General features: G+C 37.4%; 6 protein-coding genes across 14 annotated transcripts in view; 2 read left to right on the top strand and 4 right to left on the bottom strand.

Moving 5' to 3' along the window:
- The window catches only part of tp53 (tumor protein p53), a 21,209-nt gene extending 7,024 nt beyond the window's left edge, over positions 1-14,185 (bottom strand). Inside the window, exons 1-10 of the mRNA XM_028474708.1 lie at positions 14,024-14,185; positions 11,402-11,533; positions 11,267-11,312; positions 10,983-11,162; positions 9,959-10,133; positions 9,774-9,886; positions 8,107-8,216; positions 7,883-8,013; positions 7,715-7,806; positions 7,560-7,630 (exon numbers count right to left, since the gene is read on the bottom strand). Of these exons, the coding sequence (XP_028330509.1) occupies positions 7,560-7,630; positions 7,715-7,806; positions 7,883-8,013; positions 8,107-8,216; positions 9,774-9,886; positions 9,959-10,133; positions 10,983-11,162; positions 11,267-11,312; positions 11,402-11,487 (1,004 nt within the window). The 5' untranslated portion in view covers positions 11,488-11,533; positions 14,024-14,185. The remainder of the gene's footprint in view (positions 1-7,559; positions 7,631-7,714; positions 7,807-7,882; positions 8,014-8,106; positions 8,217-9,773; positions 9,887-9,958; positions 10,134-10,982; positions 11,163-11,266; positions 11,313-11,401; positions 11,534-14,023) is intronic.
- A 6,836-nt stretch (positions 14,186-21,021) lies between these two features.
- On the top strand, positions 21,022-35,920 carry LOC114480666 (solute carrier family 2, facilitated glucose transporter member 4-like). The gene is given in 12 exon segments (XM_028475022.1): positions 21,022-21,275; positions 24,604-24,699; positions 27,178-27,338; positions 29,777-29,901; positions 29,984-30,099; positions 31,540-31,702; positions 32,248-32,435; positions 32,536-32,640; positions 33,531-33,632; positions 34,362-34,451; positions 34,453-34,566; positions 34,647-35,920. Coding segments are annotated over 12 exon segments (1,515 nt in total). The 5' UTR covers positions 21,022-21,242; the 3' UTR covers positions 34,869-35,920.
- Positions 35,921-36,081: 161 nt separating this feature from the next.
- Positions 36,082-42,969, bottom strand: LOC114480669 (Y-box-binding protein 2-A-like). Of its 4 annotated transcripts, none has more exons than XM_028475029.1 (10): positions 42,792-42,969; positions 42,143-42,206; positions 40,707-40,740; positions 40,542-40,631; positions 40,233-40,463; positions 39,961-40,043; positions 38,827-39,031; positions 37,094-37,222; positions 36,947-37,019; positions 36,082-36,663 (listed from the first exon to the last, which is right to left on the bottom strand). In XM_028475029.1, exons 1-9 carry the CDS (start codon positions 42,868-42,870, stop codon positions 36,984-36,986), a joined length of 951 nt encoding a protein of 316 aa, XP_028330830.1. In that variant the 5' UTR covers positions 42,871-42,969; the 3' UTR covers positions 36,082-36,663; positions 36,947-36,983. The 4 variants fall into 4 exon arrangements, with proteins under 4 accessions (XP_028330830.1, XP_028330827.1, XP_028330826.1 ...); XM_028475026.1 differs by having other exon boundaries at positions 36,947-37,022; positions 42,792-42,968; XM_028475025.1 differs by having other exon boundaries at positions 36,082-37,022; positions 42,792-42,968.
- A 2,889-nt stretch (positions 42,970-45,858) lies between these two features.
- LOC114480670 (eukaryotic translation initiation factor 5A-1) lies at positions 45,859-52,486 on the top strand. Of its 5 annotated transcripts, XR_003676147.1 has the most exons (7): positions 45,859-46,121; positions 47,429-47,601; positions 47,683-47,787; positions 48,524-48,655; positions 48,748-48,824; positions 48,908-48,958; positions 52,087-52,181. XR_003676147.1 is itself a non-coding variant. In XM_028475031.1 (6 exons), exons 2-6 carry the CDS (start codon positions 47,434-47,436, stop codon positions 52,206-52,208), a joined length of 582 nt encoding a protein of 193 aa, XP_028330832.1. In that variant the 5' UTR covers positions 45,859-46,121; positions 47,432-47,433; the 3' UTR covers positions 52,209-52,486. The 5 variants fall into 5 exon arrangements, 4 of the variants coding, with proteins under 4 accessions (XP_028330832.1, XP_028330831.1, XP_028330833.1 ...); XM_028475031.1 differs by lacking the exon at positions 48,908-48,958 and having other exon boundaries at positions 47,432-47,601; positions 48,748-48,802; positions 52,087-52,486; XM_028475030.1 differs by lacking the exon at positions 48,908-48,958 and having other exon boundaries at positions 48,748-48,802; positions 52,087-52,486.
- A 62-nt stretch (positions 52,487-52,548) lies between these two features.
- On the bottom strand, positions 52,549-59,928 carry gps2 (G protein pathway suppressor 2). 2 transcript variants are annotated; one of them, XM_028475024.1, is made up of 11 exons: positions 59,722-59,928; positions 58,731-58,836; positions 56,637-56,746; positions 55,670-55,782; positions 55,511-55,590; positions 55,363-55,442; positions 55,109-55,280; positions 54,935-55,018; positions 54,766-54,842; positions 54,497-54,592; positions 52,549-52,989 (listed from the first exon to the last, which is right to left on the bottom strand). In XM_028475024.1, exons 2-11 carry the CDS (start codon positions 58,810-58,812, stop codon positions 52,897-52,899), a joined length of 987 nt encoding a protein of 328 aa, XP_028330825.1. In that variant the 5' UTR covers positions 58,813-58,836; positions 59,722-59,928; the 3' UTR covers positions 52,549-52,896. The 2 variants fall into 2 exon arrangements, with proteins under 2 accessions (XP_028330825.1, XP_028330824.1); XM_028475023.1 differs by having other exon boundaries at positions 58,719-58,836; positions 59,722-59,917.
- Positions 59,929-61,352: 1,424 nt separating this feature from the next.
- Positions 61,353-67,492, bottom strand: gabarapb (GABA(A) receptor-associated protein b). Its single transcript, XM_028474220.1, has 4 exons — positions 67,256-67,492; positions 62,048-62,126; positions 61,842-61,960; positions 61,353-61,749 (listed from the first exon to the last, which is right to left on the bottom strand). Exons 1-4 carry the CDS (start codon positions 67,343-67,345, stop codon positions 61,669-61,671), a joined length of 369 nt encoding a protein of 122 aa, XP_028330021.1. The 5' UTR covers positions 67,346-67,492; the 3' UTR covers positions 61,353-61,668.
- Between the last annotated feature and the right edge of the window lie 3,284 nt (positions 67,493-70,776).

The following is a 70,776-nucleotide window of genomic DNA, read 5'->3' as shown; positions in this document are numbered from 1 at the left end:
AACAAGCTAACCTTCTTTTTCAAGCTGTTTGCAACACGCCATTAACCAAGAAACAAACAACAACTTTCCTAAATCATCTTTGAAATGCATTAAAATAAGATACATTTTCAACTACCAAAACTGTATGAATGGTTTAGGTTTGATATTGGCACTATTTGCTATTAGATTGCGGTGAATTATTGATCGCTGTGGGCAAAAGGGAGTAGGTAATTTATGGCCATTGGCTACTTAACACATCTATTATGATTAAACAGTTCACTTGCTGCTAATTATATCCCAACCACCAGAAATCTATGCCGTTTACTTCCATCCTTCCGTGTATGTGATGATGTGATATACAGTTAGTATATGTATAAGTTTTTATTATAGTGTAGCTAAAGGTGTATTAACTCTTTAACATTCAAAACTTCCTTGACATTGATTTGAAAATAGATGTCTTATTACTAGGGGGACTACAGATGAAAAATAGCCTTCTGGCTAATTCTGGCTTTTTTTAACCATGTTTGTTCATGTGTTATAAGAAATTGCACTGTCCCCTTTCAAATAAACCAATCTAATCTAATACTACATTTTAACACATTGGGACAAGGAACATTTTGTTGTACACTACATCGCACTGACAATGCTTGATAAATTATTGAAAAATTACACAAATAAAAGCAATGTTTTAAATACCTGCATGCTGTCCAAGTGGTTCTGAATATGCATAAACACAACCATGTGATCAAAAGAAATGTAGGGAAGAAATAAAGCACAGTTAACCATGTGATCGTTCATATTCTGAAAACGTACATTATAATGTCATGCACACATAATGCTTTAATTAGTTAACATATTTTGATTGTTTGAAAATGTATCTTATTTTAATGCATTTCAAAGATGATTTAGGAAAGTTGTTGTTTGTTTCTTGGTTAATGGCGTGTTGCAAACAGCTTGAAAAAGAAGGTTAGCTTGTTTAGGTTGTTTAAAGTAGGAACATCACAAGCTATAAACTTGTGTCACTTCTGCTTTTAAAATAAATGAAATGTATTAAGCCCCAGCATGATGTTATTTTACATGGTGTTCATAGACTGATTAATAAATTACACTTTTCAAAAAAAAAAAAAAAATTATAATACAGAACTAAACCCTGAGGTTTTGGCTGACGTGCATCGAGGTTAGAATTAAAAAAAAAAAAAAAAATGCCATAACTACCTACTCAATACTCACTATACCTCTCTATTTTTAATCTTCTCAATCTAACCTACTTGCCACAGCTTGCAGTTTTTATAAGAGGGTGGGGCTAACAGTGGTTGTTTGCGACAGAAGAAGAAGCCACTAGTATGTCACAAACCACCTTTCTCAGCCAATAGCAAACTTCAGTTGTAATAGGCAGGTTTCAACCTATAGAGGGCTAATACTGTTACATTTTTACAACAAAATATGTCAGGAAATGGACTAGGATCAATCAACAACACTACTTCCCACCCAAGGGGTCACTGGTTTGAATCTCACCTGGTCCATCACAACAAATAAAGTTTCTAAAATAAATAAATAAATAAATATTTTTGATTTCAACAAAAAAAAGTGGGTTTAGTTGCTATTTTAGAATAACATGGTGAAGTGACGCACAGGGGAAAAAAAATTGTGTGTGGTGTTTTTAGTCTCCAGACACTGTCTTTTAAAAGCTGAGCTGGTGACAGGATCATGAGAGGCCACAGATAACTGATAGACATGGGGAGCAAAATCCTAACATTTGTTGATGCCAAATCTTAATGTGTCAGAAGTCCAAAATTTATCAGATTGTTGCATCTAGAGTGTCATAGCTGCAGTATAGTACGAATAACCGTCGTGACTTTTGATAAGAACATGATAATTGGGATTGGACAATGATGCAGTGGAAGAAGAAGGTCTGGTCTTGGTTCAATTAATGACAGAATAATAATGCTTTGACGGCTCCCATGGCAACATGGTTTATCATGATCCATTAACTCTGGTTTCCAGGTTGACTCGTATCCAGTTCAAATGCTGTGTCTCAGACCATGTACAACTTGTAGTAAAATGCTATGACCTGATGATAAAGGCCAAGGCAAGCATGCTTAAAGGAGTATCTAAAGAACAGCACAAATTTAATGTATTTGTGTTCTCTCCAAATTTTCTGCACCTTAAGCATCCGTGGCATGAGATGGACAAAAAAAATTCAATCCATTGTTCTTGAATTTGTGGTCATTTCTGAAACATTGAAATGTGATTTGAGGGAAATTTATCATTATTTTGTATGAAAGATTTCAGGTTTTTTGAAAAAGGTGTGCACATTCACTAGACTAAGAACAACCAAAAAATACTTATCAGAACATGAAAATGCAACCGATATGACGTAGAACAGCTGATTCAGTTCTTCTTTCATACATTTTACAGTCTTCATACAGTATGAATGACTAAACCTTCTGAAATGGAAATAGCAACTGTATAAAACACAAACTAAGCCTTCAAAAGTCTACAAAACTGAAAAGTGTAAACTAACATGTAATTTACAAACTAAAACAAAACTGGGGACATTTTTAAAAGAGAATGTCAGAGGTTATAAACCTCTGTCATGTTGGGAGCAGCATTTTCTTTTAAAAAAAAGAAATGTAAATGATTACACCTGAAATTTCTCAATTTAATCTTTTGATGTACAAGTAATATATGTACACAATGAACGGCTTGCCACCTGGTCCCACTCCACCGGCCGGCGTACGACGGACGATGACAGATGAGTGCCTTGGGATTTCAACTTCATCATCTAAGTATTCTGTAAAAAAGAAAAAATTACAAAACACACAAAATATTTAGCCTTGACATTTCTCAATATTTAGAAAGCAGTGTTTTCTTTGTGAGTAAACAGAAACTCATATTAAATAATGGGAGTCCCCTGTGCTACTTTCAATCAATAAACAGCAAGATCATAACTGTGTCTTCTTAACCGCTCTGTGATGTTTGTTTGTAAAGACGTCATTTTCTAAACAAAGCTAATGTCATTTTACCAGTTTAGGAAGCTTATAGAAATAATTACACTGCATGTTTACACAGTGGGAAATGCTTTTAACAATACTTGACCTCTTTAGATGATCTAAAGGAACATTAAGTTTGACACACTGCTTTAAATGGTTCAATTAAACTATTATGTAGCAAAAAGTATTTTTAATTAGATTCCTGTGATTTATATTTAGGGGTGAGGGGGACAATTATATGATAAGTGATTTGTAGTAAAGTAAAGAGTAACGTAATATTTTTTTTGTGAAACAACAACCCAAATGTAGCAATATTTATCAAAGGCCAGGTAGAATTTTGCAATAGTCAAATAGCTAGTGATGCGACATTCCGTATCAAGTTACCCAGGCGATGATATGTGCATCGAGGCTCATATCGATGCCATATACGTGACGTGCAAAGACTTACCGCAAGTCAGACTCCATCCTACTCCTTTTTTGAATGCGTAAATGTTTTATTGAAAATTTAAATTTTACTTTGTGTTTTTGACTTGTTTTGGAAACTAACTTGTTTTGTGGCATTCCTTTTATTTTATGTGTTGTTTTTGTTTACACATGTTCAAAAATAAATCAATCAAGTGTCTGTTGTGTGTCAGGGAGTTGAGGTGACAAAAAGTTTCACAATCACTTTCACTGTCTATACTCCACCTTTAAAAAATACTTCTATTTTCCATAATGCCAGCATTTCTCATTTAAACAATACGGCTCATAAACAGATAGAATAATACATGCATTGCATACTTCTGTATTTTGCTGACTTTTTTTGCAAAATACCACACACTTTAAAATTGATGTCAACTGATATATTTGCCTGTTATACATTGTGTGTCCCATCACTACCAATAGCAGAAGTGTAACATATGGTAAAACAATCAATGTGTTGTCAGATTATATTTCATCATATTTTAAAATCTTTACAGATTCAAAAACAAATGTAATTTCAGTTTAGAGCCTACATACTAATGTGTAAAGATGAAATTGTTAATCCATTGCTTTGATTTTAATATTAATTTCAAGATACACACATTCCAAGTTAAACACAAAACATTGCATAGCAAGGATTAGGGTTACGTACCTTCTAGAGTATCCGCATTGGTGATCTACAGGTCGCAGTTTGGGGCCTTCAGATGTTCCTTAGCCATGATCTTTTTCTTTAGCTCAGTGAGAGTGATGTGCAACCCATCGAAAGTGACAAAGCTGTGTTCCAGTTTGGAAAAAAAAAACCTATATTGAATACACTTTAACTCTAACTTAAATGTAGATCAAATGCAATTATTGTGCATCATCTGGCTGAAATATTTATAATTTCACTAAACCATGATTTGTTTTTATCTAAGCGAGTTTTTTACCAGAACAAGTGGATGTGTGCCGCTATTTCTGTTCACATCTATTGTTTTTACGCAAATTATGCTCAGGCATCGCTGCGGACAGCTAAAGGGTCTTGACGTTGGAGCAAACGGGTAACGGAACATTATTGTACACCCTGTAGTGTTTGGTGACCGATGTAAAGTTTAATAGGTAATGCGTTGATGAAGAAGAAAAAGTGTGTTTGGCTCAATGCGAACGTGTTTAACTAGCGGTTTGCCTGTAATAAAACCTCACGGGTAGAGCGTCATTTATCTGTTTAATAGATGTTTATCATCAGAACTGACGCTGTCTCAATATTAACTTACTATTAGAAATCAGAACGTCAAACCCCGGAAACGGAGTAAATGTGTCCATACCGTCTGTAATATCACCAAGTTTACCAAAGAACAACTATTTATTCCTAGTTATTGTTTCCAGAGTTTTATTGCCGGTTATTATTTCCTTAACGCTCCGCTGATCAGACAGAAACAGAATAATTCAGACAGCCTGTCGTTATAAAAATACAATCAAAATAAAGGTGACGATGTGTCTATAACCATCAATGTTTGTTGTGTGTTGTTGTTATATACGTAAACAGGCTAAAGCAAAACATTCCTGCGCTCCCACCACGCATACACACACACAACCCCCACCTCCTTGGAAACACGGCTGCTGCAGCCACAAGGCAAAACTGTGGTTGGCGGTACAAAACCGGGTCCGTCTTAAAAACAATGTTATTCGTGAATAAATCATGATATTATAATCAAAACATATTTATCATCATATTATGTACGTATTCTGCGTAAAATTATACTCTAAAAAGCTCATTCTTTTTACAAACACCCCTTGAATTCTTTTATGTTTTGGACACGCAAGTGCCTGTCAAAGGACAAAACCACACTTTCTTTATATCAGTAACCAGCAAATGCTCAGCGTCAATCACCCCTTAAAGAGACAAACGTTGTCTCTCTCTCATTCAACTGTTTAAACAAATTAAAAACAAATTAAACAAAGTTACGTTGCCTTCAAGGCAATAAAAATGATGAATATAAGAAATAATATTATAGTAATTTTTTGTATTATGAATATATTAAAGAAAAATAATAAAGTTGAAATAAGAATAAATACAAATAACTAGTAATATAAGTACAAAACAAATACTTAACCCTCCTGGGTTATAAGTTTTATGACATTTACCTTCTTTGAATATGACCCATTCAAAACAGACAATTAAACTTTAAAAACAAGTCATAGCTGGCGCACCAAGACTGCTTTTTTTTTTTTTTTTTTTTTTTGTTTTTTTTGTTGGTGGGATGGTTGAAATTGTGCCTGTGTGTGTGTGTGTGTGTGTGTGTGTGTGTGTGTGTGTGTGTGTGTGTGTGTGTGTGTGTGTGTGTGTGTGTGTGTGTGTGTGTGTGTGTGTGTGTGTGTGTGTGTGTGTGTATGTGAAAAGTTCAGAGGTAAGTCTGATGTTCAAAGCATTCTTATGCATAGTGATGTTCAGACATGGTCATATTGCTGCTATGAATGGTAAGATTTGGAAAGCTTTTTGTAAGATATGCTTCAGCTTGTGCAGTCACTTGTTTTAACTAACTGTCACGTTATTATCTGTTAGATGCACACTAGAAGAATGTGTGTTTGCAAAACATGTCTGTTTCACCCCACCCAGGGTGCGGCTCAGTTTCTGCCCTTGACTCTTATCTCTTCAGAGCTTACAAACTTTCTTCGGTCATTGTGAACATCTAAGGTCATTCAAAAGATCACACACATTACACGCCAGGAAAAAGAAAGAAAGAAAAAAATATGTATACATTAAGAATGTCAACCTCTAAATGATGCCTGACCGAAAGGGGTTTAAGCTGAAGTCTAGACTTATTTTGCCTTTTACAACTGAAACACTACTGTCTGTCCAAAGATGACACAATTTCTCTCATACCAACGATGTAAGCACAAAACTTAAACAATCAAAATTATATTAAGCATCCTCGATCAACTTCTTTTCTAATGTTTCATTCAAGTGTTCTATAATATTTAACTTGTACATTTTCTTAAATGCATGAATAGTTTTGGAGCAGAAAGGTGATTGAAACCCTCTCTCTCTGTGTGCGTGCGTGTGTGTGTGTGTGTGTGCGTGTGGTTTTCTTTTATTTGGTGAGAAACATTGTGCATTTATACCTTTCTTTTTCTTTAAAACAGTTCAGTGAGGGGCTGGTGAATTATGTGTGTGTGTGTGTGTGTGTGCGTGCGTGTGCGTGCGTGTGTGTGTGTGTGTGCGTGTGTGTGCAAGTTTTTTTTTTTTTTTTTTTTTTTTTTTTGACTCTAAGGCGGGACTTCCGGTTTGGGAAGGCGGGACTTCCGGTTGGGGGCGGGACAAAGGTCGTGACGTCACACCTGTCAAAAGTTTGATTGAAAGTGGGTACTATCTCTCTCTTATATCTTTAGGGGAGAGCTCGGCAATATGTCAAAATTCAAGATGTATTGAATTTTCTATTTTGGAGATATAAAAAAATGCAATATTGGTATAATTTTATTTTAGAGCTTATTTCGTATTGAAATACTCATTTTCTCTACTTCTCAGAACAGCATGAAAAGCTCAGTTAGATGATCACGAAGTGCATCCCAACCCAGACCTTCACCTAAACAAGCAACACTACAGAACTCACTCACATGTTCTGTCCCTTAAAGTAGAAAAAGCCAAAAGTGGCACATTTTGTGCAGCCATTGTTAATAAATGTCCGAGTTTCATTGTGTATTTTGTTGTATTTTTTTTATGTCTGAGTCGTTTTGTGTATTTTTTGGCATGTATGTTGTTCCATTGTGTATTTTTTCTCCTTTAGTGTCTTTTGTTGTCTTGTTCTTTTATGCATTTCTGTTGTCCCATTGTGCATTTCTCTCTTTTTGTGTATTTCTCTGTATATTTGTACGTTTATGTAGGGTTTTTGTGTGTTCTTTTGTTGTCCCATTGTGCATTTTTTTTCTCCTTTTGTTTATTTTGTTGTCCTATTAAGTATTTGTGTTATTTTGTTCATTTCTCTGTTAATGTGTTTTTGTAGTAATTTAGTGTATTTTTTTTTTGCTGTCATTTGCTGTCAAATTATTGATAACAAAATGGAGTCACGATCCAAAAAAAAAAAAAAAAAAAAAAAAGACAAAATGAACTTGCTGGAACCATAAAGACATGTTTTTTGAGTGACATCTTACTTTTCTTTGTCCACCAGCTCCAGGCCTTCATTGACCTTCTTCAGTATCTCAAAGTTCTTACGACCTCGCACCTGCAGCACAAAATCATTCATTTAAATGACCTTGAAACCATGATGTCTCCCTCAACAGGTGTTGCTGTGCACACGTTCACTTACATGCAGCACAAACACCTCCTTGTCCTCTTCGTCAGCGCTGGAAACAGCCTTTGTCTTCTTAACGGAGGTGGAGTCTGGAGCCGGGGTGCTCTCTGCAAAAAAGACAAGCAACGTGGGTCAGAAACGAGGGCTGAAGGTGGAATACTAAACAAAACAACACAAACGTACTGCGCTTTTTGATCGGCTTGGGCTTGGGCTCGCTCTGACTCTTTGAGTGATTCTCCTCTTCAGTTTTGCGGTCCCGGCCGGGACAAGCGCACACGCGGACCTCGAAGCATCGACGGCCCAGAATCTGACCACTGTGGAGAGGAATGAAAAAACGTCAAAACAGAGCCAGGAACTGTGGAAATCAAACAATTTCAGGATCCCATCACACAATAACAGTGACTCACTCTGCAGACTCCAGGGTCAGGATTGTGAGTATCGGCCTTCGGTTCATGCCCCCCATGCAGGAGCTGTTGCACATGAACTTCAGCAGAATTGTTGTCATTTTGGAGCCCGTCTGAGGAAACAAAGAAGAAACTTTTGTTTGCAGCCACTTGTAACAAAGTGAAATATTTTGTGCTTCATCCAGGGTTGGGGTCAATTACATTTTTAAATTACAATTCCATCTTTAATTACAATTACATCTCAATTATGATTACAGTGACCGGCATTTTTTCCAATTACAAATATTATTTTTCCCCTGTAAGTCAATTACAATTATGATCTCAATTACTAAGATTCAAATCCAATTAATCACAATTACTGAACGTGAAAGTAAATAACCCATTAAAACTTAACCTTCCACTAGTCTTAGCTTTCTGTTAGCATCTCTGATGACAATGGGTCGGTTTTGACCCTCGCTTTAATCAGCTGTAAAATACACTATAAAATACTGTCCATCAGTGGTGTTGAAAAAAATCGATTCGGCGATATCGCGATATTACGTTGCGCGATTCTCGGATCGATTCAAAATGCATCCATATTGATTTTTATTTATTTGAACCTTTATTTAACCAGGAAAGTCTTTTCCACTGCAGGACACATTATAACTGCACAAAGAAGAGAACTGAAACCTGGGCATGTTGACCAGCTTGTGTTTTTTCAATAAAATCTGAAAAGGAAGTACTGACTTTCTGAATTTATTTGTTGTTCTCGGCATATACCTCAGTTAAGTTGCACTAAAGTCAAAGCTGGTTTACAAGCCACAGATAGATTGTATGTTATTTTTCTATTTGAAGTTGTTGGCACATGGCATGTTAAAGCCAATGTTTTAAGTGTAAAATACCCCAATAAAATATTTATATAATATTTCATACATGATGTTCTCATGAAGGTGTACACATTTACATTTTAGGCATTTCTTGAGTCATATATATATATATATATATATATATATAAATATCGCAATAATCGTCTCATACTTTAATATCGGGATATATCGTATCATAACCTATGTATCGGGATACGAATCGTATCGCCAGATGTCAGGCAATGCACACCTCTACTATCTATTATCCAATTTGTTTCTTGGTTACCTTGTTTGGCTTCCTAATCAATGAAAACATGATTATTAATATTTTTGGTGTGGACGTCAGTATACCCCTCGATTTCAAATGTTAGAAAAAATGGTAAAATGATACTGAAGAGAACTGACAGGTAATGGTAAAAGTTGATCTGAAACATATTTTAATAATTGTTGACTACGCGTGTGTAAGACATAGAACTGTAACATGTTTTCACAGGTTTGTGTTTAATTAGATTGTAATGGACAGTTTTTATAAAATTTCAATTACAAAGTCAATTATGATTACAACAGAAACTGATTGTTTTCAATTACAATTACATCATCATTGAATAAAATTATTACATCAAAACTATAATTAACAATTACAATTGACCCCAACCGTGCAGTGTAGTATACATCGCATACTCAATCTTTCCATACTATCTAATGTCAATGCACTACATACTCATTTTGACGTCAGACTTATTGAGTAGTACGTTAGTATGACATTTTGAACACAGCCATTACTTAGTGTTTCATCCATCCTCAGACCCAGTGGGGGTGTCATACCTGTGGGTGCTCATAGGGGACGGTGACGCTCTGCCTCTTGGTGTGCTCGTCTTCAAAGTACTGAGCCCTCTGGTTGCCGTCCACTCGGATTAAATGACTTCGGTGGTTCTCGGCTGAAAAGGAGGCACATCTCAAAGGTTAAACTACATGATCTACATCTTAAATGTTTTATAATGGAAACATACCATCTTCATTCTGGTGATGAGGACACCGGCGGACCGCTTCAGCCACGTGTTCCGTCTTCTTGTATATGGCCGTAGCCCGTATGGCGGCTCCCTGTGGGGGCTCACTGCTCACAGCAACAGCTATGGGGTTGGTCTTTGCGAGCTGGCAGTACAGCTTGTTGATGAGCTCCGAATACTTGAATAACAAAGAAACAAGAACAACGTCCAGTGGATTGACTTCAGTGTGGAAAACAAAAATACTAATCCATAGAGCAACAAAAAAAACTACAACAAAGACAAAAGTTAAAATAATCCGTTCTTAAACAAAAACTTCTACATTAACCCTTTCTGTGCTGGAGGAAGCAGGCACAGGAACATGTCCCGTCATGTTAGAGCCAGGCTGCTCCTCTCTAACACACTGGAGCACAAGTTGCAGGCGGGGGTGGGCTCGGTGTGAGCAGATCACCCTAGCCCAAGCTAAACTGGCCAACCACATTGCACTGATAGCAGGATACACGTCATCTCATTGGCTGTCTGAACACAGCGACTGGGTGTCGACTTTGAAAGTTGGCAAATCGGCACAATGAATGAGTTTTTCACATGAATGCCATCGGGAGAAAGAGAGACAAAGGAGTGGATTTTATTTTAAGCAGTTATCAGGTAAGAGTCGCCATTGACACATTTGGACTTTCTTATTAAAAAAAAAAAAAAACACATTATGAGTGATTTATTACATGTAATAACATTTAACTTGGTTTTTCATTCAGAAAATTGGACTCAACTCATAACCAATTATGAGAAAAAAACTTTGAATTGACAATAAAAGTTAAAAGAATAACTTTGGAATGGGTTCTGGTGCTTTAAATAAACGTTTGTTGAAATTCTCAGACAAAAAAAACTCACTATCATGTTTGGTTGCATAATAATCTGCCACGTGTCTCGCAGCACTTTAGCACTTGGTCTGAAACGTTGAAAGAAATCACATCTGATACAAAATCCTGATTTTGAAGTAACAAAAGCGTGTGAACACATTTGTGTGTCTTACGGTGGAGGTGACGGACTTGGCGGTGCCAGACTTTTCAAAACGGAGCTGGAAGTCATAGTCCCCAGGGTAATCTGTAGTAACTGGTACGGTGGAGGAAGCTACAGTGGTGACGGAGGGTGTAACGGCATCTGTGTTTGGTGTCTCACTGGAGAGCCCGTAGACGTCAAACATTTCCGGGAGCTGCTTGACAAAAAAAAAAAGAAAAAAAAGTGTAGAATGTGTGAAACAAAAAGGGGTGACGTCCCAAAAACACACTTATCTGTAATAAAAACAGACACACGCACCAGAATGTCCATCGGTTCTTCAACACCATATATCATGGGGGGTACGCTGCAAAAAAAACACACAGACACAAATGGATTAATCTCAGCCCACAATAGCAATGAGCACTAATTTAACAATTATAAAGATTAACTTACACAGTCTGCCACAGCTCCTGGAAGGAGTCCTGACTCAGTGGCAGGTTCTGGCTCAACTGCAGCGAGTCCAAACTTTGCGCTTCCATTTTCTCAGGTGTGCAGGCTGAGAGGTAAAGACGAGGAAGCCACGTGCTACAGAAGACAAACGCATGTAAAGACAACTATTAGATTTCTTTTCAATTGCTGCTGCAAGCCCTAAAAAACACAGATATATCACTAGAACAGGTGTGAGAATAAAAATACATTACCTACAGTATGTGTGTATTATTGTTTGTTTAGATTAGAAGAATGAATGCTACATTGTTGAATAATATTGTCTGCTTAGAATAAATGTCAGTATAGGTTTAGAGCAGGTGTGTAAAACTCATTTTAGTTCAGGGGCCAAATATTGTGCCTTAGTTTGCACTTCCACCTATACATAAAATACAAAATATGTAAGAAAAGATTATATCCGGGCAGTACGTCATAGATCTTCACTTTAAAGTTCCTATATTTTGTGACAAATTTCTAATAAAGTAAGGGATTTATTTTTTGACAAAAAATTAAGGATTTCCCAAGAATTTCCATTTTTTTCCAACAGTTTAACATAAAAAATGACTGCAGTCATGTGATACAAGCAGAGAGAAAACTGTTGCACCCCTGCAAATATTGTTTATTTCCATTTACACAATGATTAATGTTTTCTCTGTTATATTTACTTTCTCCTGTGGGTCAAATTGGATGCTCCAAAGGTCCAGATTTGGCCACCGGGCATCGAGTGTGATACATGTGATTTAGAGGAATTTAATTTGAAACCATGAAAGTTTAACAGATTCTCATGAGTTCCGAGATGTCAACGTTCATATTTGGTCCACATATTAGCTTTTGTTCGTTCTCTATTACAGGTCAGCAAACCCAGCTCAGCCGACTTGCAGTGAGAGGCCATTAAGACAGGTCGGCAAACAATCACACAGAATATACTAAAAGTGAAAAGGTAACAGTTTTTTGTCTTTCAATTGAAAAAACTAGCTTGAGGTGTTTTTCTTCCATGTTAGCCAGAGAGTTATTACTAAAAAGCAGGCAGTGTGTTCTTATGGTGTTCCAATGTTTGTGATAAACATTTAACCCTAGTCTAAACACATGGATGTATGTTGACTAGAGCGGTGATTCTCAACCTTTTCAGCCCACGATCCCCAAATTTAAAGATTCCAGAGACCCCCACTGTACCTGGAAGTGGTTGAACACAAACATGAACATTGAAGAACAGTCATGTGGAGACATGGCCATGTATAAGGGGGACTTTTAAATTTAATTTAATAACCACAGAAATTGGTTAAAAGTCACGAATTAGAGTGGCCAAAAACAGACAGAAAAAGTGGTAAAACGGGTTCAAAGTGTCAATATTGGCTTCAAAGTGGCAGAAATGGTTGAGTGGGGTAATGTCATTTAAAAAGTAGGAACAATTAGTTTAAACTGGCAAATAATGTGCATGACAAATTGTGAAAGTTGAAAAATGTGCAAAAAAGGCACTGAAATTCAATGAAAAAGTGGCAGAAATGGGAGTAATGTAGCAAAAATGCATTAACGGGAGCCTAAATATAGCAAGAAAAAGTGATTAAAATGGGTTAAAATATGTTAAGTTTGATGTAGAGACAGAAAAAGGATGAAAAAAAAAATAAGCAAAAGGTGGCTCAAATGGGGTGCTGACCCCAAGGTTGAGACCCCTGGACTAGTTACTAAACTGGCTACTATGTTATTAGAAGAGTATTAGCTTAGCATGAAGTTATACCATTTGGGGATGTCAAATTTGGATAAAATACCCATGCAGTAGAAAAATATATAAGAACGTGAATAAACCTTTACAAAAGGATTGATTTTATGTGCATGAAAATAAACACCCTAATGTGATTTCAACAGGAGCTGCAAAAATAAATGTGTGGAAAATGTCGTTTAGCGCCACATGAGTTTGACTAAAGTAAGCCATATAAAAACATTTCTAACAAGCTAACATTATACTTAAAAACACTACTTATAAATATAAACTTACTTTAGCATTGAAATCGGTCAACGCACTTCCTCATTCAAGAATTACGACTAAACCTCCACATCACCTGCCCTCCATTTTATCACTAGCCGGTGTCCAAATCTATTGGTTTCCCAGTCAATTCGAGACTAACTCCCATCAACCCCAGTGGAGATGCTAACATAAGCTAACCATAATAAATCAGACATTAAGTTTGTCACCTTCCAACAAATGTCTAAACAAGAGCTAGATTGACAATGCAACACATTACTGGTGTTAATCTAATCTATTATTCAGATACAGTTTTTTTAAAAACAGTGGGTCACCATTCGCATTAGAAACGAACAGATTTATAACACCGGCCTTCAGAAATTGAATGAAGCCGCTTTGGGATTGGCACGTTTCACGATAAATATTCAACTTAGTCTCTATCTAAAAAGGTTAATAACGATGAGGAAAAGATAAAAAAAAAAAAAAATCTATTAATTGCAGGGACGCCCACTTCCGGGAAAACACTAGGGGACTTCTCGTTAGCATAACATGCTAATTACGTTAGCGCAACGTTTCGGAGCCAAACAGATGAACGCACGCGAGCTGAACTTTCGTAAAACTTTCCTCACCAGACACACGTAGTGGTTTTAGTGGAGGTTGTTTGAATGTCCGACCCACGAGTCACCGAGTGGTTTCCTCGTGAGTCCCACCGTGTCTTCCAGTATCGATGAGTCACGGACGAAACAGCAATAAAGTGTATGTGTGTGAGTAACACGCTGTTTATTGTGGTCCGGGGGTTCCCAGAGCGTGGGGGAGGGGCAACACGACGCATGTCCAATCAGAGGGCTGCGTGCTGCTGACGCAACACCGTCAATATTGCTTGGAAGGATTTGGGTTCAAACTATGAATTATTATTATTATTATTATTATTATTATTATTATTATTATTATTATTATTATTATTATTATTATTATAAAAAGTCTAATAAAAAAATACATTCGTATTCATATTAAAATTCCAATGAGTCCAATACAAAAAATCTAAATAAAATAATTATTTAAAAAAAAAAAAAAAAAGATTTGGGTGGAAAAAAAAAAAAAAAAAAAAGAAGACAGATTTGCGTTATTAATCACCAAATCACATAAAATCCACATTGAAGTGAAGAATAATATAATTTTTTTTGAATATACAGAAAATAAACTCTCTGCTGTTGTTAATCTATATTTTATTATGGCTGTAAATGTAAAGTAATTAACTCTATTAATCAAGTTGTTCCTGAAGGAGTTTTATTATCATTTTAGGTTTCTCGTGTTAATTACAAATGAGAAATATACATAAGCAGAGGTACCTAACAAGCAGGTCAGAAAATGTGTGGATGGACGGAAATATTGGTAATAATTATCATTTTGCATGGAAAGTTACTTTGATATTGCCACACAGGGGTATTTCTCCCATTATTTCTGTCTATCTTTGCTATATTAATACCATGTAATTGCAAACCCTGTTGCTGCAGTTGCAGTTTAGATTGTGTTTTTGTACACTGCAGACTTTAAATAAAGTCAAAAATAATTCAAAAAGAACATTGACCTAATCTGTACTTTCATCCAGAACTCTGTACCATTTATTTTAGATTTGTGAACACACCCCGACTGCCTTTATTATGTCTATTATCTTTATTATTGTGTTTTAAGCATAAACACCATTTACAATCAGTTAAAATTTTCTTTAAAAAAAAAAAAAAAAAAAAAAGGTTTTTTTTGCCTTCCATAAAAATTCTGAACCTTTTTGTTGTACCTTAATCCCCCTTTTCCTTACAAACACTGTTAAAAAGTTATCTAAGGTCTCAATTTGCTTTATTAGCCCAACTTTCAAATGTTACACAATATAATGGACTTTATTCCTTAACAATCCTTGATTAAAGCTATCAGATTTTTGAACGTATGTTCTCTGTGCATGGCAGAAAGGGAGTTTCGGTAAATCATCTATAAATATTTTGTTATTTCAGTCCTGCGTCTGTTTTTGTATATTTTTGAATACTCCGCACCATATAAAAATATTAAAATAAATAGATTGTAATAAATAAAAATAAACTCTCTCATTTAAGACCAAAGTTAAAATGAGACTTAATGGATTCTGTCTCTGAACTTGTTTCGCATTTTCTTCTGAAAATAAGTGTCCTTTCATCATTCCTCCAAAGGTAGCAGTGGAGTATGGTGGATCAAACCTGCCAAAATTGAAAATAAATGAATAAAAGTCAAAAATAAAAACAAAACCAAAGTAAAAATATTTTTACATGCATAAAATAAATGATTAAAAGTAAAAAGTAAAACAAAAACAAATTCTATTGGTATTTTCTTTTTTATTTCCACTTTTATTATCTATCTATATTTAATTTTTGGACAATATTTTATTTCTGTATTTAATTTTAAAATTTTCTTTTTGTAATTTTTCACATTTTTTTTTTAGTTATTCATTTATTTTTGATTTTGGCAGGTTTGGTCCTACATAGCGGAGAGTCTGGACCTGCAGCCGTGAAGGCCTCCAGTCCATCAGTGCTGCCAGTGTGTCACTGTGACCTGTCACCAGGGGTGACATCCAACAAGTATGGCCAGCGTGTTGGTTCAGGGAAGCACGGCACTTATCGGTGCCACTTTGGGTGGACGTGTGTGGCTGTATGACCTTCAAGTGAATGTTCTGATGATGCCAGCATGAACTAAATTCAGAATCAAACTGCACATTGATGCAATAGCGACGTCTGGTAGGAGTGGTTTAATGGATTTAAAACAGTTTAGCACAATGTGTTACACATGATTGTGCTATTCTTATCTGGGGACACAATAGTAATCAATTTCTATTTGTGAATTGTTGCTATGCTGTCATTAAAGGGACATTTAATTCAATTTGGTGTGTGATTATTTGTGGTGTGACAACTAAATGTAAGGATGACTCAGAGAGATCATCACCACCTGCCGTCCGTCACATGACATCCATACCACCCAAGTGACGTTATCAACATAAACATACAAGTGGCACGTGACGAAAGGCAATCACATTTACGCAGTTTTCTGTCTGCCCCTGTTTCTATTAAGTGTGTGTGTGTTTTAATGGACTTTAATGGACGACTGCCAGTTTTATTTTGAAACCTGTGAAAATGGTAGGAATCGTACATGTAGTGACAACAAGGCTGTTCATCATAGGAATGGGATCCACACAAGGTTCCTGCTGCTTAACAGAAGGTTTTCCTTGCCGCCATGATGAATTCATGTTGGGTGTGGGATACATATGTATGTGCATATACGTATATATGCATATGTGTGTATCCATAAAATGAAGAGTCCGTCCTTAAGACTGCTCTACTGTAAAGTGTCTTGAGATACCATTGGTTATGATTTGGCGCTATACAAATAAAAGATTGATTGATTGATTGATTGATTGAACAAGAGACACTGTGTTACAGAGGAGCTTTGTTGAGGTTTCATTTATTTAGACAACTGTTCTTCAGGAAAATCTATGTGCATCTCCTGATATGTTTCGACTGACAACTGCCAGTCTTCGGCAGAGGCGTCTGCTGATCATTTTGATGTTTCCTTGATTTCTGCGTAATAATTCCCGCAAGGTTCTTTTTGAATAATATCTTAAGATTTCAGTTTATTCAGACAACTGTTCCTCAGGAAATCCACTTTGATCTCCAAACAACTGCCAGTCTTCCTCAGAGGCGTCTGCTGATCGCTTTGATATTTCCTTTGACGTTTCCTTGACTTTCACGTAATAATTCCAGCAAGATTCTTTTTGTGTTCTTTTTCAATTTTGTGTTAAGATTTTGTTTATTCAGACAACTGTTCCTCTGGAAATCCACTTTGATCTCCTGACATGTTTCAACTCACAACTGCCAGTTTTCCTTAGAGGCGTCTGTTGATCACTTTGATGTTTCCTTGACTTCTGCGTAATAATTCCAGCAAGGTTCTTTTGAATAATATGTTAAGGTTTCGGTTTATTCTGACAACTGTTCCTCAGGAACTCCACTTTGATCTCCTGATGACTGCCAGTCTTTGTCAGAGGCGTCTGCTGATCGCTTTGATGTTTTCTTTGAAGTTTCCTTGACTTTCACGTAATAATTCCAGCAAGATTTTTTTGTCTTATTTTTGAATAATATATCAAGGTTTTGTTTATTCAGACAACTGTTCCTCTGGAAATCCACTTTGATCTCCTGACATGTTTCAACTCACAACTGCCAGTTTTCCTTAGAGGCGTCTGTTGATCACTTTGATGTTTCCTTGACCTCTGCGTAATAATTCCAGCAAGGTTCTTTTTCAATATGTTAAGGTTTCGGTTTATTCTGACAACTGTTCCTCAGGAACTCCACTTTGATCTCCTGATGACTGCCAGTCTTCGTCAGAGGCGTCTGCTGATCGCTTTGATTTTTTTTGTCTTATTTTTGAATAATGTATCAAGGTTTCGTTTATTCAGACAACTTACTCAGAAAATCCATTTAGATCTCATGACAGAGATCTGTTATCTAGAAATGAGCCAGATTGTGTTTTAAATTGCATTATCCAATCCATCATTGGCAGGTCTCTTCGTGTTCTTGGCCCGGTTTGCATGAACGCATGTGATACTTTGTCAAAATGTAATAATATCTTCTGTGTCTCCTCGAGGTTGCGTACAAACCTCTGAAACTATGTTGGCAGGGCCTGTCCGCCACTGTTCTGACGGTGTTGGGTTTCTCTACATTTAGTCAGAGACACACATGACTGTGCTTGGGCCCCTGCTGACCTCTGACGAGGGGGTGTCAGGTTGTCCCACTGTTTCCCAATGTACAGGCAGCAAAAGGCAAAGGAGCTCCAAGGAGAGGGTGGCGTGAGATGGGGGGGGTCTGCGAAGTAGGGTGGGGGGGTGGCATGAATAATTTTATTAGGAGATCTGGCTGAAGCAGATATTTCTCTCTTCTTCCCGCCCACAAGAACCTTCCCACTACACACCCCCTTTATCAACACCCCCTTACCCCCTGTGTCAGTCAATTCCCCCCCCAGCAACCACTACACCACTTTACTCAGGGGACTTGGCTTAAATTTAGGATCCACCTGTTGCCTGCAGATGAGGATTAAGCTTTGTTGTGTAAAACAGTGAGAGCAGTGGGTGGAACATGGTGGGGAGAGACTCAGTGTATGACTTGTTTGGCATGTGATCTGAAACAGAAAAAAAAGAGATTTCAGACGGCAGACAATGAAGAGGAGAGGGACAAAAAATAGTCTCTGTTTGTTAGCCATGAGAAATATTAAGGCCCTGTTTATGCGACAACGTTTTGCTTCTGTTTCCGTCTTTGTTTCCAAAAAGATCTGCATTTACATGGCAACGTTATCAAAACCATCTCTGTTTACATGAGACAGAAGGAAATATAAAAAACGATTTAGTAAACATGCCAGGCCAATAGATGGCAATGTAGTTTCACATCGAACCAAAATAAGCGCGTATGCAGAAACACTTCCGCCAAACACAACAAAGGCTACGTTCACACTGCAGGACTAAATGCACAAATTTGATTTTTTTTGCCCCTATGCAACCTGTATCTGATCTTTTTATGGCAGTCTGAACGCCCCAAATCCAATTTTTTCAAATGCGACCCAAGTCACTTGGATATGTAGTCCTAAAAATCTGATACGCATCTGATCTTTTGTCATGCGAATGCAGTGTGAACGGCCAGGTCGCATTTAATGCGCGTTTGATACGTTGACATCATTGTGAGCTCAGCATCGCTGCAGGCTATGCAGTGTCCTCTAATCACCATGGACCAGAGAGAAACTGGCTTGGGACAGGGTTCATGCACCCATTAAAGGTTGGAGGCCCACTGCACTAAATCATTAAAGGGATGCTTCATCTGAAAGACTAATCAATGTAACCTTTACGCGTTTCATTGCATTAAAAAGCACTTTAAACGCATGCTTGTGGAAGTCGACACGTTTGACAAACTGTATCGTAGTGATTACTCAAGAAAGTGCTCCCTTCATGTAACTCACACTGGTTTTATAAGGTTAAAGACATCCGATGGTTGCCATGGTTACATAGACTTCTCCTTTTTACAGTATCTTTGATTTTCAAATGGAAAGCACGCAGGGATCCTTTAAGACGACCCAGCGCACGGACACAGCAGCATGGCGCTTACACCTAATATCTTATGGTTTCCTTTATTCAGACACATTTTTTTCAGTATATAATTACTTGGAAATTTACTTTGATCTCCTGACATGTTTCAACTGCACGCCAGGAGATCAAAGTACATTTGTAAGTACATTTCCTGAAAAAAGTTGTCTGAATAAATGAAACCTTAACATAATGTTTTTTCAAAAAAGAAGACGAAATGAACATGCTGGAATACCTTTATAAGGTGAGATCATGAGTATAAAAGACTATTTAGCTGACTAGCAAAGAAAGCATATGCACAGAGGCTGCACCTTTCCCTAAGGGCACCGACTGCAATTTATATTTATATACTTTTAAGAGAGTGAATGAGTGAGAAAATGCATTTTGACTCGTATTCGAAACGGTGGACATTAACGGGTTAAGTATTTACAAAATTTGCAATGAAAATAAATAAATCTAATCTAAACAGGCTGATAGTTGCATCCTAATGCCGCACCAACCAGCATTTTCTCCTTTCCTGGTGTTACAACATCCAAATCCTTCCAATTTCATGCTTCTGGTTTATAACATCACAACAAACATGGAACGGAAGACACGTAACTAAGCACTACTGCATAGACTAGACTTTCTTTGGCAGCAGAAATACAAAGAGTGTGCAGAGAATATGATATAATAATAATAATGCATTGGATTTTATATAGCGCTTTATCATAGACACTCAAAGCACTTTACATTGATGTGCGTCATTATTTCACTCCAGACACAGTGGTGGTAAGCTACTATTGTAGCCACAGCTGCAGACTGACAGAAGCGAGGCTGCATAGTGCGCCATCGGTCCTCTGACCACCACCAAAACCCACTTACACACCACATTCATTCTATGCAATGTGGGTAAAGTGCCTTGCCTAAGGACACAACGACAATGACTTGGCGAGAGCGGGATCCAAACCCCAAACCCTTTGGTTATTGGGCGACCCAGTCTACCACTGAGCCACTGTCGCCCAAATGTTTGTGTAATCTGATTGGCTGAAATCTCCAAAATGGCGCTGCCCACATATATAAAAGGATTCATTTTATTTAAGATCTCTGGGAAAACAGCCTGCCTGCAATCAGCCATAGAGCCTGGTGGAAACTTACCAAAAGTCTTAAAACTTTTGGTAAGAAAGACAAGTTGTTATCTGTATAGTTTAACTATTTTAAAAGCTTAATTAAAAAAAGCATTAATAGACCCAAGCACAATATGTATAGCTGTCGCTATAAAGTGTTCAGACTCTGAACAGCTACTGTATACATATTATGTGAATCAATTCATGATTATCATTCTACTGGACTTCAGAGGAATCATGAATTGATTCACACACTTCTTTGTGTGCTGCTGCTGCTGCTCCTCCTCCATTCACCTCATTCCAGCCAATGGTTGCTAAGGTCAAGAGAGGTTCCTGAAGCAGCCCCCCCCCCCCCCCCCCCCCACCCCCACACCCCCCTCCCCCCAAACTCATCCCACTCCTTGCACGTGGGTGCCACTCTACCCCAGCAGCCCGGACAACACAAACTTCCCGAGGGCGCAGGACGCAGGCACATTATTGAAGTCTAACGGTGCCTATACTCTTCTGTGAGCTGCTGAGCGGCTCAAAAACAACGGTTTGTTTCCATTTGGCACCAGACGCATCTGTCACCGGGCACCGCGCGTGGCTGGAGCTGCCCAAATCATGCCTGCTAAGTTTCAGCAACTCGGAGGAGAGGTGAGGGTCTGCGTTGTTCTGCATTTGTTTGACATTTTCAGCTGTCGGAGGGGAAATGAAGAGGCGCGCGTTGTTGGAGAGCGCGTTATTTTGGGCGCACGGTCGGTGCGCCTCTTGAGGGAGATTTTACGCACGGCTCTGACTCTGTTAATCAAAGAGAAACTTTATGTTCCACTCAGGAGATTGATTGATACCAAACTGAGGATTGGTTAAAGGTGACTAATGCTGCTTTGATTTTAAAGAATAATGTTAAAAATGTCTGATGTACACAATTAAAGTTTTGTTGAATGAACTCCGCTACTAAAAGGCTTGTTTTTGCTTAGTTCCCTTAAGGTCCTGAGTTTTGACCTTGACCAGTGAAATACCTGAGGGTTTGCCTCAGACTGGTTTGACTGGTTCCTTGTCAGCGCCCATATACACACAAGCATGTGCAAATTGCCAAAATAAATATACTTAAGCCCACAGGAGGAGGATGCAACTTTCCTTCTATCTTTTAGACACGTCTGAGTAATAAATAGTTGCAATAAAAACTATTGAAAATTGTCTGTGGTAAAGTATGTGGGAACCTCAGGTTTAAATTGATATGAATAAAAATCTACTACTGTCAAGATACAGCAATAGGTTTTTGTCTTGTTGCCAGACCAGGGGTTCTCAACCTTGGGGTCAGCACCCCATTTGGGGTCGCGAGACACTGGGAGGGGGTTGCCAGATGCCTTAACAAAACAAAGAATATTTTTTGAACAACTGGAGCCCGGTTTTGATTATTTTTCCCCTTTTTTTGCCACGACACCAAACTTGCCATATTTGAACCTATTTTAATCACCTATTATTGCCATATTTTTGTTCCTTTTAATGCATTTTTGCTACATTACTCCCATTTCTGCCACTTCTCCATCAAATTTATATGCCTTTCCTGCACATTTTTTCAACTTTCAAGACATTCTCGGCACTTTTAAACCGTTTCCACCACTTTTCCCACCTAATGTCACATATGTTGACCATTATTGTTACTTTTTATCTTATTTGCACCATATTTCATGCTTATTTCTAATTGTTCCTACTTTTAAGCCAATATTGACACATGGAACCAATTTCTGTGGTTTTTTTAGATCCCATTTCATCACCTTTTCCACCAGTTTTGGTCACTTTGTACCCATTTTATTTCTGATTAAAACAATGATTTACATCTTTAAGATGACTATATGCTATGGCACAAACAATAATAAACTTCCTGGATAACAGTGGATGTTATTCAGATCAATAAATAAATGTGGTTTTCACAGATTCATAGAACAACGGACCATCATTTTGCTGACTTTATAGATGGACAACAAAAGCTCCCCCCCTTCAGGTACAGTGGGGGTCCCTGGTCCCTGGAACCTTTATTTGGAACCCTACCACTGAATTAGGCGAATCACAATAATCATCCATGCATCAAAGTGACCTTGTTTCTCCAAAGCACACATTAGTAAATGTAAAGCACATTGAGTTGCCTTGTGTACGAAATGCGCTATACAAATAAATGAGCCTTGCCTTGCCTAAATGTGTAACTTATCATTGAAGGATGTCTGCAGCAAACAGGACTCTATCCATCCTAATGCACTACCGTTGTTGTCCTACTTCTGATGCTCTCACTTTTTCTGCAAGGACACACACACACGCACACACACACACACACACACACACACACCTTTGTTTTGGTTCATGTATGCTAAACAGCACTTATCAGGAGACTCAACACAGCGAGGTTAACAGGAAACATATTCCGACAGTTTGCGTTTTGTTCTAAGTGCTGCATGATTTTTGAAGTTTGTTTTAAGGTTAAAATCATTTAAAAACAATATGGGATTGAATTGAAATTCTTGGCTAATGTTTAGATTCACGGTGCAATAGATACATCGTGTCACATGCAAATTATTGCAAAAAAATCCTACAAAATATGCAAAATTATATGTCATCACCGTCGTGGTTCTCCAGTTTTCTGTTTCTATCTGTTTTGAGGCAAAACAAAGAAAACAACCCAGAGTCACAGTGTGCTATGATGGGAAACAGCTCTAATGTTGAATATAAGGCTTAAAACAAAACTTTTCTTTGGATCTCTTGGTAAAGTTCACGACTTTGACAATTTTTTTTGTTTATCAGTGTGGAAATAACCATTTTAGTGACATTGATGTTTCATGACTGAAATATTGAAAAAGTCATTCTTTTAATGCCTTTTTGCTACATTACTCCAATTTCTGCCACCTCTCCATCAAATGTCATCGCTTACTGTTGTTTTTATACTGTTTTAGCTTAAATTTTATTGCGGTTTTATACTATGTTGTTGTGGTTTTATCATGTACTGTTAAGTGACCTTGGGTGACCTGAAAGGCGCTGAATTTCAAATAAAATGTATTATTATTATTGCCTTTTCTACACATTTTTCCGACTTTCAAGACATTTTTGGCACTTATAAACCCTTTCAAACACTTTTTCTGCCTATTGTCGCAAATGTTGACCCGTTATTTTCACTTTTAACCTCTTTTCACCATATTTCATGCACATTTTTCTCCACATTCAACTACATTCACAATTTGTCAGGCCCATTATTTGCCAGTTTAAACTAATTTATAGACATTATCTTATTGAACTGAAAAGCCTCGGCTAACTTTTAAATTCACGTTGCTATAGATACATTGTAATTCACATGCAAATATGGCAAAAAACTGACAAAATACGGTTTTGTTTAAAGATTAAAGCTTGTAAACACCGTCATCACTGTCATAGTTTTGCACTTTTCTTTTTCTATTAGTTTTGAGGCAAAAAAAAAAAACCCACAAAACAAACTCGACACAGAGTCCCATGATGGGACAAAGAAACAGCTCTAATTTGGAATATAAGGATTAAAACAAAACTTTTCTTTGGATTTCTTGGGAAAGTTCATGGCTTCGACAACTTTTTTTTTTTGTAGGACCATTTTTGTGTCCTTGACGTCTCATTTTAGACTCAAATAAAAGTCACTCTTGTTAGTGGCTTTTATCTTGGACTCAGCTCCCCTTTTATACGAGGGTAAGCTCTCTCTCCCCAAGGTCATCTGATCCGTCATTGTACAGACAGGTGACTGTGGCGTGATATGAAGCTACAGTCCCACATCATCAACTGTAAAGTACGTAGTCGCTTCTGTCATGGACACAGTGTGAAAGAGCTTTTCTCTCATCATCACACAGTGAGTTAAATATAGTGAATGTCAGTGAAGGCCACTCACTCAGGCTTGATATTAATAATAATTGCCCATTTAGGACTTGATGAAAAACAAAAAAAAAACTGAGGTTTTGGTCTTTGTGTGCAGACGGTGACAGGAACTCTTGCTCTATCGGTTTTCACCGCTGTCCTGGGATCAATGGAGTTTGGCTACAACATTGGTGTTATTAATGCACCACAGAAGGTAAGATGATAACTTAATTAATCGGTCACATACTGTAGTAGAACATTACACAGGTAGATGCTGCATAAGTTTTGGACGGGATTTTTGAACCATTCAATTTGTACAACAAGCCAGAAACGTACGTGTCCACTCTGCGCACGTCTGGAATAAACAGGATTGAAACCAATCCCAGTTTGCAGTGATGATAGAAAAAGTGCGGGTTTAAGATGCTGGTACAGTATTGGCATTAAACCAGACACCGACTGACACGCCAGTGTGTTTGACACCAAAACACCAGGTCATGCTGTTTAGAATATAAACTAGGAAACACAGACACACACGTGTGAGGCCACATTCATCAAAACTAGTTATGAGCGTCAGATAAAGGCTTTTTTAATGGGAACGGACACAAGTGATCCTCCTAGGGGTGTGCATTTCCATGAATCTGACGATACGATACGATGCGATACGATTCACAATTTGCGTGTCACGATACAATAAATCCTGATGTATTGAATACTAAACAATACGAAATATATACTGTATATTGTGATATTAATATTTACAAATTTCACCTTAAGAAGTACAAAATGACATGAAATACAATTTATTTAATTTTTCCTAAACTTGCGAGAACAAAATGCTAACTAACTATAATTCAACAACAAATATCAAAAACAAGTATATGTTATCAAACTGTCAAATTACATTTTTCAAAAAAGTTTAACTTTTGCTTCAACAACAGATTCTGATTCTGTTAAGAAGAAAAAGAAATTAACCACATACATCTAGTTTGTTTTATGAAAATAATGTGCAATCATTTTCCAAGCTAAAAATGCATTGAGGAATGAGGTATGTGGCTCACTGACACCTAGAGACCAGCCGTTTACGTGCTATGCATATGTTAGCGCAATTAAATGTTTTTGTTTTTTTTTCATTAAAAAACATGATTAAAAATGTCGATTGGGATATTTTTTGGATCGATGCGATAGTCGTGCGTGAAATATCGCAATATATCGCCAAATTGATTTTGTCTTACACCCATAGATCATCATAATAAAATAAATAAATAAGACATTAATGCTATTCTTTGGATAATAAAACTGGAATAGAGCATTTGACTTGCTGTATTAATGCGTTGTAAAATAATACAAATGTAATGTGTTTACAAAAGTGTCTAAAATATTACTTCAATAAAAATTTCAATATTTTTTAATAGTAACAATTTTAAATTATTCTTGAATAATCATGCAGTCAAACTGTGGCAACGTGACATGGATGAATAGTTTTCTATCGCATCCAAAAGCAAACGTGAAGCATGTTGCGTTTTTATATTTAGATAGAGGGACATGACTTATAAACCCGACTTGTTCCGTCCATAAAGTATGCTGCTGCTCAGATTGCAGCTACATCTGATGCGTCAGTGCGGCCGCACGATCCTGCGCTGCATTTATAAGCTGTTCCCGCTGTGATTTACGAAGGGCTGACGTAACGTATACCGTTCCAATGAAAGGAGAGTGGTGCAGGAATGCTCCGTACCCATGTGCATCACTACAGTTCGTTTAGAGACCCCAAATAAATGAATATGCAGACACCCTTTGACCTGAGAGCAAACCTCAAAATCAGAGATGATTAAAATACTGTGCAAATGAATCAGTTTGACTCAATTAGAAACTATTTTATTAATTCATTTGAAATTAAATACACTGCAGTATGCATTGTATCTTTGGCTAACTGGATTTATTTCAGTCTAATACTTGTATTTGCTTCTTTTTATAATTTAAAACAAACTCATTTTAGTTCAGTAAGTGACAGGTAGGGACAATTTTGATTTATTATGGGGACATTTTGGTTAGGATTGAGCAGGATTTTGGTTTCTTTCATCAATTCAAGAGTAAGAAAATGCAAACCCCTGCAAACATTATCAATAATTGAAAAGTTCTGCTGCCAAATAAATCTGTTTTTAAATTTAAAAGTGTATTATATTGCATGGATGCCAACATTTATGTTAATTAAATAAAATGAATAATTCCATTGAAAAGTTTCTATTTGTTTCCGATAACTTATGCATTAATTCATATTCTCTCAGTCATTTTTACTTTCTCCAGTGGGCTGATTTCAGTGTTTTAAAGAGCCAGATTTGGCCCCCGAGCCTTGAGTTTGACATGTGATTTAAAATAATATATTGGTGTTGGAAAAGTGAAGGTTACATACAGTAGATCTTCTTCTATACAATTCTTTCCGACTTATCATTAGCATTATCTTTCAGAGCTGACTGCCATCAAATGTAGATTATTTGCATCAATATTTGAGTTAAAGGATTGAGATGAATGTAAGGACATGTATGTATTATAGATAAATACATATGTATGAGTTTTTCATTAATCGTAAAATAAATAAGTAACCAAATCTCCAAACGACCGCTAACGATTACTGTATTGACGCTCTTCCAGACATGTGCATGATAGGGTAATACTTGTTTTTTTGCACTATGTGCAGATCATCGAGAAGGACTACAATGCCACGTGGATGCACCGATACAATGAGCCCATCTCTGAAGGGACCCTCACTTCCCTGTGGTCCCTGTCCGTGGCCATTTTCTCCATCGGGGGCATGTTGTCCTCCTTCTGTGTGGGCTTTGTGTCTGAGTGGCTGGGCAGGTAGGAGAGAGAACACACACCTCAGACGGGCTGTGGATTGTTTGTTTGAACAGTAAAGCTGTGAAATGTATAAGAGGCTGTCATCAGGTAAAAGGAAAGATGGGAAACTATCACAGTTTTTGATTTTTTTTTAATCTGAGGGCCACATTATCCACGTTTATCTCAGCATTTACAACAACGAACGATTTGAACATCGACGGTACACTCCACAATGATGGGAAGCTAGCTTGATTTAAGCTCCATCCAAAGCCACGCCCCCTCAAGCTTTAATGCGCATCTGATGATATAAAGTAAATTCATTTATTTTTATGTTTTTGTTATATGGGAGAGAAAGGGAGAAAAAGACTAAAGGGCACAGGCTCAGTGTGAAGTGGCCCAAAGCTGCACAAAAAAGAGAGTGGGTAACAATCATGGGACGCAACTCAGGCTTCATCACCCTGTAGCTGGCCACCTTTGATGCAGGTGTCTAGTGTTAACAAGGCCAAAAAAACCCAAAACACTACTGATGATGCATCCCAAATGTAATTCCTTCCCACGCCACTCTCAAACGGTAAATCTCATGGCACAAACCACCATCTTTTGCCTCAAAGGACGGTTTAAAATTCTGTGTTTTTAAATTCATTTTGAGTATTTTTTGTTGATTTTGTGTAGCCTATTTTTTTCCCTTCATTTTATAGGTTATTTTGTGTGCATTTACTTTGGGGCCGCCGAATTATAATGTGAATTACTCAAGGATCAATCAAGTTAATGAAGGTGTTTCACGTGTTGCCTACACTAAAATGACATGAAATCAATAGATCTGGATGTTGTTGAGATATTATCAGTTTATTTTGCCTCGCCATGATATTTATCTGTTCAGAGTGACTGCATCAATTATTTGAAATTTGATTTGCCTTTTTAAAAAAAAATTAACATGTTGAATTGAATGTTTGCTGGAATATTATAATATAGCACCTCTTCAGTGAGTTCTCTACTCAGCTGCTCACATCATCATAATAAAAGAGATTATGTCAAATCTAACAAACTGACTCTTTAAATGTGAGTGAATATCCTTTACTGATGTCTCCTCAGGTTGTTCACTGTTTGCTTTCTAAATCTGTTATGTAATACTCAGACATCTATTTTATTATTTCACATGAAATACAATATTGGATCCGTTATTCGAAAAAATTGATCCAGTCCAGAGTCATTTAGAAGAAGCTCTGTCCAGGATTATTTCCAGTCAGCCCAGTTCCCTGCCGTAACCCGAGCAGCTGGGATACAAACTGGAGCGTCCATTGGCTAAAAGGAGATCCAAGCTGAGCTGTGGGACTGTGGTTCAGGGGGGCAGAGCAGGGAATGTGGGCCTCGGTGCACTGAGGACAAGCGTCTCTAAAATAAGCCACCATCACTGCTGTGGTTGGTGGTCGTTAACACGGCTTCATGTGATCATTACCTAATCCTTTGTTTGGAGCAGGAGGTGCATGACAGGTCAACACTGTGAGGAGAACATGCACACCCTCACGGGAAGAACAGGGCTATCAGGTTTTAAACTCACGACCTTCTGTTATAAGGTTACCCACCTCTACGTCAGTGGTTTGTTCTAAGAATCTGTGTTATTTATTTCAACAAGATCCACTGTTATCCAGGAAGTTGCTTATTATTTGTGCCATATCTTAAAGATGTAAATCCTTGTTTTAATCAGAAATAAAATTGGTTAAAAGGGACCAAAAATGGTGGAAAAGGTGGTGAAATGGGATTTTGAAAACCACAGAAATTAGTTAAAAAGTGGCCAAAAATGGACAGAAAAAGTGGTTAAAAAAAAAAAATTATTCAAAGTGTTAATATTGGAAACATTAGTTTAAACTGGCAGAATGTGGTTGAATTAGCAAAAATAAGCACGAAATATGGTGAAAATAGGTTAAAAGTGACAACATATGTGGCATTAGGTGGGAAAAGACGTGGAAAGGGTTTAAAAGTGCCAAAAATGTCTTGAGAGTGGAGAAAAGAGGCATTGAAATTTGATGGAGAAGTGGCAGAAATTGGAGTAATGTAGCAAAAATGCATTAAAAAGAGCAAAAAATATGGCAAGAAAAAGTGATGACAACAGGATAAAAATATGTCAAGTTTGGTGTAGTTGCAGAAAATGGGTAAAAAATAAGCAAAAATGTGCTCAAATTGTTAAAAAAATATTCTTAGTTTCTTGAAGGCATCTGGCGACCCCCTCTCAGTATCCCAAGGTTGAGAACCCCTGCTCTACATGAACTGCTCTCAACAAGCAGAGAGAAACTAGTAAAGGGTATTTGAACTACACCGCCATCTAGTGGCTAATTTCTTTTGGCCATTTTAAGCTCATCAAATCATTTCCTAGTTTTTCAAGTTTCATCATGTCGCTGTTTTAATCTATCCCTAAATGAACTAAAGCTAGACGATAACAAACGTTAACGTCTTCACTCCAGGAGGAAAGCCATGCTCATTAACAACTTGCTGGCCTTTATCGGAGGAACTCTGATGGGGATGTCCAAGCTCTGTCGGTCCTTTGAGATGATGATTCTCGGGCGTTTCATCATCGGTGCCTACTGTGGTGAGCCACATTTGTTCCCCTTTGTGCATCATCACCAGTTGTTTGAGTCCTCTGTGTGTACTCAGTGTTCTCCACTGTTCAGGGTTGGCATCGGGATTGACACCGATGTACGTGGGGGAGATCGCACCCACCAGCCTTCGAGGGGCACTAGGAACACTGCATCAGCTGGCTATAGTTACTGGGATTCTCCTAGCGCAGGTATGAAGCCAACTATAGTATTTCACTACATTTCCTGTTGGGCCAGATTTAAAACCCACACTTCAAGGGGAGCCAGACATTTTTCACTGACATTAAGCCAAAATTTAAACAAACAGATTTAAGCTGGTAAAATTAAAGTTCTCTAAGGTTAAATTTATGGTTTAGTACGGAGCAGACATTACATGGTAAAAATGGCCATTGTGGCCATGAATAATAATGCATAATGCACAGAATGGTGACATTAAGTTTCGCATAGAATATAAAATATTAGTTCTCACGTTCCGAGCATTACATGGTCAGGCCCCTAAATATATCTCGGACTTGTTGTGCCCCTACTCATCAGGGCGATGCCTTCGGTCTTCAGGTCAGGGTCTTCTAAAGACCCCAAAAACTAAATTTAAAACCAGAGGAGACCTGGCGTTCCAGGCTGTAGCTCCCAGACTCTGGAATAACCTGCACCAGTCTCTCAGGGAGCTCAACTGTGTGGACACTTTTAAAAAACTGCTGAAGACACACTTTACAGAAAAGCTTTTAGTTAACTGGATTTTAATTTTTATTTATCTTTTAATGTTGCTGTTCTTATGATGTTTATGCACTCCTGTTTTATTATTCTATTGTGTTGCACTTGCACTTTTACCACAACTCTGTACAGCACTTTGTGATTTTATCTGCAAAAAGCGCTTTATAAATAAACTACTTACTTACTTACTTACTATTAAAACATGAAACAAGACCTAGAACTGAAACTAAACAGAGCAAACAAAGACTTAGAGGACCAGGGCTAAACAAAAAAGAAAGTGTCTATTCGTATGGTTGCCGTAGGGACAACCACCGGTGATATTGGTACGGTTACCGAAGTAAAAGTACATATCGTCTTCGGGTTAGGTTTAGGTTATACCCCAATATCGCAACAATTTTTAGGGTTAGGTTTAGGGTGAGTCTTAGTATTAGTCACGTGACCTAAACTGGCCAAAAAGGGGCGCTGCGTACTGATAGAATGTCGGTATATTGATATGGCAACCGTACGGATAGCCACTGCCAACAAACAAACCCTGACAAATTATTATACCTGCAGTATGTATACTATGTAGTGGTTGTTTTACGACAGCTGCTCGCAAGCTTGAATATTATTTTTTATTTCATGGAGACATTTTGTACGTGTGTTCATTGTTTTATTTCATCACATTATACAGATTGTACATTGTAAAATACAATATAAGCACCAGCGCAAACATAATTAACTACGCTAACCACTGGGTATGATGTTATTATGAACAAATAGTATTTCGTGCGCAAGTCATAGCTAATTTGTGGCCACAATTTTATTTTCTGGGGCTTCCAAGTTTGGTTGTGAATTTAACGTTTTAGAGCTTCCATATAAACGAGTATTTTTGGTTGAATTAAACTCCACTTGATTATCTGCTGTGTTTCCTGGTGCAGATCCTTGGTTTGGAGTCCTTACTGGGCAGTGACGAGCTGTGGCCTGTTTTGATGGGGTTTACCATCATGCCCACTGTACTCCAGATGTCACTGCTGCCCTTCTGCCCTGAAAGTCCCAGATTCCTCTACATTATCCGGTGCCAGGAGCACCACGCCAAGAGTGGTGAGCTTTGAACTGCCGATTGACATCCGTTCCATTAGTGGCCCCACCTTTATCAAGGGTTTTGTGGATTGATGCACTGAGAGTTGTCCTTCTCTTTAAGGCTGTCTGGGTTTGGTTAATGCAGGGGTGTCAAACTAATTTTAGATCAAGAGCCAAATATGACCCAGTTTATAATCAAGTGGGCCGGGCCAAAAAAATCCATGTTTTTGTGAGGGGAAAAGCAAAAATTCCAACAAAATCCAGCAAATTCAATTGGTCAAAAATCCTTGACTATGCAACTAATTTTCGGGAAATTTTCAATGTAACTTGCCAGAATTTTGTGGAATAATTTGCAAGAATTTTCCTGGTTTTGAATATAATTATTACTGTAAAAAAAAGTTCTGCATCCTCCATTATGATAATTTTCAAAAAGTCCTGTTTTTGTTGTATTTTTTACTTTAAACAAAATCTTCCTATGGGCCAGACTAGGTGCTCTGAAGGGCCGAATTTGGCCTGCGGGCCTTGAGTTTGACATGTGTGTGTTAATGTGTTTGTTTGATGTGCAGGTCTGAGGAGGTTAACAGGCAGGCAGGATGTAGGTGACATGCTGGCAGAGATGAAGGAGGAGAAGAGAAGGATGGACATGGAGAGGAAGGTGTCCATCCCAGAGCTCTTTCGCTCCTCTCTTTATCGGCAGCCCATCATCATCTCCATCTTGCTGCAGCTCTCGCAGCAACTGTCCGGGATCAACGCAGTGAGTCCCACGTTCACTCATTAATACCTGAACTAAAAACACGGTACAAAAAAGAAAGCTTGTGCTGTGTTATAATCGACCAAACTCTGTTCTCTGGCAGATCTTCTACTACTCTACAAGTATCTTCACCAAAGCAGGAGTTCAGAGTCCAGTCTATGCCACGGTGGGAGCTGGAGTGGTAAACTGTGCCTTCACTGTGGTCTCGGTAAGGAATCATTCCAACTTTCTTCATCTTAGTTTAATCTTCAAATATTACTAATGCATTTTACCCTTTGGGTCATTCTGACCCCAGGGATATTTGCCTATATTATTCTTAGAAAACTGTTGACCAAGTTTTTGTGTCAATCGCTTTGTTTATTTGTTGAATACATAAATAACCCCTTAATAACAAAACCCTCATCTGTTCTCTAGCTCCACCATCAGGCCAAAGTTTGAAATCTGAATTAATTTATCTTGAATAGTTTTCATCCAAATATTATCAAATTTACTGACAACATTATGACCAGAAAAGTATATTTACTTGTTTTTATCTCTTTTTTGCAACATCTTTTGGGTTATTCACTAGGAAGTTTCAGACACTCCTCTACGTCAGTTTCACTGTGAAAGAGCTGTTCCAAAACCTCACTGATAGTAAACCTTTTCCTTGAGCACATTTTCAAGAGAGCGAGAGAGAGCGTGCAGTATGCAATACACAGACAGACTAGTTTTACAAAGCCAAAAAAACATAAGGGTCAAATTGACCCCACAGAAACACCAATGCGTGCAATATGTGTTAAGCATAATGAAAAAACATCATGATAATTTTATGCTTACTCAAATGTACCGTTATTTTTTGAATGACAAACAATGAATGGCGTCACATTGGCCCCAATGATAATAGGAGGGTTAATAATCTCCTAATGGTCAGTCTTATTATAATCCCTGCCTGTCAAATATGGTGCCATGGGTTGGAGTGGGATAAAAAAAAAAGAGTTGTTTGAAGGTGATCCTCAGTGGTCTTTTTAGCTTCAGTTGTTTGATAAATAGTGTAGGACAGCTAGTTGTTTACTACAGAAGATAACATCCTACTCACTCTTCTATTCTTGTCATCCTCAGCTCTTCCTCGTGGAGAGGATGGGTCGACGTACGCTCCACATGTTAGGCCTGGCAGGGATGTGTATCTGTGCCATCATCATGACCATAGCCCTGGCTCTGCTTGTGAGTACCTCAAAGATCTAGGCTGTTTGAAATGTCTACCCATACTAAGTCTGACATCAAAATGAGCACGTTGTGTGTTCACATTAGATAGTATGAAAAGATTGAGTACGTGAGAAATACCTTGATGTATACTAAATCAGGACATTTTTATAGTATGCACAGTGGGCAAACTAGTCATACTCAACCGCCCCACGATACATTGTGAGCGGAACATAAAATCGTCCTGGGACCGGCTTCAAGCTAAAAATCAAACATCCCCTTTTCAAAACAAAAGCATCTCTTCTTGTTTTCCATTAGTAGTTTAACGCTTTTGTAAATAGAACTCATGTTTTAAAGTTAACCAGAAGTTTTGTCAGTAGCACAATGTCGGCATGAAATGTCTTTCCGCGAGTTTCGTGGATCAAATGACCACATATTGATTTTCTATTTGGTGACTTTCTTCCTTAAAAAGCTTTTGGGACCTTTCAAAAGTGGAGAATCAAGTGAGATCTTTAGCCTCAGTGTGCTTCAAAAACCTGAAGTCATTGTAGGTTCCAAATGCATCTTGGAAAACTTGGAAGTATACTTCAGCTCACCATCGGCCATCATCCTAATCGTACTAATAGTATATAGAAGACAGTATATACTCATTGAGTTTGTAGTGTATAGTACAGAGTGTGCCATTTTGAACACAGCCCTAGACTGTTTTTGTTGTAATCAATGCCAACTCATGTTTGTTTTGCTTCTCAGGAAACTGTTCCTTCAATGAGCTACATTAGCATGCTAGCTATATTTGGCTTCGTCGCCTTCTTTGAGATCGGCCCCGGTCCCATCCCATGGTTTTTTTGTAGCCGAGTTGTTCTCTCAAGGTCCGAGGCCGGCTGCCATGGCTATGGCAGGCTTCTCCAACTGGACCGCGAACTTCATCATCGGCATGTGCTTCCAATATGTAGCTGTGAGTACTGTCGAAATTTGTACCAAAATCGAGACTTTTTTACATTTAATAAGTCATTATTTGACATTTTCCGTTTGCAGGACCTTTGTGGGCCATACGTTTTCTTGATTTTTGCCGCACTGCTCCTTTTCTTCCTTATTTTCACCTTCTTCCGCGTGCCAGAAACACAAGGCAAGACATTTGACCAAATCGCCGCCAACTTCCACCACAACTTAGGAGGAACGATGGACATGGACTTGGACATGGATTTGGACAAACCCAGCACTGAGCTGGATTACTTGGGGGACGACAGCAACAACTGAAGCGTCATTTGGACGAAATCTGAACTGAGAACAACTTGAGACTGTGTTTGGGCCTAAACGCCAAGCTTTCATTGTGGGCCTGAATTCGGTTACCTAATGTATCTTCTTGACGGATTTTTGTGCATAAGCTGTAATGAAATATGGTACCACTACAAAACAAGGCTAAACCTTTAAGAAATCTGGTAGCACTTGCAGATTAAGAGACCGACAGCTGTAATTTCAAGGAATGAGGATGCCTGTACTGCTGGACTGTTGAAGGATTGACTACCAATGAGGTAGGATGTTATTCCAAGGTGACGTACTTCAACTCAATACTGAGAAATGGAGAGACCTGGGATTTCCTGCACTTTATATATAAAGATATGTAGAGTTTCACAAAATGAAAGGCATAGAAATGCATTGAGCGGTGATGCAAATAAGGGTTTGATAAGCACAGGAACAAAAGGGAGGTTGACAGCATTTTAATGGTGCGATTTTCTACTAGTTAAACTTTCTAATGACAAGAGCAGTTACATTAGCAACAAATCTAAATTATCATGCATGTTAGCATTTGATCAGATTAAATGCTTCAGGTCATTGAGCAAAATCTCCCCTCATATGCATTCTTATTGAAAATGGCAATACATGATACTCTCCTATATAAGCTTAGCTAGTTTTTAATATATTGTGTGCGCTTGGGGATTTTAAGTTCCAACGGTCTAAAGGTCACATCTTTCTGCACTTCCATTAAGTTTTTTTGAAGTTTGCTTCTCTCTTTTTTTTTTTTTTTTAAGTGAGTAAGAGGAACAAGATTTATTGGAACAGCTCAGATTCCTGAAGTATATCAGTTTGTACCAGAACAATGCAATGTTCAAGAGCTGCTAATGAAATGTGGAACTATATATTTTGTATCAATACCAAGATTGTCTATTGTTTGCCATCTGTTCTTTACTGCTGTGTTTCCACCTTTAGAAAATTACTTATCTAGATTTATTTCCTGATGAGTTATTTATATGGAGTGAATATTAATGTAATCATGTATAAAATAATGTAAATACATTAACTGAAGACAACTGGTGTTTTTTTTCACCCCTAAAACCCATAATATAAACACTTTCAGTCAGACATGAAAAATGGGAAGTTGTGAAATAAAATACGTACAGTAGGTGGCAATATGCACCTATTCAAGTTGGTTGCAACACCAATAACCATGAAAGAAAAACTACCTTAACGCTGAGATTTGCACACATTTATTGATTCACGTTCTCACATTGCACATATTCCCCTCCAAAGAAAAGCACACAAGTAAAACAAATGAAACAAGAGTTCTTCGCATTAATCTATCCTGAACTGATATGAAGGGAGTTGCATGTTTCAACAATTGAGGTGGCATCAGAACTAAATGGAACTCCCATAATGCTCACCACTCAACGCACCTGCTTGGTGTACCCTCTTCAACCAAATTAAAAAGCGAAATAAAAAACAAGTCTGGTTTTTTTATCAACTACTAAATGTATCCCATTTGGTTTATTAAAGAAAATTCCTTTTAAAGATGGTTGGAATAACTGGGCTACCAAGCAGAAGTTTTAATTATTTTTATAAAGACACGTAATCTCGTATTTGCATCACAACCCACTATATCCTTTTCTCCCCCCAACACACCTTCCCTGAACGTCAATGTCTAAACAGAACAGCACAAGACGAGTAGGGAAGGAGCCCGAGATGACAGCGAGATGAAGTGGGTTGGAGGCTGGGAGGGAGTGCAGAGAGGGCAGAGCACTTTTCACAAATGGGTCCAGTCCTCCAACCCAAGGACCTACGAGAGACAAAAAAAACATGACAAACACACAAAAGCTAAGACCAGAGGGAAAAAAAATAGACACGAAACACAACTAAACATAAAACCTAAAATGGTTCTCCATTAAATCTGGTGCTTTGGTAAGTTTCTCTTAAAAACTCTTTACTGCTACACCTCATGTTTTGGTCACGTGACTCGAGAGCCTAGTAATCTGCTGATCATACCGTTGCCACAAGATGTGCAACCCTACATTTACTCATGTCCAATCTCTGGGTTGCAACACTTCAGTGTGGGGTCCCACCTCTTGCCAAGGGGTCATGTGACTGTCCTCACGGACATCACTCTGTTGGCGCTGGGGCTGTTGTGGCAGGTGCCTGCTAAGAAGAAACATTTTAAATACTTAACACTAAAAACGGTCAATAGTAACAGCGAATATGGCCTTCCTTACCTCAGGCGACTTGGGTGGTTTAGGTGAAGCGGTTCTAGGGGATGCCTTTGGGGACTTGGACTTCGGGGCAGGAGGTTTTGAGGTCTGAGGTGGAGTACCAGGTTCTGAAGCAGACTTCTCTGCATCATACTGGAAGGTTGACACGAATCAGATGTTTGGACAATTGATCTCAAAGATTAGGTGGTGCCAGTTCAGCAGTACCATTGATTATTCAGCATTTGATTTGGCAGAAATGTTCACTCCAGTCCAGTGTTTAACAAATCAGAAATGTAGAGGGTGTAAGATGTCACTTAAAATAATTTGTATTTACAAAAGCAGCATTTTACTCGAGTTTGGACAATTTGTCTAGAAGACGAATTAACGGCTTTTGGAAAAGGTCAGTCACTGAACTGGATTTCAGCAAGTGGTCTTGTTTCTTTGAACTACTTCATTCACAGATTTACAGTTCTGGTGACCATTAAATTATTTCTAGATGTTTTACAGTTCCACTACTCCTTAAACAGCTTTACAATCTACTAGTGATAACGATGGAGCTGCATTGGAAACATTACATGATTGTGTCTACACACCATTCCAAAATTACTCAGAAAGCAGAATAAGTATCAATTCTGTAACTATCAACTCAACTTATAAAGAGAAAACTGATTTTTTTTTTTTTATGAAGACTTCGTAAAACTTTAAAACTCTGAACAAATGTGTAGCTGCTGCTTCAAAGTTTCTGCTTTTCTTTAAAGGGGCGGTAAGATGAAAAAAAAAATTAAAAAACCACTTTCAAAATGATTTTGTTACAGTGATGTACATCTTTTTAGCCTCATTCAGAGGGGTCAAGTTGAAAAAGTGGTGTTTCCTCCCACCTTTGTTATTCCACATTTTGTCAAAAGTCAGCTCAAAAAGGGCGAGTTTGATTTTGCCCGGCAGTTGACGTCACGCCAAAACTCTAGACAATCCTCTCTCCTCCTAACATGGACATAATACGTGCCTCATAAATTATATTGCCATATATGTAAATGCAAACAGCACTACTTCTTCTGTTGCCGATCATGCTTGGAGCCACGACCATTGTTTACACCCATTAACTGTTAGCACTCCGTGCTAATGCTACACCAGCCTATGCAGCGAGACCCGTCATTGCTTGTGAACTGAGGAGGAAACGATGGGGATCTTTACGGATTCGTGGCTCACAGCGCTAACAGACTGTTGTGGAATTGGACGGCTTTTAACTTTTACTTGGTGACTGACGACGAAGAGCGGAAAGGAGAGCCTGGCTGCGTTTGTGTGCAGAAACTCATGACTATGCAAGTAGGCCGCAAATCAGCCTGTTTTGAGAATTGCTCTGATAGTGGCTTTTCAGAGGGCTAACACTCCAGGAAACAGGAGAGTTTGGGAAGAAAAACCTCAAATACTACATTGTTGGGGTTCTTAGAACAAATAAGATGGGTGAAAAAAAAAAAGCATCATACTGGACCTTTAAAGTAAAAAAAAAAAAAGTAACCATAGTTGCATGTTTAGATTGTACTACAAGTTAAAATATTTTATCAAATATAAGTTAAGAGATTTGAAAATATAATAAATGTTGAAATACTACAGATTAATTTTATGACTTTAATATAAATATAGCTCCCAAAAATCAACTCATTCTTAATAAATTACACTAAGATTAAGCTTTTAAAATCACCCCTGGGGCTTTAATCCAATGCCAAATTAGGCTAGTCGTTCACAAAATGACTTCCTACTTTCGAGGTAGAGGACTCTGAATTTCTCTGTCTGCGTCGTCTGGATGGGCGCCGCTGTCTCTGGGCTTTCGCCGTTTCTCCATTGGTCAGCGGCTCCTCTGAAGTCTCCGCCTGCTTCCCAGCTTCCTGCTCCTTGCTGTCCTCGGTAACGGCCGTCTCCTGGTCAGCTACAGTCTGCTCAGGAGGTGGACGAGGGCGAAACTGTCTGGATTGGTAGAGTCATTACAACCAAGCATATTAAAGCCAAGTCTTTTCACACTCCAAAACAGTTTAGCCAGGCAGATACGCCAAAAAAGACATTCACTTCTGGAAGAAACCATGAAAATGTGTACATGGAGTGGAGTTGAATCAATTTTAATAAGATCCACACCGGCAAACCAAAGGTTCCCACTCAAAATCAATAAATATTGTGTCATAACTTTGGTTCTATTTGACATGAAGCATGAGCTTAATGGCCTATCGTCAAGGAATTCAATAATACATCTTAAAATACAGTAAACTGCATCCAGAGCAAGACATAAGATGGCCACCACAACACTTTACACATGAAAAGGGTGAAATTGCGTTCTGTTTGCAGCCACAACTGTATGACAACGATTCATTTTAAAGGGTGAATTATTTGATTTAAATCCCCATCCAAATATATAAAGATTATATATTGTTATCCCTGTGCATGCATGAGCATTAATCAGATGTGTTCATTTTACAGCACTTGCCAACATGTACAATGATTTCAACTATAACAATCATGTTTCTACATTTAACAGAACCAAAGTTATGGTGAGATTGAAATTCGCAAATACGGATGGCAGCCATCTTGAATCTTGCTCTGTGCACAATATTTGGTATTTTAAGACATAATTGAATTCCTTAAACCTGAAAACCTAGAATTTGCCACTGAGATCATGCTTCTATGTCAAATAGAACCAAAGTTATGACAAAATATCCAAAATGACAATCTTGGATTTTTTGTTTTTTAGTGGGAACCGTTGGTTTACCAACATGGATCCCATTAAAAACGTATTCAGCATACTCAAAAACCCCATGTATTTATTTTCATGCTTTCTTCCAGAAGTTAAATATTAGCCTAATATTGCTACATATCTGTAGCTAGTTTAGATGTAGAGCAGTTACCGGCGGTATGGACGCCAAGATCTGCGTCGCGGCGGCCGCTGGTCGCCCTCTGCAAGTGCATCCTGCTGATCTGCAGCTTCACCCTAAGAGGAAAAGAGTAACAGGCAAACTAAACAAAGCATTGCACTTACAGTACAGCTCTTTTACATCAGTTAAATAAACCTCAAATCTTTGTGAACACATTTAGTTCATTTTAAAGTGTAAAATAGCTGCGAGACATTGAGCAGCTTTAGTTTACAAACAGCCATTCCAGCCCTCAACTGTTAGGTTACCTCTTGGCCGTCCTGGGGCAGTCTACGGGGCCTCCGGCGACGCTGTTGAGGCCTCGCTTCATTCTCCCCAGACCCTTCAGCCTCTGGAGCAGACCCTTCATCGTTAGCTGCCTTGCTCTGGTCCTCTGTCCGAGGGAAGAACCGACGGCGGAAACGGCGCTTGTTGGGTGCGTATCGGCTTCCTTTCACTGGAACGCCTCCAGGACCGGTCACATTGGCAGCTTCTGAGCCCTGGAGGGTGGGTATGACGCCAAAGAACACCATCACGAACTAACCAGACTTTTAGAAGTTAATGTCTGCATGTTTTACCTTGGATGCTTCAATCACATCAAATTCTACAATTTCACCATCTCCGACACTGCGGAGGAACTTCCTCGGATTGTTCTTTTTAATTGCAGTCTGAGAATGAAAGAAAATTATATTTAAAAGCAGGTCGCTTTACACACAAAGATACATTAAAAAGATCTGCCTCACCTGATGGACAAACACATCCTCTTTGGTATCACTCCTGTAAACACAACATTTATTGATAAAACCGTTTTTGGAGTTTGACCAAAGCTGTAAAGTAAACCATAAACAAAGTTTTATAATAACCGTCTTTAAAAAAAGGCATCAAAGGCCATGTTCATAGTTATAAATCCAAACCAGCAAAGATACGTCTTCAATGTATGTAAAAATTAATCTTATGTTTTATAGTTCAAACAAGCAAACAGCTAAATAGATGAGGCTGATGTAAAGGGCACATCTGTAATCAATGTCACAACTACAGTCCTGCCGTTTAGGAAACATTAAAAACAAAGATGTGCTTCTTCACACATTACGTGTAACATTTAGAATTAAGCTCCATTTGGTTTTGGTCAAGTTCCATGTGATTTTTTGACCATTACCCTTAAAATGATTAAGCACATTGGCAGGTAAAGAGTTGTTTGGGAGTGGGGGGGCAATCAGGCTACCCCACCCATGCATTACATTTTATAGACATACAGTATTTGAGGAAAGTTTAAATCGGTGCTGGACAGTAGGGCTGGGCAATATGAACCAAAACTCTGATTTCAAAATGGCGATTTTTGATAATCTTGACATTTTTAACTTTAAGGCTCACCAGAAAGTAAATTCTAGGTTAAATTTGCAAATGCAAAATTCCACACAGGCACATTTACTAAACACCTTTACACCATGTGTCATTTTTGTCTTTTTCTTCTTCAAGGGACAGCATGTGTGAGCGAGTTCTATAGTGTGGCTTGTTTAGATGAAGGTCTGGGTCTTAGGATGCACTTAGAAATCCATTTAGCTGTGCTTTTCATGCGTTTTGAGAAGCAAAAAAAAAAAAAAAAAAAAAAAAAAAAAAGCAACGACTCCTAAAACAAGTGTTTTAATACATAAAAAGCTATAAAAATATATCAGTAAAATGGAAAAAATTGTCAACACTGAGTGTACTCTATGAATATTAAATACTTGAATGATGTGATTTGTACCTAATGATATAAATGTTAATATATATGATTGTCATTTTCTATATCACCTAAATAGAAAACTCCATACATATTGAATCGCGATACATTGCCCAGCCATACTGGACAGTGTACCGGTTCTCACCGAATATCATTTATTATGATATACATTTGTTTTAATCAATGCAATCCCAGTGCGTATTTAGTGTAGACACATTGGGAAATTGAAGCAGTGGCACAAAGATCTGAGGGACATAGTTTTTAGTTGCACAGCAAGCATGCAAGACCAGAACTTGCGATTAATAACGCAAGTAATTAATTTTTTTTTAAAATGATATACCATAAAGTCACAAAACCAGCTAGCACTAGTTTAAAGTCCTTCATTGTAGTGCATGTAGAGTTAATGTTCCAATGTAGAGTTGAGAAATGTAAAAGAGCAATTTGTAGATGAACCCATACCTGTTGATGAAGCCATATCCATTACGCACATTGAACCATTTCACTGTTCCTTGAACTGAAGTAGCTGTGGGAAAAAAAAAAAAAACAATACACATATAGCTTAGATAGACTTTATATTGGAAAACACAAAAAAAGTCATACAGCAACTTCCTGCCTCCACTGTGTCACAGGAACAGGGAGTCCATGTGAATCAATCATTAACAAGTGAGACTTTGAAACCAGGTTAGGATCAAGAAACACGTCCAACAACTTCAAACTAAACAAAGTGAAAACCAGACAGGACAAAAGAAACCAGGAGGAAAATAAAAGGTATATTGGCTTGATTGCAGCAAATCACATAAAGGATTTTCAGGTGCGAGGACATGCGCGTGCCATGGATAAAAATAAATGTAGGTCATTTAACCAACACCTAATAGTGCACTATTGACCCTTTAATATATATATATATATATATAACAGACTGATAAAGTTGATGCACAAACATATTGAAACGTGATAACTTCTATTTAATAATTTCAATGTTGCAGCTTTCAGTTTAATATAATATATCTATGGTATAAAGACGTGTTTAGCCCACAATGGTGCATAAATCAGTTCGCACATGTTGAATGCAGCCCTGATTGATTAATGAGCAGCTCTTTTAACCCACCTATAACTTTCCTCTCCGGCTCCTGCTTGTCTTCCACCGGTGCCGCTGGAGCAACGCTCTGCACCTCGGCGTCGGTCATGGTGTCTGTCGGTGTTTCCACAGGCTGTGACCCGCGTCCCTCCCTACTACTCTTCCCTAAACCTTCGCTGCTCCCCACGCTTAAGTTTTTATCCCAACGTGCCCTCAGGCTGCTGCATGGTAGGCGTGTTCCTATTGGTCAGAGCAGGGCCGAGTCGAAGCCTGATTGGTCAGAGGACAGAGACAATTGGGAGGGACCCATGCAGGTGGAGGACAGGTATGACCCGTAGATGCCTGATTTTAATTTAATCAAGACCCTGCACTTTTACAGCTTATGTTTACTTTTTTGCTTTTACTTAATCATGTATGTATCTTTTGTCAGCGTTTGTTTTCATTCCATGATTTTTTTTTTGTAACAAAAGTTATATAATTAAAGTATTTTTTTTTTAATTCTGATTCATTGCATGCATTATTATAATGTGGAAACACACGCACACGCACACGCACACGCACAATGTTCCCAAAAGCAGATGAAATTATGTAAAATGACTTCAAAACACACAAAATGAAAGAAAAATAGACAAAATGATTCTACAAACACACAAAATGGCTCCAAAATCATACAAAATTACAACAGAATCGTACAAAATGAGAGAAAAATAGACAAAATTATTCTAAAAACAATCAAAAATGGCTCCAAAGTGACACAAAACGACAACAAAACTGTACAAAATGATCAAAAAATACACAAAATGATTCTAAAAACAACCGAAATGGCTTCAAAATTACACAAAACGACTAAAGAACCGTACAAAATGACAGAAAAATACACAAAATGATTCTAAAATCACTCAAAATTTGTAAGTTTGTACTTATAAATTAAAGTCTGAAAGGCACCAGCAATATCCAAACAATAAGTGGAATTATTTTAGGAAAAATGTACTGGACTTTTTTTATGTAGCATAAATATAACCACATAAAATATGTTTATGTATGAGATAGATAGATAGATAGATAGATAGATAGATAGATAGATTTTTATTGTTATTGTACAAAGTTATACAACAAAATTTGTAGCAACTTTGAATGGCGTTACGACACAAAGATAGAATAACAATAAAATGTTAATAAATTAAAAACACACAAATATCAACTTAAGAAAAGTTTAAATACTGTATATTGAGATATCTACAACTGAAATAGTGCGTAATTTACACAAAGATTCACGTTTTGTCTGTCATGTTTACTTTCTCCTGTGGGCCCAACTGGATGTTCCAAAGGCCCGGATTTGGCCCCCATGCCTTACATTTGACAGACGTGATGTAACAGATTTTAACATGAAAACCCACACACATGAAAGCCTGCATACATTGTATCATAACATGCTGTAGACCTCAGTATTCCATACATCACACCTGTAATTACCTCATCACTGTGATTTTCACACTGTAACATATTTAACCCTCCTTTTATCCTCAAAAATTACTAACACATTTTACCCCTGGGGTCAATCTGACCCCAGGGTTATTTGCCTCTAGAAAATGATTGTCAGAAAATTGTTGACCAAGTTTATGAGGTGGTAGTAGTAAATCACACATGCACACACAAATACACACATTCATGTCCATTGTGTGGGAAAGTTCTCGTGACAATATTGTGCCCATTTTATTCTAGAACCAAGCCCCTGGAATAAACTCCTCACGTATCGCTAGCTGACCCTGAACCCAAGCTTTGACCCTAACCCTACCTAACACCACTAGATCCCCCCACCTAACCCAAAAAATGTCAACATAGCTCCAAAGGTGTCATCATTTAGCGAACAACAGCATAATGACAGCCTTCATGACACCTTATTCATGCTAATGACAGCGAGGGGTGCCCCGATCCGATATTGATATTGGATATCGGTCCGATATCAGCCAGAACACAAATATCATATTTTATCGGACTGCATCTAAAATCTCCGATATAATATATATTGTTTTTTTGGATTTATTTTTTCAATATCTTCTACTTTATTTTTTTATTTATTTTATTCAATCATAGAATATTCTTATACTAAAAGGTTAATTATATGTAATCTATTGGTTTATAATAAATGGGTCTGATTTTTAATAATCAAGCCTTTTCTAACATTCCACACTACAAAATAAGTAATAAAAGTATGTATGATTCATGCTGATATTGCATCGGATTGATATCAGTATCGGTCAATACTCAAGGCTGCAATATCGGTATTGTATCAGAAGTGAAAAAGTTGTATCGGGACATCCCTAATGACAGTGTAATGTCAGCCTTAAATATTTATACAAAAAATACACAAAAAGACAACAGAAATGCACAAAACTACACTAAAAAAGATACACAAAATGACTCCAGAATCACTACAATGGCAACAAAAAAAAACAATAATTATACAAAAAAATCCACAAAAAGACAACAGAAAGATACAAAAATACACACAATGACGTAAACAAAAAACTAAACAATATTTATACAAAAGTACAAAAAAACTACAACAGAAATGCACAAAAATATAACAACAAAAGGGCTCCAAAAACACGCAAAATGATTCCAAAAAACATACATTACAGAAAAATACACCAAACAACAACAAAAATATGAAAATGAGTCAAAATACACAAAACGAAATATTTATACAAAAAATACACTAAAATGACAACAGAAGTGTACAAAGCTACACTAAAAAAAGATACAAAAAAATACACAAAATAACTCCAGAATCACACTACAACGGCAACAAAAAACAATAATTATACAAAAAAATGCACAAAAGAAAACACGTATAGTGTAGCGTTAGCCAAGTTTTCACACAAAAAATATATATACTTAATCAATTGAACCCATCAAATTAGGAAAAGTCATTAAATATGTAAAAGTCAACTATTATTTTTTTGAATGATAACATTGAATGGGGTCAAATTGACCCCAAGGATAATTTAGCAGGGTTTAAGTAATTTTAACATAAAGATCCTAACAGGCTTGTGATGAGTAAACACAAGTCTTATTTTGACAGTCCTGAAAACGGTGCGTCACGTACCCTCGGCAGCTGGACGCTGGATGATGAGGAGCAGCTGCACTGGTTTCTTCGGCAGGTTGGGTTGGTTCTAACCTCTGGTTCCGTACCTCAGTGCTGGGTTCTACATTCGGTAGAGTCTGGAGCTCACACAGCAGGGAGGAGGTGGAATGAAAGAGGAATAAAGGAGACAGTTGGTTAGCAGCTGAGAGGAGGTTAAAGCAGAGCCCAGCAGTAGAAGGAGGACCTGGTATCACCGGGACCGGATCATCAGGGTGAGTCCTCCTCCTCCTCCTCCTCACAGGTCCAGTGTCACTTATCATGGACTGGATGGAATTATGGGGATGTGTCCTGAAAAGACCAGCTTTTTGCCGCACATCCGAACCATCCCGATTGCTTAGTCATCGGGCCAGATCCCGTCCTGTACCCCGGGGCTGGATCACCTTCTGTGGGTTACATTCACACTAACATTCATATTACATCTACTTCAGTCACGGAGGGTCCCGGTGTTTGTTAACGGTCTGATGGAGCCAGAATCCCCGTCATGTGTGCGGAGACCGTTCCGTTACCGCCGTGGACGGCCGGGTACAGGCCGCAGCCAGTCCGGGTTTCCAACCCTGCGGGCCGGACTGAGGCACTCACTGCCCGGGAAGGACTGGACACAACACCGGCTCGAAAACAGTCTGAAAAACTCCACTAATGGTTCATTATAAGAACTTTATAGTGTGAAAATCCTCCTCCTCACATAAACTATGTGTACACATGAGTTCAAACTATGAACTGAACTGGTTTCCAGCTTTCAGGTGTTCTCAACCTTGGGGTCAGGACCTCATTTGGGGTCGCCAGATGCCTTCAAGAAAAAAAGAATTTTTTTTTAACAATTTGAGCCCATTTTTGCGTATTTTTTTAGCATTTTTTCTGCAACTACACCAAACTTGTCATATTTTACCCTCCTTTTATCACTTTTTCTTGCCATATTTTTGCTCCTTTTAATGTATTTTTGCTACATTACTCCCATTCCTGCCAGTTCTCCGTCAACTTTCAATGCATTTGCTGCACATTTTTCCACTTTCAAGACATTTTGGGCACTTATAAACCCTTTCCACCACTTTTCCCAACTAAAGTTTAATATGTTGACCCATTATTGTCACTTTTGACCTCTTTTCACCTTCTTTCCTGCTTATTTTTTTCAAACTTAACCACATTCACGATTTGTCATGCTCATGACAAGTTTAAACACATTTTCAATTAATAGATGACACTACTCAGGCTTATATGATTTAAATAATTATTAAATCTCAAGCTTTGAATCTAACATTGAGAAAACACCATTGACTTTTATTTACGTGTCTAACATTATTGTTGTCGTTCCATGCAGCATAAAACTCAAGCTCATTTTCCAGTATGTGACAAATTAATAGAATTATTAAAAATAAAAAAATAAAAAAAACATTAGATCTGTTATCTCTGCTTTGATGTCATCTTACATTACAGTTTTCTGAGTTTTGTTCCAGTTGTTTTCAGTTCAAGTAAATTACTTAAATATTTTCTGGCTTGAGTCCATGTGTGTTCACTTTGGCAGAAGGTATGGCAGATGCCGATCTGGACTTTCAGACCGGTGATGCCGGGGCGTCGGCCACCTACCCCATGCAGTGCTCCGCCCTGCGCAAAAACGGTTTTGTTGTGCTGAAAGGCCGACCCTGCAAGATAGTAGAGATGTCCACCTCCAAGACTGGAAAGCACGGCCACGCTAAGGTCAGTGTTGGACTTCATAGCTGTGATCATGTTGTAGAGAATACAGTGTAGTTATATGAGTTTGATTTTTTACTTCTGCAGGTTCATTTGGTTGGTATTGACATTTTCTCTGGTAAGAAATATGAAGACATTTGTCCTTCCACCCACAACATGGACGTCCCCAACATCAAGAGAATGGAGTATCAGGTGAGTTCTACACAGGATTTGTTCTAGTTTGAGACAAAGTTTTCATACAGATCTGCTCATTATTCCACTAATGGTTTATTAAATATTTAACTTCTGAGCGATGTCTGTCATTTCAAAAGGGCAACGACGTGTAGAGAAAGTTGGACTTGTTCATTATTGTTAGTAAGGCTGCAAAGGGGCGGGAGCATTTCTGGCAAATTTATACGGGAACCTAAGCTCAGGAATTTTGATTGTATTCAAAAAAGTAAGCTTTTCATGGCAATTATTCATTGGAATTAACCGGACATCTGGAGAAATTTTGAATTACTGTCATATATTCAAAATAAACATAACATTTTAACCAAGGTTGTAATATTTCAAAGTTTGACATTTTTCACGGGGAATTTACAAAATGGAAGTACGGCCCTTAACGGGGATATTAAACGTAGTTGTTCAAATGACTCATAGTATCCGGTTAATTCTAATAAATAATTTTCATGAAAAGTTTATATTTTCTTAATATTTCCCCCAATAATTCTCGAGCAGAAACTCACCGGAAATGTGTTGCCGCTTTTGCAACCGTAATTGTTAATCACCCAGAATGTTCAACACATCCATATGTGACTAAACTCTGAAAAAGTGCAGTTTTTTTCAGGCATTTGTTCGATTGTCCAAGTCTGTGCAGTATTTTATTTAAAGTATTTTAATGTAAATCTATGTAACCAGGTGTGCTTTACTCTAATTCACTCTTCACCAGCTGATTGGAATCCAGGATGGATATCTGTCTCTGCTCCAGGACAGTGGCGAGGTGCGGGAGGACCTGAAGATTCCTGAGGGAGACCTGGGGAAAGAAATAGAAAGCAAGCATGATGCTGGGGAGGAGATCCTGGTAAGTGCATGTAGGGATGCGAAACCAAATAGAGAAAATAGTCTTGGTTGGTTCTACGACTGGTTCTTTACTGGCCTTTCTCCATTTCTCAGATCACCGTTCTTAATGCTATGGACGAAGAAGCTGCTATTGGCATCAAAGCCTTGGGTAAATAAATAAACCACTGCAGGTAAATTCAGATTCTCCAGCTGCAGATGTTCTCCTCCAAACAACACTGACTGAACCAGACTTTATCTCCTCATTTTGCTAAAGGATGACTCAGCAGAAACCATCAGCATGTGCCATGTCTTTGCTGTTGTACGTGTGAGTCTGACAACATGCGCATATGCAGTCATGGACGAAAGCATTGGATCTCCAGGAGATAAATAATTTCTCCCAGAAATAGTTGCAATGACAAATGTTTTTGGCATACACGTGTTTGTGCATTGAAAAAAACACAAAAAAGCAGGAGGAAAAAAAAGCCAAAATATACATAATTTTACACAAAATTAAAAAAAAAATTGATAAATAATTTTATTTCAAGCACATGGTGATCGTTCAAACTTTCGTCCATGACTGTATGCACTCACTCACTCACCAGCCACTTTGTTAGGGACCAGGTTGAAGATGATTCCCATCATCCTGAAAACCAACAGCAGCATCTGGAATTGACCTTTTTTGCAAAAGCCCCGCCCCCTTTATTTACTTTCGGGACGTCCGTCATGTTAGTTCCTCTGTTGGTCTCGTCTGTAATGGCTGGGAGAAGTCTAGCGGTGCATGTTAGTGACTCTTTTTGGAACAATACCTGCGAGATATCCTCCATATCCAGGCAACAGGGGCTACACTATACCGTGGAGGGATATATTCAACATATTAAAATAAACAATGAAGGGGACATATCAGACCAGTCATGCTGCTGCACTGCTGGGTAAGTTTTCTGATATCTTTCATCTTTAATAAGAGCGTTACCACAGCTAATGGGGATCTTAATAAAACAAACCGTTGCATTAGCTATAGCTAGCTAAACCTACAGGTGACCCAAAGCTAATAATTGATGGTAATATAGTAATATGATAGTTGCTAATAACTATATTAGTCGTCACCGCCTCCTCTTTTAACTCGTTATGTCAAGGCACTGTAATATCCTTCAACACCTTATAGGGTTGGGCAAAAAATCGATTTAATCGATTCATCGAATTTGTAGATAAAAATTATTTTTATTTTGCAAATTCGAGTTAAAAAAACAAAAATATTATTATAATTTTTTCCTGACTTTTACGCGTTCCGTCCTTGTGGGCTAGCGTGATGTGAGCCCGCCCCCTCTTTGTTTACATTTGTTTACCCATTGAGTATGCTATATGTGCACCACAGGCATGTTTAATTTTTTATTCGCACTATATTGAGATGCTAAGGGAAGAGTTTATTATTTTTTTAATTGTAATGTTATAGAATATGTAGTTATCTGATTTCTTAATCAGAAAATTGAAGCTACTGTGAAGGCGCTGTTGCACTTTTGCTTAAACCTGTGTTAAAGCTTGAAATAGTTGAATGACAGAGAATCATTTACTTTTTTTTTGGGATTGTTCTATGCATTTTAACTCTTGAGGACAATCACAGCAATAAAGTTGCACTTTTGACAATATATCTGATGTCTGTAGTCATTTTTAAGTGCATTGAAAAAAAAAAAAAATTGTAAACCGAATCGAAACATGAATTTTACCTTTTTTAGGTAAAATCGCCCAGCCCTAACACCTTATTTAATCAAAAGCAAATCAAGCTTTATTGTCATTTTGCTGAACATACACATTAGCGCAGACAAGATGAGATAACGTTAAAATACACTTCTAAAGCATACATGCATACTGACACACACACACGTTTTTATAGTTTTACAGTCCATTGTAAACATCGCTCCAGTTGTGGTTTTGGCTTTGGGAACAGATTGAACACGACTCCCCCAGCCAAACTCTTGGGGTACCTGGTATCTGACTTGCACAAGCCATGAGCACAACGCTCCACCATCGTCCCTGCTCTGAACGTGTCAGACCTTGCTTACTGTACATAGTAACGGTTGCTCGGACATACGATTGGACAATGAGTGTTCGTGGGCGGGCTATTGCGAAAGGTCAATTCCTGATTTCCTTTGGGTTGGTTCAAAGTTCAAAGTCAATCATTTTCTACTGACCTATGTACACCCAGGTGCTTCCATGTGATATATAATAATATATATGTAATAAAAGTGGCCTATGAGTGAAAAAAAGAAGTGTATTTTTCCCTGTCTTTTATGATTATGAAGAAACCCTTGCCTTTAATTCTGCCATCAATACTGGAAATATCACACATATAAGCTATAATTTATTATTTTTGTTTGTGTATTCATTATTTACTTTTGCTGGACATTATTGGATAAAATGATGCTTTTTTTCCTTCTCTTTTTGCATTGTTTGCACATTGACAGCTTTACTGTATTGCTGCATTATTTGTGCTTCAAGTGGTTTACTCGCATCTTCTTGCTGTGTGCTGTATCTGACTCACACGTTTACATTTGAATTTTGTAGTAATTCTGTTATATATATATTATTATATTTCTATATGGACTATTATGGAATAGAAGCTGCCTGTCCCTCTTACCCATGAGTAGAGATACAAAGTATTAATACGAGCACATGATTGATGCAAATACAGGATGCTATGATTATTAAATTAAAACCACAATTTTGCAGCGTTTTCAATCATAAAAACAATTAAACTGAAAATATGTTCCTTCTGCTCAATGTTCTAAATGTTCCACACCCTATGGATCACCACCATTCTGCCTTTAAGTGATAAATCCAATCTGATTGGTTAAGGCTATAATTATGACGGTATCAGAGTATGTTTACATGTAATATGTAAGGTTTTTTATTTATCTAGGTCATTTTCTATCAGAATATTTGATCTCCTGACATGATTCGACTGCCAATCGTCAGTCTTCCTCAGAGGCATCAGGAGATCTAATTTCCTGAAAAAAAGTTTACATATCTCAAAAAAGAAGACAAAATAAACTTGCTGGAATAATTTTTTACATGTGTCAGAAAAATACGACTATGAAACATCTAAGGCATACGTGTCAAACTCAAGGCCCCGGGGGGCCAAACCCGGCAATTTAAGAGCATCCAATTTGGTCTCGTAGCAGAAAACAGGAAAAAAAACCCCCAGAGAAACCATGAATCATTGTGTAAATTACCAACTAATTCAGTTGTAGATCTCTCCAAAATAATACATACATTCAATGAAACTTTACAATATTAGCAGGGCTCACATTTCCCCGTATTTATACGTGGAAGTGCAATAACTAAAATTAATTTGACACCTATGATCTAAGGGCAGTTGCATGCGTGTAATTGAAACTTCTTCTTTCTGGCCGTCCTTGATCTTTCTTCTCACACTGTTTCTTTATAATTCTGTTTCAGGGGCAATCACAATGCACTGGACCTTGGAAAAAACAAGGGAATATTGGCTCAATGCTATTCTCCCTCATTTCTTTTCCTCTTCAATCTCCCTTCATTTGGGCTCATTTAAATCCCAGTTTTAAAAATATACACGCACACATTGTTCAACCTGGACATACAGTACGCTGGAGGTTCTCATCAAAGTAGCTCCACAGTGATTCTGTAGCTGCTAACCTTCAGGTGTTTCCGTTTCCTGATTTATCAAGGGCTTCAACAAAAACGTTGCATTGTTCTGTTTAAGGCTTGTTCACAAACCAGTCGTGTTTGTTTGTGTGGCTTCAGTTTATAGAAAGTTTACCTGAACAAGCTCCTGCATATCACATGTAACTTGTCTAATAAATTAAAAGTTACCAAAACGGCATATGGACGTTGGTTTTGTCTATATTGCTTGTCCTAAATCAATAATAATGAACACAACACAAATAATCATGAATGAAGGTTTATTGAGTGTGTTTATAAAGGTTTGAAATAAGGCCAAACCAAAAATGGTTATAATCCTTAAATAAACCCTATTTTCTAAATGAAAGACAAACAATTCCTGTTACTGTTTATGTTTTTAGAATAAATGCAGAGTATTTACGATTTGTACACAAGCAGTTCAATAATGGCTGTATTCAATACAATGAGCTGCGTTTCGTTTTTTCTTTTTTTCTTTTTTACAAACATCTGAAACAGTGTCAAAAAAGTGAAAAGTGGGTGTTTAGAGAAGTGAAATGACAGCCAACACTTAGCAACAGTACAAAGCATTAAAAAAAGCAGCATGTGTTGGAGTCATTTGCCGTGGTGGTAGAACCTCTGGCCGCTCTGGCTGTGGGGGAGGAAACTATGGCGAGGAGCACCCTGGGGGGAGGTCTGGAATGGCGCCTGGTGGCACAAGACAACAAGTCACTCAGTGGAATTTAAACTGCAATTTTTGCCATATAGATTTTTTGCATTATATGTGCAGGTGAACTAACTTATATTAGGGGTGGGCATCGCCATGAATCTGACGATACGATATGCGTGTCATGATACTATATATCTCAATTCTAAACAATATGATATATCCCACTACGATATATCACGATTAGGGCTGGCACGATATGCGCGCCCATGCATTGTCCGACTAAAACAAAGATTGTGGCATAACTAACGTGAGTGGCTCCTCAGAGTTTCAAAAGTGCAAGGCAGTGAAGACACGCACTTGTTTGTCGAAGGTAGCTGTTCCCCGTAACCCTCGTCCTTTATCCCATGTGTGACTGGACGGCAGCGCGTCGAAGCGACAACTAGGAAACACGCGCCGTGACATCAGCGGCAGCAGCACACGCACGTTTTCAACATAAATCTTAAATTCTGTTGGTTCAGGAATGACACCATGACAGTCTGCCGACTCCCACTGCCTTTTTATTTTTTTTATTGAATGCTACCTCTGACTCTGAATGCATTATTTTGTACTTTTATATTCTTATTTGAACTTTATTTTGGAATTTTGAGTTGAAGAGCAATAAACATATATTGCAATGTTAAAGAATTCATGTTTTTTTTTTTCATTTTAGATATGTAAATAAACATGTATAAATTACTTTTAGTCAATTAATGGGGAGATAATCGAATCGAACTGGAAAAATAAATAGTTAGATTAATCAATGCATCGAAAAAATAATCGCTTGATTAGTCGTTTATCCCAACCCTAATCACGATAGTAAACAACACAATATAAAGCCAATAAGTAAACACGTTAATATGGGTTTAAGATTGTGCTTTTATACATTTTGTATGTAGGGAAAAGCTCAACCAGGGACAGGAGTTGAGAACTAGCACTAGCTAAACACTCTGCATTTTTCAAAAAAGTTTAACTTTTGCTTCTACAACAGATTCTGATTCTAATTCCAGCAAGTTCATTTTGTTATCTTTTTTGAATTAATATCTTAAGGTTTAATTTATTCAGACAACTTTTTGCAGGAAATGTACTTTGATCTCCTGACCGACTGTGGTTAAATTATTTTAAAAAAGTAACCACATACATCTATTAAAGTGAAAATAAAGTGCAACTGATGTAAAAGCTAAAATGCATTCCGTAGTGAAATAGTTTAAGAAGGTCTGATGTGGTTCACTGACACCTAGTGACCGGGCGTTTATGTGCTAATACGTTAAATGTTTCCTTTCATTAAAAAACATGATTAAAAATATCGATTTTGGACATTTTTGGGATCGATATGATTATCACGATGTGACATATCGCAATATATCGCCAAGTCGATTCTTACACCCTAACCTAGATTGCAATTCTTATTGAAATGATTGAATTATTTACAGTGTTACAAAATAAAATCACAGATGCAAAAGTAACTTCCAGATGCTGTTTACTGTATTTTATTTTTCTAGCGCTCACCTTTGCAGTGGGAATCTGCACTGCCATGGAGGGGGTTGGAAGGAGGCCTGATGCAGACGGATGCATGGCTGGGGGGTGCATTGGCCTCAAAGCACCCTGGGAAACAACACAACAACAGAAAAATGACCTTAATGACTTTAACACATCTTTGTAATTAATCTGAGGAAATCGATACAAAAAAATACACCCCGATGCTGTATCTTTTTTTGGTTTTTTGCTTTATAATTTCCATAATTACTGAAATCATCGTATTATAAAATCAGTCTTACTGCATCGGTGAAGCCAGATTGTTGGTTAGCATGTTCAAGCTGTTTCTGCAGAGGGATTCCTGCTCCTGGGATGTATCCTTAGAAAAAATAACAACTAATTACACCGCTGACCAATAGTTAGAAGAGTCTGTGAACTTTTCATGTAAAACATGGGAATGACAGAGGTTACCAGGCTGGGAGGTGAAGTGACCGTGGACAGGGTAACCAGCCTGCTGATGAGGAAGGTACTGCATCGCCTGAAATGCAGACGCACCTGGAAAAAAAAGGAGAGAAAACCTTAAATGACCTGATACACTGTAAATAAAAAGACAGAGATAGTTTCTCAGAGTCTGACGTTTCTTACCTCTTATCTGAGAGCTACTCGCAAAACTGACTGGGACTGATGGTCCAGGGGCATAGGTTGATGAATGCTGGGCCTGAGCCACGCCGTAGGGCTCATGAACCCCCTGACCCCCGCTGAACTGTCCGTGCTCTGCAGAGCCTGAGCTGAAGCTCGGCGTCTGATAATGACGAGCCTGAAAAAGAAGAAAGTTCACTCGCACAACAGCAAATCTACATTTTTTAATCCATTTGATTTGTAAAAAATGTTTCACTTACTGGGAGCACAGCAGCTGGAAACAGCTGTTTACTTCGTTCCCCCAGCAGAGCACCAGTTCGACTGTGGCCGACTGGATTACCTGAAGGATAAAAGCATTATTAAATCAATAAGTCTGAACGCTAAAAGCTTTTCCAGTCAAAGTCTCACCTTGTATGCTGAGCAGATGCTGTCCTGCATGCATGGGCAGACTGGGCTGGTAGCTGGCTGAGGTCAACGTGGTGATGTCACTACAGGAAATAACACATTATTATGAGACAACAGTTATTACACAACACACAAACTTACAATTGAAACCATTAGCGTTACCTTTGCTCCTTTCTGCGCCGCTTTTCTTCCTCGTGAAGAACTTTCTTGAGCTGTAAGAAGAGCTGATGTTTCTCCTCTTGGAGTCCCTGGAGTTTCTCACCCATCTTCATCACCTGACCAATACATCAGACACAACTAGAAATCAGTGCAGCCGATTCATCTATAACCGGTTAATCGCTCGGTCTAAAATACAGTACTATTTGTGGTATAGAGTGCATCACTTTCCAAAAAAAAAAAGAACAATATTCCTGTCAAAATCCCCAAATTGCAGATGTACAGTGGCTGTCCCAGTTTAATCATCACACCAGTACACAGTTTTCCCTCCAAAAGCTGCGTTTACTGGACACGTGTGCCAACTTACTGAAAAATCCAATTCTAAATGAAAAAAGTAGCAGCGGAAAACCTGGGATGCAACTGATTTTTTAAACTTTGTTACATATCTATTTTTTTTTTTACATTGTATTCAGAAAATAGTTTGTATAAGTTTACCTTTTCTTATTTATCAGTGACTTTACAGTACTTTTGTTGACAGAGTTACTAAATAATAAATAAAAATTATCTATTGTTTTTAATTTACAAGTGTTTTGCGTCTTTTGTAGCGACATATATGGTAGAAAATACGGTATGTAATTGATGTATTAACTTTTATTATATTTTATTTATTTATTTTATTTTTGACATTGTATTCCATAAATATAATTTGTACAAGTTTGCTTTTTCTTATTCATCAGTAGCTTTACTGTCCTTATGTTGTGTTACTAATTAAATAATAGAAAATGTAAAAACATGTGAGTGTTTTGCTTCTTTGTCTTAAAATCATATTTTGTTCATGCACGGTATACATCCTGTGTATATGGATGTTCTTATTTCATATAGCGGTCGATAAATTGGCTATCAACTGATATATCAGTTATTGACAGATACATTAGCCCTAATAACCCCGTATCTGTCCGGCTCTACTTCCAACCTGTTCTTTGGTTTCCTCCAACGACATCCTCTCCTCGATTTCTTTTGTCCTCTTTCTCTCTTCCTCTTCTTTCATCTTTTGCTCCATCATTTTATCCACCTCCTCTTCCTCTGCACACGACAAAAACACACAAGTACAAAATATAACTAAGTGCAAAATAAACGCCTAAATCACATTGTTCAAATCAAGGCCGAGGACCAAATCCCGGCCGTTTAAAGCCACCAATTTGGGCCTGCAGAAGAAAGTAAAGAATAGGGTTCCTACAGCTTCAGTCAAATCAAATTCAAGTCTTTTTGTTGCCATTTGAAATTACATTTAAGATCAACTTAGCAGTAAACACAATTAGGGGGAAAAAATGCCAATTACATAGGGTTAGGATCCTTTTTTTTCCCCAGTGTCTAGTGCAGACGTGCAACTGGCAGCCCCCAAAATAAACACACAAAAATACACAAAAACAATCAAAATAACTCTAAACACACAAGATGACTACAAAAATAGCCAGAAATATAGAAAACAACAATAATAATACAAAAACCATTATGAAAAGCCATTAAGAAAAATCTTCATTGGACAGGCAATTTTCATTGTTTGCAGTTGGTTCCACTGTCCTGACTGCACCATGTTACGGTAACATATATACCGTATATTAAAAACAATGTTACCATTTATTTTGAAATGTGAGACTAATTACAATCATTACGGTTACTAGTTACAATGTAAGACTTACGAAACATTAATTTAAGACATTAGCTTCATGAATTTAATGCCTTTTTATTAAGACTTTTTAATTCAAAGGATTCTTTCGCGGGAACCCTGACAAAGACAGAGAAATCATTCATCGTTGTGTAAATTACCAATTAATTCAATTTTTATATCTCAGTCCCTCCAAATACACAAATTCAGTGCAACTCACTTTTCCTTTTCAAAATCTTTCAATTTTACTGAAATTATTTGGGAGAAAAAATACCCAAATTAATTTTTTTTTAAATGGTCACAAAATCAAAGAAATTTCAGTGAGAATCCTGCAGCGACTGGTATCTGTTACTTATTGATTGGACATGTTGGTGCCTTACACTTTATTGTTCATAATAATAATCCAATAATGTTGGAATGGCATTTTTTCCCCTCCTATAATTTGTGGCCCTTACAACCCAACACTGGGCCGTATTCGGCCCCTGAACTAAAATGAATTTGACACCCATTGTCTAAATGATAATGTAGAATGAACCTCTGGACAAGAAAATGGTATACAGTAGTCCCTCGTTTATAATATCCCGCATTAGGCGAAATCTGCGAAGTAGTCAGCTTTATTTTTTAATATTATTATACATGTTTTAAGGCTGTAAAACCCCTCACCACACACTTTATACACTTTTCACAGACAGCAATTAACATTTCTCACCTGTTTAAACACTCTCAAAGTTCAAACCTTCTTAGATTTTAAAACATAAACCTGTTTTCAAACATACAGCACTTCAGAGTCACACTGATAGCGATTAGACATTGATGCCGAACGCATTCAGAGTATTCACGTTAACACGAACACCGGTGTGTTCACCCATTCAACCATGGAGTAGAAGCTGTATGTGACCACCTGGAGCTGTATGACACAGCCTTTATAACCAGGACCGGACTAGGAAGGACTTGGCGTGAAGGAGAATCAGCAAGGAGGTGGTAGTAGCAGGTAAAAGTTCTCTCTGTAGCACTGAGCTAGGTTAGCATTAGCCGCTAATCACGCCGGGTTTTTTCGCTGGTGGTTTATGTTTATGAGAGGAGAAAAATGAGTACAGCTCCTCGCTTCAGCAGGTAGGGAAACTCACCGAGTTGGATGTGTCGCTGGTGGGTGAACGCAGCATTAGCCAATCAGGATGCAGAACAAAGCGCGTTCATACGCCGTAAAAAAAAAAATGCATCCAAAATTGCACTGTAAAAAAAAATCTGCGAAACACAGAGGCCGCGAAAGGTGAAGTTTTTTTTTTTTTTTTTAAACTACAAAATCTGACATATCTATCTGTGCAGATGGGAGGTTAAATCTAATGAGAATCAAAGAGTAGACAGCAGTCCGTCAATATGTGTGTGTACCTTGTCGCTTACGCTCTCTCTCCCTCATGATGTGTTTGTGCAGGGCTCGGGCCATGGCGTTGGAAAGCTTGGGTCTCTCCAGCAGGGCAGGCATGGTGACGGGCAGTGGAGGGGCCAGCTGGAGAGGGTCACACACACAAATATTAAAAAAAAACAAAAAACATTGGAATACATTAAAGTCAACACTAAAGAGTCTAATTTATTTATTGATGGAGTAGAGCATTGGTGTTAGCAGGGTTGAGGTCAATTACATTTTTGAACTACAATTATCCACGTTCAATTACAACTCATTCATGATTATGATTGCAAGCATCTTTTGCAATTACAATGATTATTTTTCCTGACATAATCTTCCCATTTGTTTTTCATCTTTTGGTTAACTTGTTAGGCTTTTTAATTCATTAAAATATCGGTTTTTTAATATTTTGTCGCTTTAGTTTTTTTGGTGTCAGTACACCCATATATTTATTTTATATATTTGTTTTAAATGGTAAAATGTTCCTCAAGAGAACTGGCAGATAATGGTAAATTACATTGCAATTGACAGTTTTTAATAAGAACTTTCATGCCGATTACAATATCAATTATCTGAACGCATTTACAAATTTATTTTTCATTTCACAACAGGAACATATTTTTTAAATTACAACTCCGCAATAATTGCAATTAATTAACAATTACACGATTACAATTATAGTGGTCCCCAACCCTAGGTGTTAAAACTGAAGGCCATGCTAATCTAAATCTATCAGCCAACCGGTAAATTAAAACGAATAACCTCAAATGTATGCAACAAGAAACTGTCTTTGCCCTAAAATAACACTTTTTCTATTAGAAATCTAGACTGCACCGTGTTTCAACAAGCAACGAAACGTACAAGAGTAAACATTAGCTTGCTATGGGTGCTAGCTGCAGGATAGCTAGCATCGTTACGTATTACGTGGTGTCTGATAAACGTCGTAATTTACTGCATTGTACCGTATTATACTGTGAAAAACCCTACCTTTATTCGTTTGTGGGTCGTTCAGGATGAACTTAACCGTTTATGTTGTTCAATAAAAGCCCCTGGTGATGATTTCGGTATAGCTGAAAACCACAAAAAAATAAAAACTAGACCGGAAATGGCGTAAGAGGGCGAGGCGCCAACCTCCGTAAAACTACACAGAAGAATCAATTCGAAAAGGATTATGGGATTTGTCGTTTCTCGCGTGCAACAGCAAAATCCTCTCGTATTTTTTTTTAATTTTATTTCATCATTGATCATTTAATTATAAATAAATAGGTCCATGATCAACCAATACAAATGTACTGTATTTACTTTCACATTTCGCTTCACTTTTACTCCTGACGTTTTTCTCTTTTCGTGTTTGATTTTGTAATGCTCATTGAAGCATTGCACTGCTTAAGTAAACAGATGAAAAATACACTGTACTCTTTATCCCATTCGTTCTCAACTTTGGTGTCTCCAGATGCCTTCAAAACACATTTTTTTTAACAATTTGAGCAATTTTTTTTGCTTTATTTTTACCCTTTTTCTGAAACTCACCAAACTTGACACATTTTAACCCATTTTCATCATTTTTTCTGCTATATTTTTGCTCATTTAATGCACTTTTCACTTTCAAGACATCTTTGGCACTTTTCCCACCTAATGTTGCATATATTGACCCATTAGTGTCACTTTTAACCTCTTTTCTCTATATTTGTCATGCTTGTTATTGACAATTTAATCACATTCAAGATTTTTTATATCTATTATTTACCAGTTTAACCTAATTGTTCCTACTTTTTTCTGCCACTTTCACCCCTTTTTACTAGTTTCCCAGCATGTTTTTGGCCACTCTAATTTGGAACTTTTAACCAATTTCTGTGGTTCTAAAACCCAATTTAACCCATTTTAATTGTGATTAAAACAAGGATTTACATCTTTAAAATGACTATACACTATAGCACCCGAATATCAATAAACTTCCCAGTTTCTGGCACCTTTATTTTGGAGGCTGAAAAAGTTGAGAACCACTGGTGCCGCTCTTAAACTTGGTTCTTGCACCAGAAAATTCTCAGGTGACCCCCCCCCCCCCCCCCCCCCCAGACTTACATGTTTTTCTAAATAACTGAAAGAGTTGCACAGTATTATTGTGCGACCATGTAAGAAAACAAACTAAAATATTCAGGAATGACGACAAACACTGTTGGCTTTTCATCATTTTTATGGTCATGAATAGAGAGAAAGCCAGTAATGCAGCTGCATACAGAGTTCAAATCGTAGATCTTTTTAAAAAAAAAGGAAGAAAAAAAAAGAGAGAGAGAAAGAAAGAAAACTTAAAAAAAAGATAATTACACTCAGCTTTACAACAACTTTAGAGTGTAAACCCTCTAAAATTAACAACAACCATAATAATAGAAGCGGTCAACAGAACAGCCTTTACCACTGAAAGCAGGGGATGATTAATGCATCTGAATTTCATTATACTCCATTATACTAGTGAGAAAAAACAACCAACCATGTCACATTCTAGGAAACAAACTGCTGCAAAACAGTTATCCTTCACTCTGACCTGAACATACTTACCTGCCTTTAGGTGGAGGAAGCTGCTCATTTAAATCCTAAAAAACCAAGTCAATGGTGATACGTTCAGATTTTTAGTTCATTATTTAATTCATAATCATTTTTAACCCTCAAAAGAGAGTGATTATGATACTTTTAATAAGAACAAAAACTGGCCTCAATGCCCTTGAACAAAGCCTGCTATTGAGGCAAAAGAGGAGAAAACTATAATTCAGACTGGATGATGATTACTTATGGGAGGTGAAAGTGCATTTGGACATGTTTATGTTTACTCTGGGAACGTTTAGCTGCAGAGCTGGATTTTATATTCCAATGGATGGATGGTGGAGGTCTTGGTAGAGGTGTGCTGTGGGTACAGGAAGAAGGGAGCTGATGATGGGATCACATTTCCCTTTGGCTGCTACCGTACACACTCTCATCACTGTAGGCAATGTAGAGGAAAAAGTCTTCTTCGTGATGCTCCTGGAAGACAAACAGACAGTGACCGACATGGATTAGTTGGACCATGAAGTGGATTAAAGCTGAATATTTCCCCTGTGAGACTCGTCTCTTGCCTGGTACAGCGCTCCCATGGTCGCTGAGGTGGGTGGAATGACGTTGTTTACAAAGAAGAAGAGCGCGTCCTCAGCTCGCAAGTGGATTCTTTTCCGGATGAGGAAGTAAAACTGGCCCACTGATGAAAATCGGAGAATGCAGGATTAGAAACTCGAGGCACACAAGACGTGGATCAGAAAACAAGCCTCCCATGATGCAACGCTACCTGTCAGGTCGGAGGGGACAAGGTATTTCTTCTTGTCCAAATCTCCTATTCTAGCTTTAGGGGCTTTCTCCACGATTACCTGAAAAACAAAGCAGCAGTTTTCAAACAGGCCTGGCCAGTAGTGAACAATTATTACAGTCATTTATTTTATTTCTAAATCAAATAATCATAGAAGAGAAATCACACATTATGCAGGCGTTATGCTTCTTGATCTTATCACATACCAGATTAATCCTTTTGAGCTGTTTATTGTACACAACAAATAAACATACAAGAACCGCAAAAAATTATTTCACATTTCACACGACCTTCTAAATATGTGTTGGTTAAATAAAAGGTCTAACAGTCTACACAACAAAGTCCTCCCCAAGTTAAACAATAAAAATAATTAATTCAACATTTAGTTTTAAATTCATAACATTTGACATTATTTAAGCTGTGATAATGTGCAGTGCATGTAGTTATTTTTTAACTCTAATACCTGTTAAGATTAAGATTAAGATTAAATCGGGCTTTCGCCTTTAATTGGCCATGTAATGTTAGTACATTATTGGAATTTGTCTTCTGCACTTAACCCATCCCTGAGGAGCAGTCGGCAGCCATTTTGCGGCGCCTGGGGAGCAGTTCGGGGTTAAGGGACTTGCTCAACATCCCACAGTGACGGCCCCGGTGAGGCTTGAACCGGCAACCCTCCGATTACAAGCCCAGCGTCCTTAACCACTAGGCCACCACTCCCCTAGGGGTGTTAGGGGTGTGTCCAACCACAAAACAATTCACTAACATGTACACTGCTACAGCTTCCATTAAACCAGTGTTTTTCAACCCTGGGGCAATGGCCCCATGTGAGGTCGCCTAGAATTACAATGGTGTTGCGTGAAATGCAAGAAATAATAATTAAAATTACTGATTTTAGATTCTTTTCAAATGATATATTTTTTCAAATATACTGTAAATGTAGTTCAAATAAAATGCAGTATAAAATCTGGGATGGCGCATCTTGTCCTTCCTACTCTGTAATTGTCAAACACTATAACAAACATGATCAAAAACAAATTCTTAAAAAAAATAAACAACTAAATAAAAAGTCTGGGGTCGCTAGAAATTTGGGATATCAAAATGGGGTCTCAACCAAAAAAAAAGTCAGGAACCTCAGCTTTAAACATGAAGCAAAATAACAATAAATGTTTTTTTAAGAAACCATTGCTATTGATTTTTATGCAATTAAGTTTCAATTTGTATGTCAATTTTTTTTCCTCGTACTTTTTCAATTTTTATTTAAATATTTTGAAAATACAGCTGAACCATCTCTGGGTAATTAATAACAACACTCGTCACTTTGACGGCTCAAGCCAATATGCAATTAAACTGACAAACTCACTATTAGTGCATTGTTGTTTTTAACACATAATTACATGTGTATATCTGTCTTGATTTTGGATAAAATGTGTTTTGCAGAAAAATGAACCCGTGCTGTTGGTTAAGTCTCTGCTTTTAATGGATGCTTCCTGTTGAGGTGCTGCTGAGCTAATGCTAATGCTAACACACTGCACAGCAATGTCTTTTTTCTTTAATGGGTAGTGCTCCCACACATCAAACACTCGCTGTTGTCTTCATCTCTGTAAACTTTTGTCGCTAGTTTTGCCATGCTCTGCTGACTGCTCTGTGTTTCTTTCTGTAACCATGTCAACAGTTCAATAGTAGAACTCAGGCCAGCGTTGATCCATGAAAATGAATCTGGGCGAAAAGCAAAAATGAAACCAAGTGGCTCCGGAATCACTAAATAAACAATACCTTTTTAAAGCATGCTATTATCAACAGCATTATTAAAGTTTACACAATGTTTGCATACAAAAAAAAAAAAAAAACAATGAATTGACTTATTTTCTTAATCTCTTTAATTCACATATTGTTCACGCCTACTTTCAAATGTGCTCCTGAATCTCAATATGAACGCACAATGTTAAATGAAAGAGGATTGGCCTTTTTTAAATGATATTTCTTTTTTTGGTTCTATTTCAGTGACTGCTCTGACCTTGCTGTATGCAGCAGACACTGTCAAAACTAAGCAAAATTATCAAGCTGATGAAACGTCGAGCACTCAACTTTTGTTTTGTCTTGATTGTGTCAAATAAGGAAAATTCCAAGGCTTCAAGAATCTCTTACTTGTACTGATTGTATCTTCTTTGTTGACCACAGTCTTTTCTACAAATGTGAACACAGAGCTGCTAATAGTAGGGCCCTAGAAAATCCATGAAAACAGAATCTACTGCTGAATGCTGAAATTGACAGAATCGGGAATAAATCACCATGACACAAGAAACCTTTTTTTAATGGGGAAATGTTTCTGGGGACCGCTCATTAGATGTACCGCCCGCCTGCCCCCTCCCATCCTGGCTGCTTTAAATTGGTCCGATCTTAGCCTGAAAATGAATATCGAATTCAAATTTCTGTATTCTCCGATTTTTATTTAATTTTTTCCTTATTTAATTTTTTATTTATTTTATTCAATTGTAGAATACTGTAGATATCATGTTGAAGGTTAAAATGTATGTAACCAATTGGTTAATAAAAAATGGGTCAGTTTTTCTCATACCTACTGTTGCTGACTATTGTTCTCTGTTTCAGTAACATTACTTGATCAAGCCTTTTCTAACATTCCACACTATCCACACATATCGGATCGATATCGGTATTGGCTGATATGCAAGGCTGCAATATCGGTATCATATCAGAAATGATAAAGTTGTATCTGGACACCCCTACTTTAAACACCACCTAAACCACCTGAAACACTGTCTAAACTGCCAAAAAAAAAAACTATGCAAATCATCACTCACTATAAAATCAGAGCCAACCAGAGCCTGCAACGCTCCGTCCCTTACTTGTCAAGCGCAGCATCGCTCCATGAAAACATAATCACCATTAATCAGTTTCATCTGCTCGGAGCGTTCAAACATCTCATCAGAGCTACAGAAGATCTGTGGGATAAAGTTGTTCTGTTGTGTGGACGAGACCATCGCAGGTTAATGATAACTTCTGATACTGTAAAATATTCTGGCCCCTAGTGGTGAATTAACTGATGTATCCCTGTGTCCATTTATTTTTGTGTAATTATTAGAGTCTGGAAATATGTCATCGGGATGATTTAAATTAAGTTAATCTAAACTTAATCAATAAACCTGCTCAGACTCAGTAAACCATTGATCCCTGAGAGGAAATCGGGTGATATTAATGCTGCTCTCATACATCTTTATAAAACATATGAATAATTAAAAAATGAGCAGTCAGAATAATCCATGGCAGTACAACTTATATTTACCTTTTATTTGTATCTGACTAATTATTTTAAATTACATTTTTTATTTTTGACATACATTGTTTAATTGTGTGTGTGTTTTTTTTTTTTTTAAAAACTTATTAGTATTTATTTTTGCTTCCTCACAGAAATTAAAAACGAATATTTTCTGAAAAAATTGATTAATATTTCTAAAAAAAACTGAACTAAAAAAAGTGTGGAAAAAACAGAATTTGGGCAAAAAAAACAAACAGATTCTATAGGGCCCTATAATAGGCAACACATAATACTTTAACAAAACGTATGCACGTGCTGATTATATATATTGAAAAATACAAAACATATTCTCCAATTCAAACATAATTTGACCGTACGCGTCACACACACAATCAGACAAAATGTTGCCCTTTTCATGCATCCTGTTTTTCCTTAAACCCAGCATCTACCTGACAGCCTGGAGCTCCTGTACTGAACACATCTGAACTGAGATCTAAGTATATCAGTTACCACCACTCCTCCTCCTCGGTAAACTGAGGTAGCTTTGACCCCAGCTGTGGTCCTCATTTGGCCTCTCTTCCTGTAAGGAAAACAATCTCTTGCGCAGCCCAAAGCACTACATTATTTAGCCTACAGAAAATTACTATTACAGTACTACTACTCATCACTAATAAGGATTGACCAATAATTTGCATTTCTGACAACAATTTTTAAGATTTGGGCTAGGTTTAGGTTTAGTCTTAGTCACAAGACCGAAACTGGCCAATGCCTGACCTATCACATGACCTAAACGGGCCATTGAGGGGCTCTGCGTACGGATAGATTGTCGGTATATTGTTACATCTACTGTATGAATAAACAAATAATGTACTGTATACAACCTAATTCCAGATTTACACTAAAATGTTATTTTTATAGCAAATGGCTACTTCTAAATATTGGTTTCCGTGCTCACCATCCTGATAATCAGTATTGGTATCGGTCCTAAAAAAAAACATGTCAGTCGACCCTCAATTTAAATAAGTGATAAGTGTAGAAAAACAAAAGTTTTTTAATTAGTTATAGTTGGTATTACTGCTCTGAGATATGTTGTGTTGTACTAGATTAATACAGATAAAAAAGATTTATTGTTTGAGAGGCAGCATTTTAAACAAGTTAGAGCAAATACAATAATTCAACATTGCCTTTATATATATATATATATATATATATATATATATACACACACACACACACACACACACACACACAGAATGCAAGCTAATACATACAAATGCATAAACTGCATTAAATAAGGACTAGTCATGTGACAGATATCATTTAAAATACTTAATCTCTTCTAATGTGAAAAAACAATTGCTATTCCTTATTGTGAAAAATTGTTGAATTCCCAGCTGTGACATGAATTCTTTGACTGACCTAAAAACAACCAAACCATGTTTGAGAAAAACAACCTGATGTCTGTCAACAAGCGCAGGGCCGATAAAAAACACTCACACCAACTATTTAGAGGAGCTGCTTGGTTTCATCACTCAAGCCTTTAACTCAGCCTCTCACACCACAACTACGCTTAGAAACAACCGATGAACGACTGCAACAATCAACGCTTTGAGTAGGGCGTTAGACACAATTTGTTTGATTAAAATATGACGATTTAATTTAATGCGGAAGCATATCTGAAAGCTATCGCTAGCTGGCCTGTTTACACGGGGCCGACATTCGTCGTTAACTTTTTAAATTAAATACGTGTCAGTCAAGTACCAACAAATAACACAACATGTGTATATAGCATTAACAATGTTATTTGTTATCATGTAAAAACAATTATATCAAATACGTTAACCTAAGACGACCATTACCAGCCGTAAACAGTGGACACAGCTAAGCTAAGCTAAGCTAACATTAGCTATACTCACTGGCACCCTATCCGGATACTTCTTTCTTATTTTCTCGCCCTCGGACCGCCTCTTCTCAAAGGGGTGCTCTTCTTTGTACTGGAACTTCATCGTTGAGATAGAGAAAGAGATGACGGACAACGAAGGCCGGTCACTCCTGGGTTTTACTAGCGAAGCTTTGGGCTCGAATCAAACTGCTGACACACAAACACGGCCAATGTGCTAACTGATTAGCACGCTACAGCTGTTTTCCTTGTGCGACTGAAGCGGAGGGATACAATAACAACGTGACGTAGACGCTGGGCTACGTCTTCGTTGTGGACTTTATACTTCGACAGGTGACATCAAATCATCTTATGTCATGATTATCCTTGTATATAATACAACTTAGAAAGATTAAATTCAATCGGTAATCGGTTATCTTAAAAGCAACATGATGCGGTTTTTTTCAGGGGACTATTTTATTTTTATCAACTGCTGCGCATGAGAACGTAGGGCGGAGCGGTGAGAAGGCCCCTGTCCTTGTCATATGACCGCGGCCCAGCAGACAAAACCAAACACTGAAGAAGAAGAACTACCTCTGTATGTGGATGTGGACTAAAAACATCACATACATATTCTGAAAACATGTCCCCAAAAATTATTCAGGCTTATCCATTATATTATGCATGAAATATGACATTTTGAGTATTTATTAGGATTTGTTTTGCAGCAAAAATAAGGATTTAAAAAAAAAAAAAAAAAAAAAATAAATATTATTATTATTAGTTGTCCCAAGAAAACTAAACAACTCACTTATATACATTTCTGGTGGATCTCCAAACCGTCCCCACAAAGCTGCGAGCATGAAATTGTCTAAAGTTTTTAATATGTTGAAGCAGAGTTCCTTTCGCCCGGACTAAAAAGTAAACTATGTCACCAAAATTATTCAGGTGTCTCCATAATAATACACACTAAATATGACATTTTGAATATTTATTAGGATTTTTTTATTTTTTTTTGCAGCAAAAATAAGGAATTTTTGATAATTCATCCCCCAAAAAAAACTAAAAAGACACTAAACAACACTATCTAAATCTCTGGTCAATCTCCAAACTGTCCCCACAAAGTTGCGAGGATGAAATAGTCTAAAGTTCATGAAAAGTTCCTTTTACCTATGGACTAAAAGGTAAACCATGTAATCAAAATTATTCAGGCATCTCCATTATAATACGTATGAAATATGACATTTTGAGTATTTATAAGGATTTATTTTGCAGCAAAAAATAAGTAGTTTTTGACAAAAAAGACACTAATCAACTCACTTATCTAAATCTCTGGTCATTCCCCAAACCGTCCCCACAAAGTGTGCGAGCATGAAATTGTCTAAAGTTCTCAAAATGTTGAAGTGTTAAGAGTTCCCTTTATTTGGACTGAATGACATCCACATTTAGAGTGAAATACCAGTATTTAAAATTCATGGACACTTGTAAGAATGTGTCATTTGTATAATAAAGTGAGCAACACACCAATTTTGTTAGGATATTTTATTACTATTTTCTTTAGAACCTTGCATTCGCCCTTTCTTCTTCTTTGCCAAGCTGCTGAAAATGTGTATTTTTCTTGGAGATGAATAAAGTATCTACCTATTGAGTGAGGGACCTCACTCTTGTGATTGTTTACGTATAGGGATAGGATTGACGGCACAGATCAGGAAGGCCTTCTGTGAGACAATGAGTTTTTAAAGTAAAAAAGTAAACACACTTCCAACCAAAGACCTGAACTTCCTCATGTGGGCGAAACTCTTTAAATCCTAGAACAAAAGCATGTCATGTCATGAAAAGGTACAAATGACTGCTTTTATCTTTGGGGAGTAAGGCCTTTAATGTGATTCCTAACACTGGTCATTCAAACGCACTGTGCTTCAATTTTAGGTTGTTGGATGTAAATCATTTTCGCAAAACACTCTCAAATCATTAATATGGTTAAATTAGCAAAAATGAGAATGAAATATGGTGAAAAGAGGTTTCAAAGTGACAATAATGGATCGACATATGCAACATTAGGTGGGAAAAGTGGTGGAAAGGGTTTGCAAGTGCCAAAAATGTTTTGAAAGTGGGAAAAATGTGCAAAAAAGGCATTGAAATTTGATGGAGAAGTAACAGATATGGGAGTAATGTAGAAAAAACACATTAAAAAGAGCAAAAAATATGGCAAGAAAAAGTGATGAAAATAGGTTAAGTATGGCAAGTTTAGTGTAGTAGCAGAAAAAGGGTAAAAATAAGCAAAAATGGGTTCACGGGAACAAAAGGTGGTGATCAAGGCTCTTGAATTGAAAGGTTTTCTCAAAGAAATTAAATGAGTAAGGCTATAATGTTATATTGCATATTTAATAATTACTTTCCTTTTGATTAATGTCCAGGAGCAGGATGACTATGATTTGTCTGACTTAATTTAGAAATTACAAAACAGAATTGTATTTTCAACATTGACATCAATAGAGGTGTTTTCTTGAAAATAAATAAAAGCATCGACGACTACACCACGTGTCAAACTTAAGGCCGGGGGGCCAAAGCCGGCCCTTAAGATCAGAGGAAAAAGTAAAAATGACGGAGAAAACATGAATGATTGTGTAAATTACCAAATAATCCAGTTGTAGATATCTCAAATTCACCAATTTATTTAAACTTTACAATATTTTTAGGGGCTTCCATTTTTCCTTGGTTGATATCACATAAATGCAGTCATTTTTAATTGCAGATTGTGGAAAGAAATCTCAATTTTTTCACAAATCTTGCAATTTCTCACAATTTGGTGAAATTCCTCTAAATTGGTAAAATCAAGAATTTTTTTTAAGAGAATTGAACTGATATTGTAAACTAGGGCACAATATTGTTAAAATTTGCTCTTTTTTCCCCACCTCAAATGTGTGATCCACTGTATTTGGCCCCTGAACTAAAACGAGTTTGACACCCCTGCTTTAGATCGTCCAATTTGGCCCAGAGTTAAAAGTAAAAATCACAGAAAACATTAGCCATTGCATAAATTACCAAATATTTAAGCTGAAACTATCTTTGTCCCTCCAAATACACACATTTAATAGAACACCAATATTTGCAGTTTATTTATTTTTTGCCTAAATCACATGACTGCAGTATGGTTTTATTGCAAATTGTGCGAACAACAACATTCTTCTGAAGTCCAAGGTTTTTGTCACAAAACACTTGTAAATTACTAAAAAAAAGGTCACAAAATGAAGAATATTGGAAGTTTGAAGGCAGCACCTTTTAAACTGTATATAAGTTATACGTGGATTTCAAAACGGGGGCACATTAGCATTAAAATTACACTTTTTATGACTAATCTGCAGCCCACTTGAGCTCAACCTGCACTGTATTTGGCCCTTGAGCAAACATTAGGTTCACATTGCTGGACTACACCACTTGTGCATGTGGTAATCAAAATGAGATAATGAGATAAACAAACGGTTGATACTGACAAGTGTTTTATTAATAACACATACCTGGAAACAGAGCCAACAAGAAGCCGCTGTGAGCCTTTGA

The sequence above is a fragment of the Gouania willdenowi genome, chromosome 18 (assembly GCF_900634775.1).
Source record: "Gouania willdenowi chromosome 18, fGouWil2.1, whole genome shotgun sequence".
Lineage (NCBI taxonomy): Eukaryota > Metazoa > Chordata > Actinopteri > Blenniiformes > Gobiesocidae > Gouania > Gouania willdenowi.
Note: the sequence above shows the minus strand (reverse complement) of the source record. Positions and strands in the feature narration are given on the sequence as shown.

Coding starts and splice junctions, on each gene's coding strand:
- LOC114480669 (XM_028475025.1), bottom strand. CDS start 42,870: ATGACCGACGCCGAGGTGCAGAGCGTTGCTCCAGCGGCACCGGTGGAA. Junction 40,632..40,706: donor AGGATGTGTTTGTCCATCAG/GTGAGGCAGATC, acceptor TTTCATTCTCAG/ACTGCAATTAAAAAGAACAA. Junction 37,223..38,826: donor CAGAGTCCTCTACCTCGAAA/GTAGGAAGTCAT, acceptor TCAACCTTCCAG/TATGATGCAGAGAAGTCTGC.
- LOC114480670 (XM_028475031.1), top strand. CDS start 47,434: ATGGCAGATGCCGATCTGGACTTTCAGACCGGTGATGCCGGGGCGTCG. Junction 47,788..48,523: donor TCAAGAGAATGGAGTATCAG/GTGAGTTCTACA, acceptor ACTCTTCACCAG/CTGATTGGAATCCAGGATGG. Junction 48,803..52,086: donor TATTGGCATCAAAGCCTTGG/GTAAATAAATAA, acceptor ATTCTGTTTCAG/GGGCAATCACAATGCACTGG.
- gps2 (XM_028475023.1), bottom strand. CDS start 58,812: ATGCCTGCCCTGCTGGAGAGACCCAAGCTTTCCAACGCCATGGCCCGA. Junction 55,783..56,636: donor TGGAGGAAACCAAAGAACAG/GTTGGAAGTAGA, acceptor TGTATTGGTCAG/GTGATGAAGATGGGTGAGAA. Junction 55,019..55,108: donor GAGTAGCTCTCAGATAAGAG/GTAAGAAACGTC, acceptor TTTTTTTTCCAG/GTGCGTCTGCATTTCAGGCG.
- gabarapb (XM_028474220.1), bottom strand. CDS start 67,345: ATGAAGTTCCAGTACAAAGAAGAGCACCCCTTTGAGAAGAGGCGGTCC. Junction 62,127..67,255: donor AGTATCCGGATAGGGTGCCA/GTGAGTATAGCT, acceptor TTTGTTTTTCAG/GTAATCGTGGAGAAAGCCCC. Junction 61,961..62,047: donor TGTCCCCTCCGACCTGACAG/GTAGCGTTGCAT, acceptor GATTTTCATCAG/TGGGCCAGTTTTACTTCCTC.